The 60,948-nt window shown below is 37.5% G+C and overlaps 2 non-coding genes across 2 annotated transcripts; both read left to right on the forward strand.

Annotated features, from left to right (window-relative positions):
- The first annotated feature begins 50,486 nt into the window (after positions 1 to 50,486).
- On the forward strand, positions 50,487 to 50,623 carry LOC111757005 (small nucleolar RNA SNORA2/SNORA34 family). The gene has a single exon (XR_002791390.1). It is a non-coding gene; the product is annotated as a small nucleolar RNA SNORA2/SNORA34 family (small nucleolar RNA).
- An 8,582-nt stretch (positions 50,624 to 59,205) lies between these two features.
- LOC111757003 (small nucleolar RNA SNORA2/SNORA34 family) lies at positions 59,206 to 59,339 on the forward strand. The gene has a single exon (XR_002791389.1). It is a non-coding gene; the product is annotated as a small nucleolar RNA SNORA2/SNORA34 family (small nucleolar RNA).
- The last annotated feature ends 1,609 nt before the right edge of the window (positions 59,340 to 60,948 follow it).

Genomic DNA, 60,948 nt, shown 5'->3' on the forward strand with positions numbered 1-60,948 from the left:
CTACATTTTAATTAAATATGTATATCATATTAACCAGGCTTTCTCAGAAAGCAGAGCCTAAGGCAAAAGGTTATGTGGTACTTGCTGTTGTTATTAGGAAGTGCAACCCAGAGAGCAGGAGTGAAGGAAAAAGAGAGCAAATTAGGGAGGTAAAAACGAGTACAAGAGCCAGGCGTGGTGGCTCACACCTGTAATCCCAGCACTCGGGAGGCTGAGGCAGGAGGATCATTGCAAGTTCGAAACCAGCCTCAGCTACAAAGCGAGCGTAATACCAGCCTGACCCTAGAGAGACCCTGTCTCAAAAAGACAAAAAAAAAAAAAAAAATACAAGGATGAGCTGTGAAACTAAGCACTCATTACTTATTACCCAGTCTACAGGACACTGCCCTCAAGAAGCCGTGTCAGTTGAATCTCTTCATGGGGGAAATAAGCCAAATTTATCCACTGATTTCCACCATCTGTTAGTCAAAAGTTTGCCTCCTAGGGCATTAACTCCTCTGCACGTCCAGGTTTAGAGTGGCTTAGGGATGTATATACTCGTGCTAATCCGAAATTCTAGAGTAAAAACATTTATAATCCAAGCCAATGCTATTCTTCCATGAAAGCAGCTTCAAAGTCACTGGGAGAAGAATTAGAAATTCATCCTCACGTCCCTCCTCCTCCCACACCAGGTGGGGTACTTCCCTTTGTGTTCTAATAATGTCCTATGCGTACATCTGTGCCAGGTCCTTTCATTTAGGTATGATTATATGTTTATGGTTCAATGTTTCCCCACATACTGTGAAATCTTTAAGAAAGGGACAGGTCTCACAGGTTTTTGAATCCCCAGCACAATGTTATGTACCCCAGCATGTTTCAGGTATTCCGTGAGCATTACGCTAAGAAGTCAGAGATGTGAGACAGTGGAGTGTTATTATGGGGAATGTGAGCGTAACTGGATCAGAGAATCGGGTAAGAGAGACCAGGTACTCCTACAGGCTTAGCTGAGGTTACCAGTCATGAAGTTGTAATGGAAACTATTCATCTATTTGCATGAATTTTTCCACTAGCACCTAACTGGAGAGGAGGGAGAAACTTTGATCTAGTGTTGTAGATCTGAACGAGAGTGACCAAGAGATAGTGATTTAACAGGATATTCACTGATATTTTTTACTTTCTCAGAGTTTCAACTGTGACCTTTATCAATGTTATAAATTAATAATCTGTGTAGATTCAAAAGAATGCTGTTGTCAGACTTAAATCCAGGACTTAGCAAAAATTGGGTAAAAACCATTCCTGTAGCCCTTATTCTACTGCCTATCTCTAGGTTATAATAGGAAAAATGAGGCATTTTTTTCCAGAGAAAAATTCATTTATGAAAGTTGTCTTTTATAGGAAAAAAGTACGTTGGCATTTCCCTTTATTTTTCCAGAGGAAAAGGAGGTTAATAGTTACTACCCTCAAGCCATGTCTTAGTAACTTTTCTCATTGTTGAGACAAAACACCCAACACCCAAAGTTAGAGGTAGAAGAGTTTATTTGGTTACAGTTTGTAGAGGTTTCAGTCCATAACCTGCTGGCTCTGAGGCAGGGTGATGTAGCAGAGGGCCACTGTTCACGGCAGCAGAAGTTACCAAAAGCAACAAGAGAGGAAGCAAAAGGAAGCCTCTTTCTTGCCCTTATATTGTATGCAGGTTGCCTGCTCTAGGGTGGGTATAGCACACTTACATCCTTAATCCCAGCATTAGTCACCATAAATCAGTCAGAAACTCAAGATTCAGAGACCTCTGAAAAGCCCACCCTCCATGACCTCATGAGGCTTTGGGGCAGGGGGAACATCCAGCCACAAAACTTAACAAGCCGTATGAGAGTGCTCTCTTGGCCTACTAGCCTCACTAAGGCAGGGTGTGGCGGTTTTGAAGATGACCATCCCAGTGATGCAGACCTGTATAAAATCTCCTTCTCTTGAGTCTGGAGAGAGCTGTATCTATGATGGGTTATTACTTCCATGATTATCTTGCATTATATGAAAAGAGGTATTTTTTAAGAGGTAATTAAAATACCTGGCTAGCTAAGCTCAACTGAGTCCACCAAAAGGAAAATCATTACAAGCGGACCTTTTAAGCTTTAAAAGAGTGCTAATGATCTGAGAATCTTTCTTGACGCTCTGGAAGAAAACAAACAGCCATATTTGAACTGCCTATGGGGATCACGTGGCAAGGAACTGTCTATGGCCGCTAGAAGATGACAGTGGTTCCCATTCATGGTTAGCAAGAAAATGAGGACCTCAGTCATACAGCTGCAAGGAAATGAATTCTGCCAACAAGGAATGAGCTTGAAAGAGGACCCTAAATCCCAGATAAGCACCACAACCCCAGCTGGCACTCTAATTTCAACCTGGAGAGAACCTTAGCAAAGAATTCTGCTATCTCTTCCATCAGAGTTCCTGGCCCATGAAAAATGAAAGATGATAAATTTATGTTTTAAGCTGCTAAACTTATGGTAATTTGTTACACAGCAACAGGAAATGAAAACAGGATCTAAGTGAAGTGTGGGAAATATTCATGCTTGTCCTTTAGAGCTGCAGAATGGCATAGGCTGGTGCCTGATTCTTCCCTGGAGACGTCTAAAAGTTAACAGTTGTCTGAAAATGTTACCTGCAGTGGCATGATGAAGATACCAGCCACCAGGTTAGGTATATATTCTGGGCAGAAGTAACTGGGAATGAGGCTTATCTAAAATATTCTGCCTACCAAAGAAAGGCAAGCTCAGTGAACAGATATGGGGATGTTCATCAGGGTAAGGGTATAAGAGGTCAGCCAGAGAGGTCATTTCTTAGCAAGGGGTGTGCAGCAGGAGACCTATTGAGCAGTGGGGATGTCTCTGAGGAACCCACAGAAGCGCCTCACAGAGGAAGAGCCAGCAATTAAGACATTCTGGAAAGAAACACAGATGAACAGCAGATATCAGCTCTAGTCAAGTAAGAATTCTTGTCCATTCCCTGGGACATGAAATATCTGGTGACATTTCTGGTTGTTAGACCGGGAGCGAGGTGGGAGTGGAACCCCAATACTAACACCTAAAAGGTGGTTGTTAAACATATAGAATGCCAATAGTGCTAATGCTGAGAGCTCTCTAGTCCTTTATCCCCCTTGTCCGAATGACCCAAAGGCAACAAAAATGTATGAAGAAGCAGAAGACAAGAAAAGATCTCACAATCTTCTGTATTTCTGTCCTGCAGAATCTAGAGTAGCTCTATAATGAGAAAAAGGAGCAGCTTTGCACTGAATAAAAAATGTAAATATCGATGGAACTTTTAATCCCCAGGATGAGGCCCCTCTGTAGTTACCTACCATTGGACATCTGCGATGCCATCAGGAGACAGTGCTGAGTGGGTGGAAAGGGAGTGGAATGGAGAACTGATCAATCGATATCCCAAGTGGGTACCACTAGATTCAGCTAGCCTAACAACGTTACAGTAATAACCAGTTCAGAAAAAAGATGGTGTAGCTGAAAGGCATGAGACTCAAAGGACCAGTATGTTTTTACAAAGTAGATGCATAAGAGAAAATTAAGAAAAATTTCCATTGTCTGAGATCAGATTTCCTTGAAGCAGAGCCTGAAGCAGGGAGGGTCCTCTTAATTATGAATATTTTGTCATATTAACTGTTTGAAGGAATGAGTTTCACTATGACATTTCCACACGTCTGAAGCAGAAGTTCTTGTGCAAGAATATCAAGGAAGGAGAGTGAACAGTCAATTTCCCAGAACTGCTGTAGCACAGTACCATAACCAAGATAGCTTAAGCCAAGAGAACTTTTTCTTTCATCTTTTTTTTCCTTTTTGGTACCAGAAATTGAACTCACAACCTAACACTTGCTGGGCTAGCACTTATGCCACTGAGCTAAATCCCCAGCCCAAAAGAACTTTCTCATAGGTCAGAAAGCTAGAAGTCTGAAGTCCAAATGTCTGCAGAACTGGTTTCTTCTGAAAACACTGAGGGAAAAGCTGTTTCATGCCTCCTCGAGTCTAGTGATGGCTGGAATCCTCTGTGCTGTGTGACTCGTAGATACATCACTCCAGGCTACCTCCATCTCCACCCAGCACTTTCTCTGCACCCCTGTGTCACCTTACAGAGACATCAGTCACATCGGGATAGGGACCTACCGTACTCCAGTATGACCTTCTCTGAACTAATTACATCTGCAAGAACCCTATGTCCAAAGAAGATCACATCTTGAGTTAGTGCCAAATAGGATTGCAACATATCTTTTTTTTTTTTTTTTTTTTTTTTTGTCTTTTTCCTTTTTATCGGTACCGGGAATCGAACTCACGACTGCCTGCTTGCAAGGCAGGTGCTTATGCCGCTGAGCTAAATCCCCAGCCCCCAGCAACATATCTTTTCTGGGAGAAAAAATATTCAACGCATAACATCTCTTAGAATAATGAGGGTACAGCGCAGAACGAGGGAAAAGTTTGGTCCAGATGACTTAAGTCCAATTGCAGCCTCAGCTTCATCCCATGAAAACTTCCAAAGCCTGGATATCATCACAAAATCACCCCCTGTGAAGAAAAGCAACCAGAAGCCTTTTCTATCCCAAATCAGCCAGCCCCATTGGCTTTAGCCTGTCCCTGAAAAGAAGATACGTAATTCTAGGCATTTCTGGGTTGGATTTCCATTTGCAGATGGGCAATAGTTATCAAATTTTGTGCATCAGAAACACAGACAGCTGAACTCTGGTCCCAAGTATCTGATTTGGAATGTTGAGTGTGGGACCTGAGAATTTGTATTTATCGCAGTTTCCCAGGGAACAATGTTGCTCATCTGGGAACCACACTTTGAGAACCAGTGATGTAGGGTAATTCTCAGAAGGAGGTAATTATGAATAGTCAACAGTGAACCCAGGGGAAGAGACGAATGCACTGAAAGGTAAAAAGCATCTGGTCAGAGTAGCACCAGTGCAGTGACCGCACCACCATTTTTCTCTACAGATCCAGGGTACGTGGGAGGTGGGAAAATAAACACAGAAAGGCTGCCGGAGAACCAGCCTCCTTAGGAGAGAGCCAGGGTTTTGTTACAGCTCAGAAGGGGAGACGCACCTAAGAAAAGACGTTGCTGCAGAAAGAGAAGATACCAGTGTAGACGGCCAAGTTGCCAGAATAAAAAGGCAGGAAAAGGACCTTCTATTTTTTAAACAATCAGTGAGACAAGTGGGGTACACAGTAATGATTCAGGTGATTTCAAAGCAACAGACTCAATCTGAGAACTCTTCTGTGTGCCTTGCGACCAAATTGGCTGCCACTGCCAATTCACTCTCTTTTTCTTTCAATTTCTGTGAGCCACTGAGCGGCTGTCAGCCGTGCAGTAACACCACTCCGTAATGCCGAGGGTCTGAAGAAGCCCATCAAGTGTGCTGCAGTCTGGTTATTTAACTGGAAGAGACAAAGCTTTATGGCAGCTTTAAGCTGTGGCTGAAGTTTAACTATACGGCTGTTCTACTAAGAGAGTTACTGAAAATTGTATAAAATTACAGCAATTTTACTGAACCCAAGAAAATGTTCTGTGGTTAGAAAAAGAAGAGAAATGACTTCAAATGCATTATATGAAAGACAAATTAAAATAAGTAATTTAAAGAAATAGAGTAAAAAATAAGTAAAGGAAGCGCAGAATAGACTAGACTTAGTGTCCGCCAAGGTCACTGGAAGGAGAATTTGGAAATAAAGTATGTATTAATTTAACAGCATTAGACTGAATTATGAAAATAGATGCTTAGAAAATAGAATGTCTTCAGGTTAAAAGCAAAGAGAAGAAAATTTTTCTTAGAGCTTTTCAAGCTGTATAGAAAGTAGATAGAAAAGTCTATAAGAAACAAGAAGCAGTCTTCCTTTTAGGGAAGCATGTCAGTAAGGGTTTTAAAATAGACATCCACATTTTTATTAGGCACACCTCCCAAAAGAAACTTTATGGAACAAAAGTCTCAAAAAGTTGATATTTCAAGATGTCTATAATGTTGCATTGGAAGGATATTTTGCTTTTTCCTCTATATAAAATAAAAATGAATTCTCACTGCAGAAATTTTAGAAAATATAAAATAATTTCTACATAGTATACATAAGAGTAAACATAATACTCTTAAAGTTTGAAGAAGAAAATAAATTGTACCTGTGGTTGCACCATAGAAAAAAACCCATTGAAAATATAAATTTTTCTTCATTGTAATTGAGAGTACTTTGTCTTAATTCCATATGTCCGAATTTTTCCACTTAATATCGTATCAGAAATTTTCCAATATGTAAAGAGATCTTTTTGACTTTAACTCATTTTTGTTTAGCCACTAAACTACAAAGAATATTATTAAGAAATTTCAGGGGTCTCACATTGATATCAAAAGCCAAAGCTAAAAGAGATCACTATATTCTGATACCAGCCCAGAGGAGACAAATGTGAGAATACAGCAATCGTATCTTTCTATTGATCCATATCTTGCAATAATCTGTTTGTGGCTTAGAAACTCTTCTTATTCTGTAACACTACCAAATTCCATACTATAATATGTAAAATTCATAAATATTCCCTTCTCATTTTGGATCTGTGTGTGTGTATACATATACATATATATGTATATATGTATATATATACGTATATATATATGTATATATATATATGAAGCAGATGGGTAGACAGATTTAGACAGCAATAATTAATATAGATGCAATTTTGAATATTACATTTTTCCTAAAGTGAAAATGCATTAACTTTTTGGGGTTTTATTTTCAGGTTTTAAAATAATTTTATGTTCCCTGTTGAAGTAATAGTAATAGAATGAACTAAATCAATGGAAAAAATGAATGATAGAAAATAAAAACATCTGAAAACAAAAAATAACTTTCAGCAATCTCAACATCCAAAGATAAACAGCACTAACAATTTTTCACACAGTGTCTTAGTTACTTTTCTCTCACTGCTGAGACAAAATACCTGACATTTCCAAAGAAGGAAAGGTTTACAATGGACATGTTCCTAGAGCATCCAGAAATTGTAAAAAACTGTGAATTTCAGCTATTGTCAGAAAAGTGCCTTGAAATGCCTATTTTTAGTTTCAATCCTAAATATGCTATGTCAACCACAGTTGTAATTTAACTTAATAAAATACCATATTACTAAAGTCATAGAAGGTACAGGGCATTTTAGGGATCTTAAGTCTCTAAAAAGAACTAGTTACATGCAGTACAGCAACCTGTTATGATGTGGGAATGCCGGTGCCCCTGCCTGAAACGGGTGCAGGGCAGCAGCCAATCAGCAGCAAGGATAATTGAATAACCCTCTCAGATTGGCTATTTGCACAGCTCCTACTAAAAAAACAATTGTGGAAGATAGTTGTGGTTTCTGTGAAATTGTAAGGTTACTAACAATTGTTAGTTAGGTTTAGGGAAAAATCTGTGAATGATTGAAGCTATGAACCCTGAACTGCAACTCTGCAGAAGTATACAGTATTTAGTCTCACAGCTTATAGAGGTTTCAGTGCATAATTTATGCTCTAAGACAGGGTGGCATGGCAGAGACAGAGGAGAAATAGCTCATGGCAGGAAGAAGACAGCAAAAGCAGCAAGTGACAAGTGACAGCTCTCTTCCTGTCTCTTATATCCTATCCTGGGTTACCATCCTTAGGGAAAGTACCATTCACAGCGGGATAGATCTTCTGTTTACCTATATCTAGAACTATCTCAAACCAATCAGCGGACTAATTTAGTAATCACACACCTTGAACCCAGCATCACAAGTCCTAGATCTAGCCACTTCTGAAAAGACTCACCTATAACTGCATAAGGCTTTGGGAGGACATCTAGACACAAACCATACATGTGGTTATACAGTATCATGTTTTTAGTTAACTTACTAAGAAAATGTAGTGTAGTGGTTACAAGCAAAGATGTTGAGGTCATATGATATATTAATCATGTTTGCATTACTGCAACAAAATATCCGAAGTAGCTAACTTTATAAGGAGAAGGAGTTTATTTAACTCACAGTTCTGGAGATTCAAATTTCAAATGCTACAGAGCAATCCTTGTGGTGAGGGCCACCCTTTGGCTGTGTCGCCCCATGACAGCTGACGATGGTAATGGCAGGAATACGTGATGGAGCAAGTGGTCACATTGTAAGCCAGGAAGTAGAGCTGGGTGAGGTCAAGTTTGCTGCTCTTATAACAGCCCTCTTATGAGAACTCAAGGGCTTACACAAAAAGCACCTAGAAAGCACTTCCCTGTGAACAATGGACTTCCCACTAGACCCCACCCTTTAAAGTTTCCTATGGTACTTCCCCACACTGCTGCCTCAAGAGAGAACTAAGCCTTTAACCTAGGAACATTTTAGTGGACACAAACCAAATCCAAACTTTAGCAGGTGGATAACATTCAAGTCTCAGCTCTGCCACTCTGTGATCTTATTCAAGCTACTTAAACTCTCTGTACATAAGCCTATAGGGCATTCAGTGAGTTAACATAGCAATTACAAAAGCATTTGTTACATGGGGAACATATATAACATTAAATATTATTATTTAGCTTATACAAATTCAATCTCATTGATTTAGGAGATTAAAAAAGAATAAAGAGCCAGGGATTTATCACAGCAGCATGAGCACCTGCCCAGCAAGCGCTAGGTCATGAGTTTGATACCCAGTACCAAAAAAAAAAAAAAAAAAAAAAAAAAAAAGAATAAAATTGTCACATAAGCAATTCTGCCCATTACCCCAGATTATGACTTGTATCTAGATGTCCCCCCAAAGCCACATGTTGTCATAGGTAAAGTTTTGCAGAGGTAACTGAATCTACGGAGTGTGATGATGGGATCAAGGATGTAATGCTGGGATTGATTTATAGTAGGATGCTAGGACTAAGACCACTCACCCTGAGCATGAGTGCCACTTCCCCTAAGGGTAGGCAGCCAGGACAGGATAAAAGGAACAGAGATAGGCTTGTTGTCATCGCTTGTACCTTGTTGCTTGCTCCTTTGCTGCTTTGTACCTCTGCCTGCCAGGAGCTGTTTCTTCTCTACAGTAGCCATCTCGCATGCCGCCTTGCTGTGGAACCAGCCAATTATAGACCGGAAGCTCTACAGACTGTGAGTTAATAAAACTTTTGTTCTTTAACCTTAAGTTCTGGGTATTTTGTCCCAGCGATGAGAAAAGTAATTAAGACATCCCACTCAATAAGCATTTTCCATGAATGAATGGATATGGGATATGGGAGAATCTGCAGTTCCCCCAGGTGGTTCTCAAGAGATATATATATATATATATATATATATATATTGTTTAAAGCTAAATATTTTTCCTACAACATGATCTCTATATACAAGCCAACTACTTCATCTGGCATCTAAACTAAAGGAATAACACTGTATTCCAGTTCTAGAGGGAATATCTACTTGAGTGATTTTCAGGGTTTAATGTATTTACAAGTAATCTTTTTTGCTTTAAATTCTTATTTGAGGTATCACTCTACCGTATATCTACATTTGTTTCCTGTTGTTACTGTAATAAATTACTACAAACTTCTTGGTCTGAAGCAGAACATATATTCTTTCATAGTTCTAGAAAATTGAAGTCAGAAACCAGTTTTAGTGGGGCTGAAATCAAGGTATGAATGTGGCTAAAGAAGCATCTGTTCTTTAACTTTTCCACTTTCTTGTAGGTATTGGCCTTCCTTGGCTTGAGGCTGCAACACACTAATCTCTGCCTTTGTGTTCACATTGCCTTCTGTTTTTTCATCTGCGTCAAATAGCTTTCTGCCTCCTGTTGTAAGGGCACTTGTGATTGGATTTAAGACCAACACAGATAATCCAGGATAATCTCCTCAACTCAAGACCTTTAACATAATCATATCTGAAAAGTCTATTGGAATGTAAAGTAAGGTCTCAAATTTAGAATAAAAGCATTTGGGGCCATCAGTGCAACTTGATGAAGTATTTGTTAAGCATTCTGTGGGGATCTGGAGGGCAACATGTATGCACTTGTGTGTGTGTGTGTGTGTGTGTGTGAGAGAGAGAGAGAGAGAGAGAGAGAGAGAGAGAGAGAGACAGAAACAGAGATAGAGATAGAGATATAGAGAGACAGAGAGCCCGTGGGTAATGCTGAATTGTAGTCTCATTCAGGTACTATTTAGCCAACACCACTGTATTCCTAGGCATATAAAAATCTCCACAGACAAAATTGGTTGCTGCTCAACAGGCAGCTTTGAACACACCAGGTGGATCCTCGATTACAATATTTTCTAAGCTTTAGCTTAACAAAGCAAGTTCTAGCTCCCCATCCTCTCCATGTGTTGTTTTCAGTAAATACACATTTGGTCTTGTGTGAATAAAGAAGATTTCTCAAGTCCTGTTTCAGGATCCACGTATTCAATCCCACTTGTCTGTTTCTACAACCCCATGCCACCCTTGATAATTTTTTCAAATGCTTAACGAAATAATCAGTTTTTCTAATTAAGATGGAATTTCCTAAGTTTCTAATTAATATGGAATTTCCAAAGTTTCTAATTTTTTTAGTGAGATTAAATTCAGCTTGTGGAAACTAGAAACTACTTTCCATTAAAAGACAAGAATTGTATGTCTCCATGCTTATTGTCGAATTTTCTCAAAAAGAAACTGGATAGGTGGAAAATTGACTCTCATACATATAATAATTAGCCCATTTTTGTTTCATTCAATTGTTAAAAACAGATACTCAAATATTGGTGTTAAATAAGTAGTGATACTAACAGTGAACTTATCCAGAATACATGCATGGAAAAGAATGGAAGTGCTAAAACCTCAATAGATTGAACCACTTACAGAAAGCTTAAATTCTAAACCCATTTGCTTTCATTAGTATGAACAACAATGTGCAGGCATATAGATTTTCAGAACCTCAGAATGTATGGCTTAAAAGCCAGCTAAGTCAAGATCATGAGTGTGTGTAGTTACCGGATCGAGAGAAAGTAATGGTTGGATACATGTGGTCCGTGTCACTCCTAAGAAGCCTAATGCAGCAATCACAATAGCCGGAAATCAGGAAAGCTCTTTGAGAAGCAAAGAGGTATGGTGGAATGAAGCCAAGAATCAGAAGGCCTAGGCTCTGTGTCTCAGGCGCTTTCTCATCTCCAAGACGCAATACCTGAAACCTACATTTTAAAGGAGAAAAGGTTTATTTTAGCTCATAGTTTATAGGCTCTAGTCTGTACTCAGTTTATAGCTGGCTCCAGGGTAGAACGCCATGTTGGAAAGGGTCTGCTATGGAGGAAGGTGATTTAGAAAAAAAGGGAATATGAAGGGAGGAGCCAGGAAAGGAGACCCATCTCTCCTGACCAGATCAGACTCACCTCCTAATAGCAAATTAAGGATAAACCCCATAATCCATTCACCTTCCCAAAGCCCCACCTATGAACTCTTCAGTCTTTTGGAGAATATCCAGACATAAGCCATAACAGTCTAGTCTGAGTTTTTTACTAGAAAGCTTCTTTGTCTCTCAGTTACATGCAAGGGGTCTGTGGTGATTCTCCTCAACTTCATGATATAGAATGAGGGTGAGTATTTGAGAACTACAAAATGCAAGATAATTATGAACAACTAACCATATGTATGTCACATGTGTACATGCACACACACACACACACACACTCATCTTAAAACAGGAAACTCCTGATGAGCAATGCTTATGTATTTTTAATTACTATCTAAACTACTCTTGTGAAGACATAACTCAGAGAAATAAATTAGACAAAAATTGTTCTTGGTTGAACTTCTGTAAATTACTTTTTGCTTTGGAAGAATAGGCAGTTATCTATATTTTAGGTTTTGGTTATTGACTACTATGTAAAAAATAATATTTTTTTTTCTTTTTGGTCTTTTTCCTTTTTATTGGTACCAGGGATCGAACTCACAAAAAATAATATTTTAAAGCAACAACATTTTATTATTTTTTTATGGCTCTGTAGGTTGACTGGGTAGTTTTTGTTTATAATTTGTTTGTTCCTTTGTGAAGTGTCAGCCAGAGTATTGAGCCAGCTGGAAGAATCACAATGACATCACTCAACATCAATGTTGGCAGTTGATGGGAGCTGTTGGCTGGATATGGTCCCCCTATGGTTCTCTACACGTGGCAGTCTGGGCTTCTGTACAGCAAGGCAGTAAGGGTCTGTGAAAAAGCATTCCCAATACAAAGTCAGAGACTGAAGATTTCCTAATGCCCAGCCTCTGCACTCTCATGGTGTTGCATCCACCACGTGGTACTTGTCAAAACAAGTCACAGGGGCAACTCAAATTCAAATGGAGCAGGGAAAGCCCATGACTCTTGGCAGGAAGCATGTCAAGGGACTTAGGACCACCCACCACTCCAAACCCAATGAATCTGTGGTTAGCCTCAGGTTACAAAGATGCTGAGCAATAGTTAACTGTGAAGCTAGTTTCAAACTTGAAACTGCTTCCACTAGACTTCTATTACATAAGAAAATTCAGTCTTTCTTGCTAAAGATACTGCTAGGTGGGCGTTCTGTTACTTGCAACCAAATGTGTCTTAAGTACGAAAGCACTTCACTCTCATTACTGAAAATATCAGCAGCAAAGGCCAGACTGGAATGATTTAGCTAGCAGACCAGAGTGAAAGAACTTAAGTGACTTGCATGAACAAATATGAAGCGGTTTTCTTAAGATTCTCAGTAGCATGGCCCAAGTGCTTGTTTGGACATAATATAAATATGATTTTAATTAGAACACAAACTGGGGAGCAGGGTAGATACTGACAATCAGTCTCTCCAAATGACTAACTGATTATACCTAAGCAAATTTTTTATCTTAGTGCTGCTCAACATGCCAATCTGCAATGAGATAAGGAAAATGCACCAGAATGTAAATCAATATACAATGGAAGGTCTTGCCACAAAACTTTTGGGAAAATGGCAGAGTGGTGAGCATCAGAGAAAAAGCGTCTCCAAGATTTGATCCAGATGCTGGAATATAGCAACATGAGGAAGAAAAGAAAGAGAGAGGGTCCCTGGGACCCAGATAGAATATGAAGCAAGAATTGAAGTCAATGGAGAGAGTAAAAAGGGGCTTCAATAAGATAGCAGGCAGTGCTTTCTCCTTGAGCCTTGAGTCACTGTGTGGGAGGGGAAGGTCAAAACTGCAGACACATGGTGACAGCTGGAGACCTCAGACACCTGCTTAGAGAGACACCCCAGTGGAGCAGAGTAGTGGGCACAGCAGATTGCAGTGGCTGTTGAGTTATTCGGATTCAGATGTTCCCAAGAGAGAATGATTGGCTGATAGCCATCTTGGAGAGAGACCAGTTGAGCTCAAAACTCAGAACAGCTGCAGGCCAGCTCCATCTAGTGGCTCCCAGCATCAGGGTGAGGGTGCTGAGTTCAAGGTGGCAAGAAGTCAGGGAGCGTAGTTTAAGCTGACAGGGAGCTGAGTTTAAGTTAACAGGAGGCCCACCAAGTGCTACAGGCTCAATTAAGTTCCAGCTTCATAGCCAGAAACCAGCCAGAACAGTTGGGATAAATAAGTAAGCCAACCCCTTTTAAATCTACTCCTCTAAGGATAAAATTATTATATTGAGGATTTATTTACTGCATAAAATTTTTTGATTTATTTTAGATTTTTGTATATAACCACAAATTTAGTTCATATGGTTAAAGGTGGTAAATTAGTAGTTGTAACAGCTTGTCATTTTCTAGGCTGTGTTTAATGCTATTGTTATTGCTGGTTTATTATTCTAGCCAAGGTGACATAGTTGTTCTAATTCATTCTTCTTCCTGGTATACCAAGACTGAGATTGCCTAAAGGTTATAAACCAAAGAAGCAGGGGCTGAGACAACTTCTCATCCCCAATAAATAGAAGAGGTAAGATCTTGCAACAGACTCAAAATCCAAAAGCCAGCTACACCTACATGATATCTATGAGAAGTGGTCATTTACTAAGGGTTCTAGATACTACAATAAAGCTATTCACCATAAACAATTTGAGAACCACCCAACTGAATTCTCTGAAGAAGTCATAGTAGAAGTGACAAAACTGATGAATGAGGTCCTAGAAAAAATCAAATCAAAAATAATTTCCCAGAGATGGTATCTAAAATACATGTTTAACCCTTTCCCTGCTTTTCTTTTCTTTTCTCCTTAAATAAAATTTTAAAAAAAATAAATAAATAAAAATAAAATAAAATAAAATACATGTTTAGTGACTCTAGAGCAGATACAGATAAAAACATGGAGGTCTTCAGGAAATGATGGAAATCATGATCACCCAACATAGGAAAGAACTGGAATCCATGAAACAAAATCAAACAGATATCCAGGAGATTTAAAAATTCCATTGAAAGTATACATAGCAAAATGAGCTAATGGAGGACAGAATCTCAGATATGGAAGACTGAATTGCAGCTAGTAATCAGGAAAAGAAAGATTTCTTTAAAAGAGCAAGAGACTATAAGAAATCAATCCAGCAGCTACTAGATGATGCAAAGAAGAATAATATAAGATTGATCAGAGTCAATAAAAATAAAAAATCTATTTACAGAAGTAATAACAAAAACTTTCCAAGCAGAGGAAAAGAATTTAAAATACAGATAAATGAGGCAGGTAAGATGCTAGAAGTCCAATTAGCCAGGATCAAAAAAAAATCTACACCAATACCTATAGTAGTCAAGATTCCAGAAATCTGACATGAGAACAGAATATTAAAAGCTATTAGAGAAAAGAAACAGATCACCTATAAAGAAAAGCCCATCAGAACATCAGCAGATTTCTCTCTGGGCCTGATGAAAGTAGTCCTATGGGAAATTTATAGCAGTGAATTTCCATATCAGGAAAACAGAATGAGCTCAACTAAATAACCTAATGCTGAAACTCAAGCTCCTAGAAAGAGAAAAGCAAATCATGCGCAAAGCTTGTACAAGGGAAGAAATTAAAAACATCTGCACAGAAATTACTACCATAAAGACTAAGGAAACAAAACAAAGAATCAATGAATCAAGGAGTTGGTTCTTTGAAAGATCAAACAAAATTGACAAATCCTTAGCCAATCTTATAAAAGACTCTAGTCCATGCAATAAGGAATGAAAAGGGTGAATGAATCACAATGAATCCTGCAGAAATCCAGAAGATCATCAATACCTCCTTTGAGAACTTGTATTCTAGTAAGATGGAAAACACGGAAGAAAGGAAGAGATACCTTGATTCATATGGAATTACCAAGACAGAATAAAAAACATATAAAAAGTATAAATAAATCAATATCAGTCAGTAAAATTGAAGATGTAATTGAAAACCTACCAACAAAGAGAAGCCTAGGCCTTGATGGGTTCACTGCTGAATTCTACAAGAAATTTAGAGAAGACCTAATGCTGCTACTTCTCAAACTCTTTAATGAAATTGAAAGGAAAGCAATACTCCAAAATTTATTTCTAGAAGCAAGAATTATCCTGGTACCAAAACCAAAAAAGAATACAACCAAAAGAAAGGGAACGATAGCCAATCTCCCTAATGGATATAGATGCAAAAATCCTCAATAACATTCTGGCAAACAGAATGCATCAAATCATTAAGAATATTATACAACATGACCAAGTTTAAGTTTCATCCTAAGAACACAGAGATGATTCAACATATACAAATCAATAAATGTAACACATCATATAGCAGAGCCAAGGACAAGAACCACATGATCATCTCAATAGATGAAGAAAAAGTATTTGATAAGGTCCAACATCTATTCATGATTTTTTTAAAAAACCTACAAAAAATTAGAATAGATGTTCTTTATCTCAATTTGATAAAAGCCATCTATGACAACCAACATCCTACAGCGTACTAAATGGACAAAAATATCTGAAAGTATTCAGTCTAAAATCAGGAACAAGAATGACTCCTCACCACTCCTATTCAATATAATTCTGAAAACATAACCAAAAGCAATTAGACAAGAGAAGAAAAAGAAAGGAACAACGATAGGAAAAGAATAAGTTTAAATTATCATTGTTTGCAGATGACAGGATATACTACATAGAAGATCCCCAAAACGCCACCAAAGGCCTTCTAGTTTAGATTTAGTAACAAAATTCAGTAGCATAATTGGATACAAAGTCAGCATTCAAAACTCAATAACATTCCTATACACAAATAACAAACTCACCAAGAGAGAAATGAGAGAAGCAACACCTTTTACAACAGCATCTCCAAAAATGAAATACCTAGAAATAAATCTAATGAAGGAAGTTACAAATCTTTACATTGAAAACTATAATATTCTAAAAAGGGAGATCAAAGAGGATATCAGAAAATAGAAAAAACATCCTTTATTCTTGTGCAGCAAAAAGCAATTTGGTAGTGTTTGTGAACCTAGGGTGGAGAGAATGAAGCCAAACCAGCAAGCAAGCCCAGTCTAGGAACCACTGCCATGCGCAGGCTGCCGCAGGACTGGAGCAGAGGGACCCTGGCCTTTCCCCATGAGTGAGCACCACTAGTGGTGGGATGGAGACAGCAGAGCCACACCGGCAAGCAACCCCGGTCTGGGAACCAGCGTCATGTGCGGGCCGTGCCAGGCTGACACAGACAGATCCCAGCCCCTTCCAGTGCAGGCTGGCAAACAAGAAGTACTAACACACACCCCTACCCCCAGCCAGAAATGACAGGCTTATCCAGAGAAACACAGGCTGTGATGATAGCTATTGAGTTGAGGTGCAATTGGATGCCTGTGGTGCTTTGGTATTTCACTACCATTGCAAGTCTAGGGCCAGTGGTCTGATCATAGATTCAGATAGTGGTTCGCAGTGTAATATCCAGGGGTATCTCCTTCTGAAGGTTGCAGATTCCCTATGGTCTTGTTTTGGAAGTCTTATATCCTTTCCATTGTTTTGTTGGGTTGAGTTTTATTCTCTTTTTTTTGTTTGTTTGTTTGTTTGTTTGATTATGTCAAATCCAATGGCAGGAACAAGTATTTGAAAGATAGCAAGATATATTATGGTAGCAATTTTTGATTTATTATAGGCTTGTTTTGAAGTCCTTTATTGTATTCTTGTTTTATTTTTATTGTTCCTATTCTATTCTGTTCGATTTTACTATGTCCAAAGTTATCTGCTGCTAGTTTTGAAGACACCAAAATGCATTATGGTAAGTATTATTGATTTTGTAATGTTTTGAAGTCCTGTATCTTTTACACTAGTTTGTTTTGATTGGTTTTGTTCTGTTTTATCCTCTTTAAACTAAAAATAATTTTAAATATTTTAAAAAAGAAAAACCAATATAGTGAAACTGACTGTACCTCTAAAATTGTTACACAGATTTAATTCAGTCTCATCAAAATTTCAATAGTGTATCTCACAGAATTAGAGAAAACAATCCTAATGCATTTGGAATCACAAGAGACTTGGAATAGCAAAAGCAAATGTAGGCCAAAAAAAGGCAAGGCAAGAGGCATCACAATCCCTGACTTGAAATTATACTATAAAGCTACTGTGACAATAAAAAGCCTGGCATTGGCCAGAAAACATCTCAAGGATCAATGGAACATATTGAAAGATGCAGAAGCAACTCCAGACGTCTCAGCCACCTTATTTTTGACAAAGGAGCCAAACAACTTCAGTGGAAGGAAGATTACCTCTTTAATAAATGGTGCTAGAAAAACCAATTTTTAACATGCTGAAGATTAAAACTAGTCCCATATCTCTCACCATGCACTAAACTAAAATTAAAATGCATCAAAGATTTAAATACTAAAACAGAAACACTAAATCTACTGGAAGATAGACTAGGTAAACTTTTGAAGACACTGTTTTAGGCAAAGTCTTTCTGAGCAAAACCCAATCACACAGAAACTACCAAAAAAATTCAGCTTGGATGTCATCTTATTAAGAAAGCTCTTGCATTACAAAAGAAATCACTAACATGGTGAAAAAACAACCCATAGGATGGGAAAAATTTTTTGCCTCCTATACCTCAAATATAGGACTAATATCTGGAATATATTAGGAACTCAAAAAATTATATACCACAAATTTAAAGACCTAATCCAAAAATGGACATCTGAAATAGACACTCCTCAGATGAAATAAAAAATCAAATAAACATATGAAAAATCAAATAAACATACAAAAAATGTTTAACATCATTGATCATTTGAGAGATGCAAGTTAAAACAATGCTGAGATTCCCTCTCACTCCAGAAAGAATGGTTATTATCAAGAAATCAACCAATAACAAATGTGGGTCAGGAAAAAGTAGCCCTTCTCCACTGTTGGTGGGAGTGTAGACTGGTGTAAGCACTGTGGAAATCTATGTGGACATTCTTCAGAAAACTGTAACTAGAGGTTCTATTTGACCCAGCTATTCTTCTTTTTGATATCTTTCCAAAAGAATTAAAACCATCATCCCACAGTGATACATGTATACTCATGTTTATAACAGCACAGTTTGTAATAGCCAAATGCTTGGAACAGCCCAGATGCTCACCAACTAATGAATGGATAAAGAAGATGTGATTTTTTAATACAATACTGTACCACTCTACTATAAAGGATAGACTTGAGTCATTCTAGCTAAATGAATATACCTTGACACCATACCTTAAGAGGTATAAATCAGATGTGCATCTTCAAATATCTCATGGTTTCTCTGGTATGAGAAAGAAAAAGAGTAAATAAGTATGTATAATGTATAATGGGAAATGGGAAGAAAATGTTCAAATGGGAAGGTTAACAAAAGATGGGAGATGGGAAAGGAAAGAAGAGGCAAGCAAAAAAAAAGAAGAAAAATTGTTTACAAAACAATGCTTTTGTAAATAAAGAGGGGAGGAGGGTTTGAGGAATAGAAAAAAGGAAGCAAGATATATCATGTGCAGGTACAAACTCTCTGTGATGAATAATATGTATATCTAAAATGTACCAATAAAAGTTCTACAAAATAGAAAAGTCTTGCCTCAAAAGAGTAACCTGGTTACCGATATTGATTTATATTCTGGAGCAACTTCCTTATCTCCTCTGTACTAACAACAGTTTGTAAATCTGTAGTTGGTCCATGAGCCACACAGGGTAGTGGGTCACAGAGGCCGGGAGAGCCTATGGAAGACCATTTAGGAAAGCAACTCCATGATTGCAGTCTGAAACCTACCCCAGGGATTCACAGTGAAGGACTCAATGTGATGGCTACCAAGGTATTGTCCTTCAGAGTTTCCTGAATAATATTGAATCTGTGTTTTTATAGACATTATTGCCCACGTTTTAACGAGTCTATATATATTTTATCTAATTTGAATTTTGCTCCCAAGTGAGAAAATAGTAACTGTCTAGTACCAAAATTTTCTATCTCATGCCACTTGCAATTTGATTTTTCAACTGTATCCCCTATAACACAGTTCCTTTTTTTTTTCAAGACTTGAAATAATAGTAGCATGTATCTAGGGTATCTTTAGGAATTGCATTCTATTCAGTAGTAGAAAATCAAAGGAGGAAGAAGATAAGGCGGGGAGGAAGAGAAAAAAAGAAGACGAGATGTAGGGACAGAGAGGGATGAAAAACAAGAATTAGGATGTGTTATATGTCTGTACTAACTCCACAAGAGGAATATAATCATTATTACTGCAAACATGTCTCGATAAAAATAAAATCTCAGTTAGAAAAAGAAAAAGAGGGAGAAGAAGGAGAGAAGGGAAAGAAAAGGAAAATAATGAAGAAAAGGAAGATGACAGTGGTAAAACAAGCTCAGCATTTTATTTATCTCACATGAAAGTGTCCTGTAGTTAATGAGGTGGTTTCAGGTGAATTTAGTGGCGCCATGATGCCATCTGAGGCCAGGTCTTTTGTCTTTCCAGTTGGCCATCCTTGGTTCTTGGTTCATGGTCTCCAGTCGGCTACCTCACTGCAAGCATCCTATTCCTATCACAGCGGGAAAGAAGAGGAAGCAAAGAGCAGAAAACACATGGTAGCCAGTTCTCACCTTTTAAGAACATATTATTAGTGATTCATACTTTTATATCTCTCCAGCCAGAATGTTGAGTCCTGGACACCTCTGAAACAAGGAAACTGAAAATCAGTGTTTTCTGTTCGGACCTCATACTTATCTGCTTAAGATTATGTACTGTACCAAAGAATAAAAATGAAAAACAATAGAATGAGTGGTATAAGCAAAGAACTTTATTTCCTCTCAATTCCTCAGTCTAGGAACCCAAGATCAAAGTGTAAGCAGGGTTACTTTCTTCTGAGGCCTCTTTCCTTGGTTAGCAGATGACCATTTTCTCTCACTGTCTGTATATGCTCCTTCCTCTCTGTACATCTGTGTCCTGATTTCCTTTTCTGCAAAGGATGCCAGTCCTACTGGATTAGGACCCACCCCAGCCACCTCATTTCACTTGATTACCTCTCTACAGACCCTACCCCCAAATACAGTCACATTCTATGGTACTGAGGACCGGAAACTCAACATGTGAAGTTTAGAAGAACGCAACTGAGTCCTCAACTTCCCTCCAAGCATAATTAGGATTCTGGTGGTAAGAAGTACTAAATCAGTGAAGGGTAGCCACTGTAATGTCTGTCAATCTTACTATGCTGCTTAGAACAACAGGACTTCCTTCTAGTATTGTGAATTATGTTAAGAAATTAGGAATGTTCTGGAAAATGCCAGCAGTGTTCACTATGTTGAATAGTGATTGCATTAGCTTTGTATTACTGGAATAAAATTCTAAGACTGACAGCCTCACTGCTTTGGAACTGTGGTGAGGGCACCAGATGGCAATGGTGGGGAGTATGTATTTGAGTAACTGCTAATGTTTCAAGTCATTTAAATGGGAACTGGTGGGATCCCACAGTTCCTTTTGAGGGGACAGTCTGGTGATATAAAGATGGCCCCATGTCCTAATGGCCCACAGTACCTCCTGATAGTTTCACTCTGGGGAGCAGGCTTTAACACATTGATCTGTGGGAGACACTATCCAAAGTCAAACTATAGCAAAACTTACCATGGATAAGGTGGGCTCTTCTTTGAATATCATGTCTCCTCATATTTGCTGAGGCCTTTATATTCAGGGTATTATTAAGCAAGACCACTTCTTTCTCCTTAACTTTTTAGTGTCAAATATATTTTATTCTCTCCTAGTCATTAAATAAATTAAGGACAAATCCTTGATTTTGTTGATGACAACTTTCCTTTGATTTTTGTTAGAGTATGCATAGTATTAATTACATGAATATAATAAGAAACTACCTGTTATGTTATTACTTATGCTTATTTTTTAAAACCATTAGAAAATGATACATCTTATTTAAAATTTGAGAAATGTTTCATTAAGCAAAGTCTTTTTATTTTCCTTCCTTTTTAAATGTAAAAGATCTATTGAAATATTCCACATATTATATCGTTCACCCTTTTAAAATATAACTCAGTGTCTTGGGCATATTCAGAGTTGCATAAATAACTATAATTTTAAAGTATTGTCAGCACCCCAAAAGAAGCCCTTACCCATTAACAATTATTCTTCATTTCCTTCTTTCAGCCTTGGCAACCATTAATCTACCTTCTCTTTCTATGGGATGTACCCGTCTTGAACGTTTCACATAAATGAAACCATACATTATATATGTTTTTCACTTGCTATGTTTTCAAGGTTCATCCACATTGTCACAGGGAGCAGTATTCATTTCCTTTTTATTAATATTTATAAATATTCCACTGTATAATTTTTACTTTAATTCTAAGATTTTATTACTATCAAAGTAATTAATTCTCTAATTCCCAAGAGAGGCAAATAATCTTTTTCTTTCTTTCTTTCTTTCTTTCTTTCTTTCTTTCTTTCTTTCTTTCTTTTTTTTTTGAGACAGGGTCTTGCTGTGAGTACAGGCTGGTCTTGAACTCCTGTCCTAGCCTCCCAAGTGGTGGTATTACAGGTGTGAACCACTGTGGCAGGCAAAAGAATATCATCTTGAAATTGTAGTCCTACCTCTGTGGGATCCTTGTGAGTTTTAGCTGTGCTATCTACAGAAAACAATGTTTTTCCCTGCATGATTTAATGTCTCAGCTTCTATGAATTTCTGCTATGATTTGAATCTTAAATGTTTCCAAGATGGGGGCTGCAGATTTAGCTTAGCGGCATAAGCAGTATGAGGTCCTGAGTTTCATCCCCAGTATCACAAAAAAAAAAAAAAAAAAAAGTTTCCAAAATGTCGAGGTGTTAAAATCTTCATTCCCAGCCTGGAGCTCTATTGGGAGGTGGTAGAGTCCTTAAGAGGCGGAGCCTGGTGGGAGCAAGTAAAGTCATTGAGAACACGCCCTTGAAAGGGCTGCTGGGACTCCGGCCAGTTCATCTTTCTCCCTCTCTTGCTTCCCCACCACCATAAGGTGAAACAGACCCTTTCATAATGCACTGTCTCCGTGATGCACTGTGTTGACACAGGCACTAAACAGCAGGGCCAAGTGATCATAATCTGAAATCAGGAGCCAAAATAAACCTTTTCTACTGATAAATTGTTTATCTCAGATGTTTTGAATCTGACTAAGGTAGTCTCCCATAGGGTTTTTTCCTGCAATAAAAGAAAATGTGTACACAAGTTCAATTTTATCTAAATTAGATGCATTTTCCTATAAAATGCAGACATTTTTGTGTGTTCTTTTATTTTTCAATTGTTTTCAAGGAACTACGTTTCAGAAAGATCTAAATTCACATTTGGATTTATAAATAACAAGGCTTAGGGAGAAATGATAAGACCAGAATAGCTCTGAAAATATTCAGTTCTCCTAGAAATCACATGTCAAAGGATAAATACCAATATCACTTAGTCATACTTCTTAAATGAAGAAAGAATATAGTGCTTTGAGAGTCCCAATCCTTGGCTTTTAACGAAGGAGGAATTTATTCATGCAAACATATGCACAGCTAATGTGTGTCACTTGTAGTTTTGAACACATCTGGCTCAAAAATAGAAGACTCTAGTAGTCAGACCCACCTGCAAATTCCCCAGTCTACACAAAAGACAAGCCACACCCATTACAGTTAATAACAAATTCTTTCTGCATCTGGTTTAACTGAGTTTGAAAAAGAATGCCTGTTATCAGCATGTTGTGTATTCTCGTTCCAGAATATCTCTCTTTCATTCAATTCACAGGGGACTATGTGGGTGGGAGTTGAGAGTGTAGATGTCAGAATTGATTAATCTATCATTGTATATTTTATAATGAGAAAAAAGATGAAGAGCAGCTGGGTAAGAAGTAAATAAGTGCAGAACATCTGTGAATATATAAATGAAAATAAAGGACATGAAAGAATATATAACAAATGTTTAATAGGATTGGAATGCTTTAGTGAGGCACACATGAGCAGATAAATTCAGAGACCTGCTCTGTGAGTGAAGCTTCTGGGAATTCATAGACTGGAACATGTCAGAATATCTCCCTAAAAAGGTGTTGCATTTTGTACCCCTTTTCACCAACAAAGATGCACAACGCTTAGATGGACCTCTTGGGATTTAGAAACAACATATACCATGCTTCACTCCCAGTTCCCATACATTCACTAAGTGACATTTGAGGTAGCCTGAGTTGAATAGCATGAAGAAAAAGGGAAGCTCATTAGGTGGTCTCAGTTCATGAGCATCCCAACATGACACTGCATGGTCAATAAAGTTTGAAATGTCGGTGTCTAATCTGAAAATATACCTTCAAAGAATCAATGCCCAGTCTTTTAGGGTTTATAGGAAGCCACCTGCCTTGAACATAATGATTTTTCTTCTGAAACAATTGCTGTCTCACTACAGTGCCCTAGTCGAGACTTAATACTTACCCGTATTAATAGCTGCTGTAATAAATTACCATATATTAAGTAGCTATAGTAGGCTGAAGAATGACTGCCCCCAAACCACCAAGTCCCAATTATCAAGTTGTAAATATTTTCTTAAAAGGAAGAGAAGTTGTTACAGATATGATTAAGAATTTGAGATGGGTAAATTATCCTGAATTATTTGAATGGACCTTAAATACAATCATAGATGTCTTCATACAAGAGTGGTAGGTGGAGAAGAGAAAAAGGTGCACACAGAGAGAAGATAACATGAAAATAAGATTGCGATGTAGCTCCAAACTTAAGGAATGGCAGCAGCCAGCAGAAGCTGGAAAAGGGAAGGAGAGGTCTCTCCCCAGAGGGAGTGCTACCTCGCCTGTCTACCTTTGCTTTAGCTCAGTGACACTGATGTCAGTCTTCTGGCCTCCAGAATAGTGAGGAAACAAATTTCTGTTGCTTTAAGCTACCAGCCTCAGAAAACTAACAGAATGGCTTAAAACAATGTACATTCACTCCCTTACTATTCTGGAGCTCAGAAGTCTGAAATCAGTTTCATTGGTCAGAGGTCAAGGTGTTGTCTCCCTTAGTTCTGGGAACTGAGGAAAGTCGCCATTCTCACCTTTTTCAGCATCTAATGGCTGCAACTTTTGGTTTCTGGCCTCTTCATCACTTCAAAATGTACCACTCCAAGTGCTATTTCCACCATCACATCATTTTTTTCTCCTAATTCTGACCCATCTTATGCCCTTTTTCCCCTTAGTCCTGGGATTTGAACTCAAGACCTCATACACACTAAGCAGTTACTCAATCATTGAGCTATAACTATAGCCCTTTTTATTTCTTTTTTGAGATTTGGAGACAGAGCCTTTCTAAGTTGCCCAGGTTGGCCTCAAATTCAGGACCCTCCTGTCTCAGCTCCTGAGTAGCTGGGATTACCAGTGTGTACTACCACATTTACATGTGTGTCCTTCCTATCAGGAATGTTGTTACATTTGGGTTTCCTCAAACAACCTAAGGTAATTCCTCTTCTCAAGATCCTCAAGTCTCTAGGGCCATGTAAAACAAAACCATGACTTCTGAAGATGTGAGTCTGGTCCTATTTGGGGTCATTATTCAGTCTGCCATACTATCTAACTACTGGATGTCAAGCATTATAAACCTGACCCTCTCATCATGAGCTGAGATGTCACCTGATCTAACAAGCCCTAAAATTGTGTGTAGCTGTACACTATCCTCAAGGAAAATGATAATGCTCAAGCCAATTCAAAAGACACCAGTGTTTTTCATAACACACTGTCCATACTTCTAATGCACTCCCATATCCTCCTCATTTCACAAATGAACACCTATGAGAATTACTTGGGAAATGAAAAACCAATGAAAGGTTTTCAGATCATTCTGCATGATATTTAGGGACTTGCTATAAATGCACTCCCCTCATTATTACAGTGCCACTCACTTAGGTGGACTCCGAAAGACAGCAGGGCAGATAAATTCTCTCAATGAGCAATACAAATGTTAATCCTCTTTCTTTAGAAAGATGAGTGGCCAAAAGTATAGACAAATATCAATTTGTGATATTTTGTGGCCAAATGCTACCAGTTTGGTCAGATCGTTAAGGTCCTGCAAGAAGATGTAAGAGTAGAAAATTAGTAATGAGGGCATTTGAGAAAGATCTGTATGACAATGAGACAGACTGCATTTTCCAGAGATGACTACAACAACATACCCCATCTACAAATGTCACTTACAATGTGACATTGACAATCTTCCATGGAGAAGTTAGATCTGCATTCTTTTTCTTGAATTTCAGCAAATCTATGACTATGGCAGAAATAATATCAGGTGACTTCTAAGTTACGTTGTAAAAGGCAATCAGTTTTATTCTGATCCTGTTAGGATTCTCACCTTTAGAATCTAGTGATGATGCTATGACAAAGCCAAGCAGTCACATGGAAGAGTCACACAGACTCAGTTCTACCTAATGAGGACATTTGGAACGATAAGGTGAATTGTATTTTCCAAAGCTGGCTACACCAAAATACCCTCATCTTACATTTATTCTTACCTGAAAGAGGCAAAATGTATGTGCATCAATGTCTAGATACGTGAGTGAGCAAATCTTCAAACTAAATCCAACCCCTAGCTTTTAGTCACCCTAAATGAAACCAAGTTTAGCAGAGATCTACCCTTAGAGATCTGCCTAAAGCAAATTCATAAGCAAAATAATTGTTGTCGTTAAGCCATTTAGTTTGGGACAAATGTTGCACAGCAAAAAATGCATACAAACTCTTGAAAGTGGCTCAAAACGTAAAATTGTTTCTATTGTAAATGCTAACAGAGGGCAGCTGCTGCAGACAAGGCTCTCAGACATCTGGCAGCTAAGTAAAGCTGTTCTGTGGATGGCAATCAGACTCTTTCCCAGACCACCCTGCCCTTCTCAAAGGGCATGTGAACAGGTTGCCATAATGGGAGGGATCAACTTTACTTTCTCCAAGGCTGATCTGGCTCAAACCTCCCCGCTAAAACAGCAGTAAGCCTATGATATAGTGCTATAAAGTACCTGGCAGTCATTTGACCACAATAAAAAATCCTCCACCATAAAGAGGCAGAGTCTGTACCATAGAACAGAGATGTATTCTGGGTATGGATTATCTATCCTGTCGGTCATATTTCTTCCAGCATTACTATCCATAGCCTCACTAGATGCTTTGTTCACTCAACCACTAACCAAAGAGTTAAATGAACAGAAAAATAAATATGTGATGAATTGATGCCTGTGGCAGTTACTGACATTACCATGTATCCCATCACCCAGAAGCAGTCAGCCTTATAAAACTGTAGAATGGCTTATTGAAAACTCTGTTCCGGCGTCACCTGGGGAATAACATTATGTTAGGTCTGAATGCTTTCCTACAGGATGACACAGGCTGTGATCAAAACAAAACAAAACAAAAACAAAAAACAAGTGGACCAAGTTTATCCTCTCAGCTGTAACAACAACGAAGAGGATACATATATTTGTAAAAACAGTTTTGAAGATGCTAGACATCAGACAATGGGGCACAGTGATCCAGAGAATAGGAAAGGAATGAGATCAGTACTCTGACTGCCCCAGCCTACCAGCATGAGGCTGTGTCCACCCTGCAGTGGAGGGAAAGGAAACCCAAGGGCAGGGTGGTGAACTCCCTGAGTGAAGAACACGGAACCGAGAGTCTGAGGAGACAAAAGTGACAGAAGTCACACGAAGTGCATGCAAGAGGAGAGAGCTGCATGTGGAAAGAATGCCAGAGTCCTGCAGAGACTCTTCTTCACGTCCTCAGCAGAATGATGATCGCCCTGTGTGCATGAGGAAAATCTCACAGACCAAGGGAAGAACCATGTGAAGAATCAGAGAGAAAAATGACCTCTCAGGGCACCACCAACCAGAGTGGAAAACCATACAATCTGCGGCATTAACTGTGAATACTTGGATGGCTCCTTCCTTGTCAGAAATAATTAGCTCTACACTAACCTCATTTTAACAAATCTTAACAACAGCATCTCAAATAATCAAATTTCATCCAAGAAACTGAATCTATATGTGTTGAGAAAACATAAGAATATTTACAAAGCGCAAAAATAGGCAGCATCCAAGAAGGTATGTCTGCCTGTACGGTATAGGCTCAAACATTACAAAAACAATTTCTCAGGTTCCATCATAAGTAGGCATGAGAGAGGCAATTTTTTACTTGTTTTGGTTTTGTTTTTGCCAATCAATATACTTTCATGTGGCTCAAAGGCAGAATTAAGGCAGAAGCATTTTCCCAATGTTTTGTGTATATATATAGATATAAATATACAAAATATATATATATATTTTTTAAATATATATATATATATTTTACTTTATTCCAGCCACATTCCTGTATATGGGTAGGAGCCTCATGGTGTTTTTGTAGTGATAATAGTGACTGAGACACCCTGATTCATTTTGCAGAATTCACTGAAATCAGAAGTTCTGGGAAGACTCCTAAATTTTCACTTCCGTACTAGAAGCAAAGGTACTACAACCCTTGCTGTTGATTACAGTCGTATCATTCTGTGAGTATGACCAAAGTACCATTTTCCCAGTCTTTCTAACTCTTTATATAATACCTCTTTTACTTGTAAACAGATGGATTTGTTTCTGTTTCTTGAAAAGCAATGCTATTATAGCAATTTATAGTAGGTATTGGTGCATAACGAACTGCCCACTCAAAACTTAGCAGTTTAAAACAACAAACATGTTGAGTGTGGTGGTGCACACCTGTTAATCCCAGCATTCTGGAAGGCTGAGGCAAGAGGATGTCAAGTTCAAGACTAGTCTGGCAACCTAGCAATTTGGAGAGAACCTGTGTCAAAATGAAAAATAAAAATAAAGCAAGGCTTAGTGTAAAGGACTTGTCTTTAATCCCCAGTATAACAAATATCATCTTCAAGTTTATATGAACTAGGAACTTGAGAGATTAGCTTGGTGATTCAACTCTGTCTCTTGTGTGGTTGCAGTCAATCTACAGAAAGTTTAATTTGGACCAGAGGATCCATTTCCAAGATAGCTCACTGACAATGCTGTTGACAGAATGCCTCAGTTCCTCACCAGCTACCGGCAGTGGGCTCAGTACTGCATGGATCTCTCCACAGAGTTGCCTGACTGTCCTAACAATAGAGCTTCTAGCTTCCTCTCAGAGTAAGCAATTCAAAGAAGAGCACAAAGGAGAAACTATCATGACCCTTATGACCTTATCTCTAACTTGGGTGCCATCACTTACATTTTATTCTCTTCATCAGAAGCAACTGGCTAAGTCCAGCCCACACCCAAGGAGAAAGGAATCAGGCTTCACTCATTGAAGGGAGGAGTGTCAAAGAACTCGTGGACATATTTTATACCATACACAATTCTCTACTGATGTGAAAGTATATTATTTTTCAGTTTCTATGCAGTTTGCATGTAACATCTAAATATCTCTCTGTCATTACCAGCAATTCCAAATCCTCAAATCAGGTTATCTCTTCTCTCTTGGAAACTGATCACATTTCTTTAATCTTTCTTCTATTATCTTGATTGTTCTTCCTCAAAGGAAAGTTTCATGAATGTTAATTTCCCTCTCTTCCCTCCAATTAAAACAGACATGGAATTTGTCCTCGTATTCACCATGAATGCCTCAATGTTTAACACTGAATAATTATCAATAACCATGATTTATCTTTTCTATGAGTAAAAAATGAAATTTTACAATTGTTTTATGAAAGGAAGCCCAAGAGTAATTACAATATAGGCAGGTCCCTCTCAAAGTGTGAGGGTAAAGGAATAGAAGAACTTGAGTTCATTGAAGTTTATTAGGTCACAAGAGTAATTTTAATTCATTACACATTTTATGAAGAAGTAATGATATAACTGAATGTGGTGCTGCACACACATAATCCCAGCTGTTCGGGAGGCTGAGGCCAGAAGATCTTGAATTTGAGGGCAACCTGGGCAACTTAGCAAGACACTGTCTCATAATAATAATAATTTTTAAAGAAGGGAGATTGGATACGTAGCCCAGAGATACAGCCCTTGCCTAGTGTATGCAAGGACCTGGGCCCAATATTCAGTACCATAAAAAACCTCAATGACATTATTTTTAGAGTTTGCACCAAAAAGGTGAACATCTTTATATAGTAACATTTAGCAAGATATTTCATGATCATCCTGACAATGTAGAAGGAGTTCTTTATAAAATTAATTATATTACAAATGGAAAGATTGCATTAACCATATTTATTTTAATATCTCAAAACATAACTTTAAACTGTTAATGTGCTATGTATTTTGCATAAACCTTTCCATGAATCTTTTTACATATCAGTGACAGTGATATAGCACTTAGCACAGTGTCTAGCTGCTAGCATAGTTATTGGTGCCCACTAAAATTCCCCCATCAACTAACAGATTATAATACAGTTAGTAATATTTGATTATCTGAAGAGAAGTGAAATCAGCCTTCTAGAATTATTTTAAAATTAATTTAAAATCTTCCAACTCATTTTTCTTGACCCACCTCTTTGTTTCCCTTAGATGTATGAGACTATAACAGTTTTCAATCCTATGAACGATGTACCTCATTGGAAAGGTGTACACTCCCTAAAAAAGCAGCATGCAACATGGTGCTAGACAAAATCAAGAACAGAGACACCACCACTCCACATTCAGGACAGTAATGAGAAACAGAAGCCCCTGCTGTATGTTACTGTGCAAAAAAGGAAATCAAAAATTCATATGCACTATATCAAAGTAGATGAAGTCAAGCATGAAAAATAATAACATGAACAACCAAAAAATGCTATCATGGTACACTTCTAAAAGAAAAAGTGAAAGAATAAAAGTGGAGAAAGACAGTGAGAGAGAGAGACAGAGAGCACTGAAGAATCAGAAAAAAATAGTTCAAACAAGAAGAAAATCTAATTCAAGAACAGAACGGAATTCCTCCAACTTTCATCACTGTATAACACATTAACAAGAACGTAAAGCAAGACAGCAAACAAAATATCAAAATAAAATAAAGAGATTTAGGGCTCTAGCTTCAATCCCCCGTATCAGAAAACAAACTAATCTAAAAAAAAAAAGATATTGCACCCCTCAAAATAAATTGTAGGAAGTGTAACTTTTAACAATTGTCCTTTAGGCTATAAATATAGACACTAACCCACAGTTTACTTATTGCCACAAATAATTTTTACCTGTAACTTTGTCACCAATAGAAACTAAATATTCTCATATGATGTTACAATTAAAGTAAATATGTCAAATATCACTAATGTTCATTACTACTTCAAAACTATGGTAATTCTTAGGCTGATCATTAGATTTTATAACTAAATGCATTAATGAAGAAACACTTTTATTTCTATATCATAAAATTTTATAGATATTTTGATAATTTATTTTTAACATGCATATATTTTGTCTTCTTTGTGATTCTACGTCTTTCACTTTAAGCTTTTAAACATGTTATTCTGGGGCTGGGAATTTAGCTCAGCGGCATAAGTGCCTGCCTTCCAAGCAGGCAGTCGTGAGTTCGATCCCTGGTACCAATAAAAAAGAAAAAGACAAAAAAAAAATGTTATTCTGAGAATATTCTGTAGATCTCACCAGACTGCCAAGCGGGTCAGTGGCACAAACTATTGTTAAGAAGCTCTGCCCTTCTGTACCAGTAAAACTTATAGCTTCTCTAATATTCTTAACACATGGAAGTGATGTACCCATGTGAAGAATCTAAAGTTGAAGCCCTGTAGCAAAAATAATCTCATCACTCCTAGCTCCTAACTTTCTAAAATCTTCATTAAGCAGTGATGCTTTAAGAGAGACAAGACCCTCATAGAAAGTCTGTCTTTGTTTTTTAGATGAAAAGTCAGATTAGAATTCACACTTTCCTCAAACTTGTTTGATAACTACTTTTGATATCCGAACTGTAAAAGCTTTCCTTTTACTCAAAAAGCAATATACACATCAAGTGACTATTTGTACTTTGATCTTCATTAATGTTTCCTCTATGCATTACTTTCATATTATGTAGCTCATCCATTAAAGTTCTTAACAAATGTCAAATTTTTAGAAGCTATACACTAGCAAAGATTTCTCAAACATGACAACTTTTTTAAAAAATATTTTTCCAAAATGCTGACTCTCTAAATGAGTTATCTTTTCCCAACAGCTGCAAAGAAATTCAGTTCAGGTTTTTTCAAGTTCACAATCACCTGGAAAGTTTCACTTGCCTAACATGAAGAGCCCAGGAATCACTGGAGTAGACTTGCTGATTGTTCTGCCTGAAATTTCTTTACTGCAGCTCTCAGGTTGGACATCACCTGTTTATTCTTCAGGTCCTTTTTGATTATTTGTCTTCAGTGTTGTGTCCTCCACCTCTTCCCCAGAAGAACTAGCTGCTTTGTTGTCTGTGTTTCCGTAGCACTTAAGGGACAGCCTTTGTAACCCTATCTACCAGCTGACTCTCTTTGCATGGCTGTGTCCTCAACTAGATTATGAATTCCTCACGATGAGGGCCAGATGTGTCAGCTTCATGCAGACATGGGGACGATGGGGGTACAGAATCAGAACAAGAAACCAGAAAGGACAAAGTTTGATGAGGTAAGAGGAAGCTAGTGTTGAGGATTACTCCTCAAGCTAGACTTCATTGAAGTGACGTTTTCTTTTAATATTTTCACTTTTAATATGGGAGAAGAAAAAATAGAATTCTAAACCAAAAAGAACCTGAATAACAGTAGCGAAATAAGCTTCTTGAAGGAAATCAGGATAATTTATGGCTGACCACCACCCATGTAACTGGCCCACTCAATAAAAGTGAAAGCTAATTCCTATATTTCATCTTCCAATCATTGTCTTCTACTTTTTGTGCTTTGTTTTCCCCCACACTCTACTCTCACCACTTATCCCACACCCATTTCAGTTTATCATCCTAGGACATTTTGACTTTTTCTGCTGAGGGTCTCTGGGAGGGCATCTAGGTCCACTTTCAGGCTTTAAAATGCAGCTCTGAAAATCAAATTTTGGAACTTAGTGATTTGGAGAAAAACTAAAGATGTTATATTGCTCTTTTCCTCTAAAATAGGAGAGGCATACAATAAGGACTCATATACATTAAGAAGCTCCTCCAGGAAGACTCCACGAGTTTCCTAGTCCCATATGTGGTCTGTATGTTACCCTCACCTGAGCAGACACGGCGGTTCCTGGGCCTCACAAGGAGGCCCCCGGAACGGAGAATATGCTGTGGCTTCCTGCAAGTTTCCCACAACCAGACTGGAAACCAGGATTTGAATTAATGTAGCTTATTTGAGAGGTGAAAATGACCCAGGAAACAAGGAAGTGACACAAAGCATCAAAGGGAAGCCACCAGTAGAAGTACCATTAGGTGAGCGTCCTCAGCCAAGCTGGCTCTCAGTCCTCCCAGGTAGAAATTCTTGGAAACAGTGCAAAACATGTCTCAGAATTACCCCAGAGCTGAGGTATTTATGTATAAAATGTATGAATTATACACATTTATACAAGTCAAAAGTTGTGAAGTTTTAGAATGAGAAGGCAGAAAATTAGTTCCTCTTTGAACTTTTAGCTACTACAATTGGTCCATATGGCCTTCCACATGGAGGTTTTGAGTTGTAGTTGGAGGGTAGAAGAAAGATCTTTCAGGAAGAGATGCAGATGCTGGCAACTAAAAATCCAGGAACTGAAAAGTCCTAGGCAGGCCTTCCCAGCCTAATCTACACATTATATACTTGCTACCTGGTCTACCTTGATGGTCTGGCCTAAGTCCTCTACTTTCTAATTTTGAGGACACATCTGGCCTTCATCGTGAGGAACTCATAGTCTAGTGGATGAGAAATGGGAACTGTAATGAGAGTGAACATGGCAGGTGGGGTTTTTTTTTTTTGTTTGCTTGTTTTTTCTTTTTCCTTTTTATCAGTACCGGGGATCGAACTCACAACTGTCTGCTTATAAGGCAGGCGCTTTTGCCGCTGAGCTAAATCCCCAGCCTCACTTTCCACAGGCTGAACCAATACCATTTTTGCATGGAAGAAAATGTAGCTAGTGTGTACTGGTGCTTTCCTTGAGTTATTACATAGATGATTCTAGAGAAACAATAGGTTTGACCTTATACGCTATTTCCTCATCCCAAAATAGGTCAGAGGAGGGAGGGTAGCCAGAATCTACCTAAAATTCACATAAATAACAAATCCCAGAGCTTAGGGGACTTCCTGAACTAGAATGTGCCTCAAATGTTTTCAGGTTTCATTCATGTTGTAGTATGTCAGAATTTTCTCTCTAAAGACTGAATGAAATTCCATTATATGTATATTGTTCATCCATTTTCTGTTGATGGACATGTGGGTCACTTCCACCCCATGTTATTATGGATAATGCCACTATGAACATGGTTGTATAAATATCTTCAAATCCCTTACACCTTTTAAGTATAAAATCAAGAAGTAGAATTGCTAGATATTGTGGAATTCCTATTTTTAATTATTTGAGGAACTGCCATAGTGTTCTCCTCAGCAGCTAAATCACTTTACATTCCTACAACAGTGCATATATTTTCTAATTTATTCATAAACTTGCCAATTTTCAGGGAACTTCTTGTTTTTATATTTTATAGTAGTTATCCTAAAGGGGAGATGCTACCAGTTATATTAGGGTGAAAGGGAAATTAACCCTTAAAATTGACTGAAGCACTGAAGTAGCAATTTCTAGACTAGGCTTCCATGATAATTTTCAGAGCACTGTAAACTTGTCTGTCGGTGTAGCAATTTTACAGTAAGCACAGAAGAGAATCAAAAAGCTGTTGTTAGAGCGTCATGTGCTGACATCTGCCAGACTGGAGAAGCCAGACCTAGCCTCTCCCCAGGAGCCAGTGCCATTTGCAAAGTAGGATAAAAAGAACAATGGACACATCGTCCAGCAAACCCAGTCTGGGAACTAGTGCCATGCAGACATAAACTGGACTGGAACAGCCAGACCCCAGCCCCTTCCAGCATAGGGGCTAGCAAACAACAAATACCATCCCTCGCAGCTCTCCACCCTCCATTATCAACCAGTTTAGCTGAGGAAACTTACAGGCTGTGATGACAGCTCTGGAGGTGAAATGCAGTCGGATGCCTGTGGTGCTTTGACATTTCACTAACACTGCAGATCTAGGGCCCGTATCTGACCATGGGTTCAGGGGATATCAGTTCGCAGTGTGACATCCAGGGGGGATCGGCCTCTGAGGTTGCAGCCATTGTTGATTCCCTATGGTTTTGTTTTGGAAGTCCTATATTGTTTCTGTTTTGTTGGGTTGGGTTTTATTCTCTTTTCTTTTGTTTGATTATGTCAAATCTGAAGGCAGGAGCAGCTATTTCAAAGACAGCAGGATATATTATGGTAGAAATTTTGGATTTACTATAGGCTTCTTTTGAAGTCCTTTATTGCATTCATTGCTCTGTTTTTATTGTTTCTATTCTGTTCTGTTCTGTTTGATTTTTACTATGTGCGAAGCTATCTGCAGCTAGTTTGAAGACATCAAAAGGCATTATGACAACTATTGTTGATTTTGTAATGTTTTGAGGCCCGTCTCTCTTACACTTGTTTGTTTTGATTGATTTTGTTCTGTTTTATCTTCTTTAAATAAAAAAATTTCATTAAAAAAATAAAAAAGAAAGGGAAGCTTTTTAGTGTGTGGGAATTCATATAAAATAAACTTCAATTTAGACCCAGAAAATAAAAGCTGTTGTTATTCTCCGCAGCAGGTGGAGTCACTAATCGGTGTCACCTGTTAGTAAAGATCACATCTATAAATACCTGTTGTTGGAACTGTTAAGTTCAGTAATAAACCGCCACTACTGTGTTATAAGTTAACTGTGGCCGCAACAATGATGCTTAAAAACCAATCACCAAGGGGCTGGGGATTTAGCTCAGTGGCATAAGCACCTGCCTTGTAAACACACAGTCGTGAGTTTGAACCCTGGTACCAAAAAACAAAACAAACAAAGCAAACAAACAAAAAAAAACCCCGAGGCTGGGGATTTAGCTCAGCGGCATAAGCGCCTTCCTTGCAAGCTCACAGTCATGAGTTCGATTCCTGAGTTCAGTCCCTGGTACTGGTATGAGTTCGATTCCTGAGTTCAATCCCTGCTACTGATTAAAAAAAAAAAAAAAAAAAAAAAAAAGAAGAAGAAGAAGAAAAAGAAAAAAAGCCAGTCACCAAACTTCATTCATCTATGACAGGTATTTATTTATTTATTTAGCTTGTGAGTTTGTTGCTGACTGATATAGGCTGGGCTGTCAGTGACACCATGACAGGGGCAGATATAATTAATCTCTCATCCACTTCCTGGGACCGGTAAGCACATTGGGACATATTAATCCGTTGGTGATCTTAGAAGGTAATAGAAACACATGAGGCTTCTTCAGGTTTATGCTCAGAACCAACACACCAACAATTCCTTCTGTACTTCTGTCTACTTCCTCTTATTTAATGGTGCAACAAAGGACAGGAGTACAGACAGGCAATAACACTGATATTAACAAGCTCACTTGTTCCAGTGAGAAGACACTGGAACATGTGACTGTCACTGTTTGCCCTACAATTGCCTCCACATACTCAAAGAACTAGAAAGTGGATCTTGGAACACTGTTACAAACTCCATAATTATTTTTGCTAGAATAAAAATAGCCAAAAACAGGTGGTGGTGTAGCTGAGTGGTAGAGCACTTGCCCAGCATGGACAAGGCCTTGGATTCAATCTGAAGGATAAAGGGTGTGGGGGAGGAGGGGGAGAGAAAAAAAGAGAAAGGGAGGGGAGGGGAGGAGAGCAGAGGGGAGAGAAGAGAGCAGAGGAGAGAAGGCATAAGTTTCATTCAGTGTCTTTCCTCCAAAACCCACACCAATGAATCTCATTAGCAGCCCTTAATAAATACCACGAACCCTAGCTGCAAATGAGTGTGAAAAATGAGTTTTCTGACTTTTCAACATCTTTGGTGCAAGACATCACATTAAGAGAGCCAAGTGCTAATTGGCCACATCCAACACAACTCGCTAAACACTCATAACATTGTGGTGTCCTGAATCACCTTGGTATAGGCTTCACTGCATTTCATGATCCCAGTGGTGTCTTCGACTATAGCAGCTCCCCATTCCAAGATCCTCAATATTGAGGGTTCTAGCTCATTGTACCAGAACCTGTTAGAGCAAGATCCAAAAAGTCATCCATAAGATTGCTGCTATGTGAGACACGTGTTATGAGGGATCATTTATAGATGTGATCTTTACTAACCATGAATCTGAGAAGCTAAACCTCTAAAATTTTAGTTTTCGTTTGAGTTTTAAATGTTACAGTATAAAAGTAGCTCTGCAAAAAGAATTCTCACAGTAGATAATTTTTGCATTTTATTCTTATGTAAGGTTTAAGATAAAATAAAAGACATCACTTATTAATTTAATGTTTTGTTGCCAGCTCCCTAAAACATTGTTGAGTCATAAAAATAACTTGGAAGTTTTTGTACAAATGTTACTGTTATTCACATTTACTGCCAAAGACCTTGATGAGTGTCAACAGCAGAATTTCCTACCTTTGATGACTTATTACAGTTTGGCATGCTAACTTTAGGCATTGATAAATCACAGAACCTAGATATCTTGAGGTTATAATATTAGCAACTAGATATGTGGCCCAAAGCTCCAGACTCCTTTGTTATTTTGGTATTTGAGGGGCTTTTAAAAAGGAGCCAGAGAGAAGCAAGGGCTGATTGGCAAAGAAGAGCAGAAAACCAGAAAGCACAACGGATATTGAGGAACCCTGAATGCACCACACTCCTGACTGAGGAGAACAAAGCAATAAATTAAGGAGAGAGAATTCAACAAGTCAAGAAAAGCTTTGCCTTGATGAGAGACACAGCCCCACAGTCCAGAGAGGAACTAGAATGCATATACTGGCCTGTTATGAATGAAACAAAGCTGCGGATGGCCAAAAATTCAGGTTCAAGTTGATAAAGCTACACTCAAAAGACGTAAGTTGGGTGTGAGCCAAAGGAGAATTAGGAAAATTGGGGAATTAAAATGTGCGGGATTAGAGGATAGATATGGGTACCAACAGGGCCAAAAATAATTGGAATATGAACCAAACTGAGTGCACAAGGAAACAGAGCAGGCAAGGAGCGGAGAGGAGAACAGACTCTACCTCATTGGTTTGACCTCCACCAAGTTAAAGAGACTTGGCCTGGGGATACAACACAGATTTGACAAGAACCCAGGAGATATGGGTGCTGCAGGTCAAAGCAGGCCAGAGACTCCAGAAACCAACACAGAGAAATTAAGACAGTTGACCAGGAGGTCTTCAGCATCCAGCAGCTGCTACAAAGGCTCACATACTTGTAGTTGAAAGAAGAGCCAGCTCTAAAAATACAGACTGTTCAGAGGATCCACTATAATGAAAATAACCAGCCAGAGTGACAGAATTTAAAGGACAGATTCTGACAACAACCAAAGCAGAACAATTATTATTAGTATTGTGCCTGTTATGCTGACAGGATCCAAGATTCAACTGTAAAATACATAAAACATTTGTGCTTTTAGAAAACATTTCTGGTATTGGTTTTCACAATATATTATGCAAAAATTCAATAGAAAGCTAAATTACTAGTAAATTAGTTTATCAAAATCAGGTTTCAAGAAAGTTCTTTCTGGACATGGCCTTTTACAGAAGTACTGCATGATTCTCTAAAAGCTAGACTCAGGTCCAGGAACGTGGATTGAGTCTTGTTTCTAGTAAGGACTATTAATTATTTTTGACAACATATAAAAGATAATATTCTATACCTCCACTTGAATATTCAACAATTTTACAACAGCAGCCAAATTTGTACAACATGTAAATGTTTAAGTATCATTAATACCATCTAATATTTGTAGAAGTGAGGAACTCTTGGGCTTTTTCACATGGGTTGTATATCTAAGGTCAGTGCCTGCTTACATTTTATAGCAGGCGATGTTTTAAAATGCATAAGTTGTATGTTTTAAAAATGTATTTAGACAAATGCTGCCCTTTGACAAAAATGGATTTGCATAATCGCTAAGATCCACTGTAGTTCATATGCATTGTATCCGGAAAGTTTTCTTTCCATAAAAGAAACAACTTCAGGACAAATTCTGGATATTGTGAAGCTGACTGCTAGCTTTTAAAACTTTGAAACTAGGACCTTCCTCTGCCAGCAGCTTCCCATTTCCATCCAAGTCCTTTCTCTGCTATATTTCACACTGAAATAGCAAAATGGAATCCAGCCTGTTGGAGAATGTAAATGATTCACCAGCCCAGGAATGGTGTTATCTCAGTAACAAATTCTTCCTGAAGCAAAGAATAAAGGGCTGCAAAGTTTGTAATAGCAGGACAAAGCAGAACACAAAAAGCTGGCTTGTGTTTGCTAATTATGCTCTATTAGGTGCTTTGAGTTTCAGGTTCATCTTCAGAAACTAACAAAGTTAGTTTACAGAGAGAGCACTTACTGTATTTTCTTCCTGATCTCATTTTGCAAAAATCTGGTCTCATGACCTTTAGGAAAATAGAGGAAACATGTCCCTTGTAAATCTCATTTTTTTCATGTTGTGTTCACTGCTGCTCTGCTTTAAATATTATAATAACGTTATTTTGAAGCAGACTTGTGGACACATTAACCTTATTAGCAAACTATAGGCAATAAAGTCTATAAAATTCTATTTTTAAATCAAAAGCAATTTTTCCTAAATTTTCGGTGACTCTTGATAAACTGTAGGTTAGTTAAAACAAGGAGGAAAATCACAGATACACTGTTTCATCTTTCTTATCCATGCCCTTTTGCTCATATTGTTCATCTGAAGCACAATTCCATGTAATTCTCTTTGCTAATTGCAAACAAAATATTTTCAAGGGCAGCTCAATGTCAGAAGAGGTGAATCTGTACTTATGTGCATGCGTATACATGGACACATGTAAAATCAAAAACACTGATGCCCAAACTAGCTAGCCCTAGTTAAGGATCATTTATGAAATGCATATATATTAACTTTTTAATTTCCAGGACAAAATATATAACATAGACAACTTAAAAGAGGAAGGGTTTATTTTGGCTTCTGATTTCAAAGGTTTCAACTCATGGTTGGCTGATTCCAGAGCAAAAATATCATAGTGGAAGACCATGATGGAGAAAAGAGGTTCAGTGTAATGGCGTCCAAGATGCAGACATAGCAAGGAAGAGCCAAATAGAGGAAGGAGATGGGAACAGGAATACACCCCCTCTAGTGACCTGCTTCCTCCACTCAGACCCTACCTCCTTCAGCTAAGAGCTGGTCAATGGATTAATCCACTGATGCGTGTAGTGCCCCCACAATCCAGCCACACGGGGATCATTTCTGAACCAAATCTTAGTGCATATATAGATTCTCATGAAATATAAGAGTAAGCTAGCAAACCTGTGCAAAATTGGGAATGAAGAATGGAGAGTTACCTGAAGTTTGACTACCTTCTGTATTTCTCACGAGCCATGTCACCTGATCCTTGGTCTTCTTTCTCTTAACTAGATTCTCTTACTTATCAGCACATGTTCGTCAGCCATGAATTTGTAACCTGACTTCTCAGCTCCAGTGAATACTTTATGAGGAAGTAACCCTTTATATTTCTTAAAGTTTCTGAAAGAAGGACTATGTTGAGTCAACAGTGTACAGCAAAGAAAAACACTGAAATGACACCCAAGATTTGGAGGCAGATTTATTTATATCAACAGTCACTGATGGGAAATCTTTCCCAGAATATCAAGCCCTGATCTCTGGTGGTCTAGGGCTTATAGGTAATAAGCACCCAGGAAGTACAGAGGCAGAATGGCTTGTCAATTGGGTATTGGTTTATAAAATGTGCATCGCAGTGACCAGCTATGCATCATAGTGACCAGCTGTTTCTAAGAGACCAGAAGCAACCAGAACTGAAACAGGAATTAATACATGGGCAATTAAGAAATTGGCTGGGGGGGTGATTTTCTCTTACAGAACCTCTTTAGGTCCTCTAAAATAAGCAACCAGTTCAGAGAATACAGATCACAAACATGGTTATGTAGGCCTTGTAGGACAGCCAAAGTACTCACATACAGTCTAAAGTGTGCGGGTCTGGATGATTATTACTTGTATCGTATACTATGGCTTCGCAATTTTTTAAATACAATTTTTGACACAAGGTCTCTCTATATAGATAAGTTTATGTAGTCTAGAATGGCCTCAAACTCACAAAAATCCTCCTGCCTCTGCCTCTCAAGTGCCGTGATTATAGGCATGTACCATCATACCTGGCTTATATTTTAAATTTTAAATTGATCCAAGTTGAAATTCAGCCAGAAAACAGAAAATTTATTTATTTGTTTGTTTGTTTGTTTGTTTATATAATAGAAGGAATTTAATACAGGGAATTGGTAGCATAAATGACGGAGAGCTGAAAGTGAAAAAGAAAAAGGAGACAGCCTGGTGATGAGTGCCTGCAGGAAGCTATTGGCAGCCCTGGATTTAAAAGAACAAAAAGAGGAAGCGATGTCACTGGAACTTAGGGCTGGACGTAGCCAGCAGAAACTAGACAGTGAGACTTCAGGTCATAAAAGAGACATAACTCCGACTGAAGATGTTGCCAAGGCAGAGAAAGGGAGAACAACTTTGGACTTTCCAAGTTCTAGTCTCCGTCTGTACCTGCCATTAGCCTGGCGCAGGAACCCAGAATTTTAGTCTGTTCACACTGCGATTACAAATTACCATCAACTTCATAGATTAAAGAACAGACACATGTTTTTCACAGTTTTTGAGGCTGGGAAGTCCAAGATTAAGGTACTAGCATGGTGGATTTCTGATGAAGGCCCTCTTCCTAGCTTGTAGGTGGCCGACTGCTTGATGTATTTGGAGAAAGACACATCTTTTTCTCTTATAAAGCTTTGAACCTATAATATCAGAGCCCTACCTTTATGAATTCATTTAATCTTAATTATCTTGCAAAGACACTATTTTCAGGTAGAGTAACATTTGGAGGTATAACTAATAAACATAATACATCAGTTTGACTGGATTAAGAAAGGCCCACCAGGTTGGTAAAGCACACTTTAGGGCTGTGTCTGGGTAAGCCGTGGAGGTGTGACCCTGGGTACTATATATAGATGTCCATATCCCATTTCTCTCTGGCCCTGTTTTCCTGCTCTGCTTCCTAGTCACCATGAGCTGAGCAGCTTTACTGTGCCGTGTCACTTTGCAATGATGTTTCTGCTTCAGACCCAGGTGATTGTCAACTGATCCCCTAGAAACTATGAGCCAAATTAAACTGGAGGTTTCAGATATTGTTTCTCAGCAACCAGAAAGCTAATTAGGAAGTTAGGGTTCAACATATGAGCTGTGTAGAGAGGACGAAATTCAGGCACTAGTATCAGGAAGTACAACTTCTCATCAGTTCACTGTGAAACAGCCAAAGAAATGGACCGGAGGGCAAACAGGACAAGGACTGGTATGCTTTCCACTTTGGCAAGGAAGTTATTATTATTATTATTACTTTACAATTGGAAATTGGAGGCAAGTTAAATAAATTTGTTCAAGGTCACAAAGCTAGTAAATGGCACATCAGAGTCTAACACAGGTCACCAACAATGACTTCCTGTGAGCCACACCATATATTTCAACTTCCCTAAGCTAAACTTTCTCTCTATATACAATTTTTATTCTTATATAGAACAAATCCAGTGAAGACAATGAAGTGAAATTGGTACAGAACTTCAGAGCAGGATACTGGGATAACAGTAATAGGTACCATAGCGTATCTTGTTATCTTCACCATTCAATCAGGTGTAGCAAACTCAAACCAAGATCAGAACACTATAAAACCAATCAAAACAGAATATTGAATAGAGCAAAAAAATTAATCAGAACAGAGCAAAACAGTGAAAACAATATTGACCTTCAAAGACAAGACAGAAGGAAATCCCCCATATTTGCTATATTGCATACTGTCATCCTCCCAAGAGGTGCTCAGACCTCTGGCCCCAGGTTAGCATAATCAACTTTTATTCTTTATCTTGAAATTCATCAATGATTATTATCTTACTTCATTTCTACCCATGTGAGAAATATCCTGACCTTCTATACTTTTCTAAATCACCTTATATTCTACATCTCTCCAAATGTTTCTTAAGATTAAGTATCTTGTAGCATTTCAAATGGTACCCATGCTATTCCTAGGTATCCGGTAAGTTCTAAATAACTACTTTGATTGGTTAATTTCTTCCACATAGTTAATGTTATTGAGGATGATGTTATCATTTCTTATTAATTAAAAACCCTTGGGGGCTGAGGATTTAGCTCAGTGGCATAAGCGCCTGCCTTATAAGCAGGCAGCCTGGTACCGATAAAAAGGAAAAAGACAAAAAAAAAACCTTCACCTATTTTCCAAAATCCCATCATTCTCTAATCACCAAATTTTTTGTAGCTTTAGAGAATCATCCATATAAATGTTGTTTATCATTTTAGATGTAATAGGTTGGCCTATTTGTATGAATCAGGATGTTTAAATACTTTCAAGTCTCCCTGAGTTAACTGTCAAGGTTATATTTTATTTTCTCCATTGTTCATTTTTACTGGGAAATTGCTCTCCTCTTTTGTTATGAAGCTGTCCTGCAAATATCTGGCTTGGTCACTATTGATTGGCAGTGATTCCATGCAGATAACATATATCAAAATGTCAAAAATTCTCTTACAAAAGCTTCTGGAGGTAAAATTACAACAATTTACAATCACTACCATCTATGCTATGAAATATAGCACATATTTTGCAATCAGTCAGAATACTGCCAGAACAATGAGACCTAAAACAAACCAAGTTTCACAGTAGTTGTATTAAAATCTCAAAATCATCCTGGCTTTTATTTCACCTATCTTAGCTGCCATTCTGGACACTGTTATAACTTCTCTTTAAGCATCCCACTCTCTGGTCATAGGGCCACAAATATTGTTCTGATTACTTCATCAGTCACTACTACAAAAACTCTACAACCTCTAGGCATCTTTCAAATAGGACTTTCTCCACTCAATAGCTCACATCTCGCTCCCAGCTTTATGTCCTTGCTTATCCAAAAGGTTCTTTTTCTGCATCTCTGTTAAAATTACTGAACATTCTTGGAGGAAATAACATAACTAGGCTTCTGTGATTTTGTCTTTTTCTGGGGGAGGTAGATGTTTCATCTCTTGCTTTTGTTTTGAAGGAGATGAGTACTGATGTTTCCTCTAAGTTTTAGGGAATGCTGATGGTTCCTGACTGATCCTTACTGTATTTATTTTTTTAAATTATATTCACATACGATTTAAAATATCAAATGACAATGAAGGGTATAGAGTAAAAAATGTTTCCCTCCAATCTTTACTACTCAGTTCCTGGTTCCTTCTCCAGGAGCAATAATCCCCAGGGCTTTAATTCGTTCATATCTGCTCCATGGAAGCAAACCTTAGTCAAGATACACCAAATTATCCTGAATGGTAAATTGAACCCAAAATCCTAGAGCTGAATAAAATAAAGTTTTGCTTCTGCATCAAATGACATATTTAAGCTGCATTACACTGTGAAGCTGCAGTCCCCGCATGGGACTTCCAGGAAAGAGAGCTGGTAAGTTGATTGCACAAGAGCTTTCCTCACCTGCTGGACAGCTGGTCAGAACCAATCACATGCTCCACTTACCTTCTGTGCACTTACAAGAGATAGGAGAACAGGTATCAGTGAGCATTTGTGCATGTATTTTACACAGTTAGGAGCATACTAGACATCTTCTTCACTTTGCTTTCTTCACTTTATGACTTATGTTGCACATGATAGTTCCATGTATATGGCCATTTATAGTTTGTTTGACTAGACATTGGACATTTAGGTTGTTTTAATCTTTTGTTACTATTAACAATATCTACAATAAATATCTTTGTAAGAATAATATTGACATGTATAAAGACCTTTCTGTGTGCAAGGCACTATTCAAAGTATAATGCATATTTTTCTCTTATTTTATATTATCATCAATATGTGAGAGGTAGCATAATTTATAGATTCCTTATTTACAGTGACAGAGCCTATTCTCAAACCCAGGTGATTGGCCCCAGGGCCTATAAAATTAACATAGCTATTTGCACCTATAAATGCAAATTTCTGTCATGTAAATTCCTGTAGGTAAAATGTATGGATCTTAAAGGGTTTTCATATTATAAATTCCGTCAGATATTTCTGGAAGTGCTAGGTACCTTTTGTGGGTCCATTTAAATGTAGTCTGCTCTTAGGCAGCCCATTTCAGGTAATCATCTACAAGCTTCATGAAAATGTAACCTGAACATACGTTTTCTTGGTTTTCTCAGCATTCATACATGAGAAACTCAAAAGCATAGCAAGGTTAATGTCCCTGGAGCCACTCTTGGCCAATGGAAGACAATTGATAAATGCATTCCTCTTCCTTCCTTAAATGAAAATTACGAAATATTTCCTAAGGCTCCTCAGAAACTGTTATACAATTAAGTATCAGTCTCTCACAGCAGCCACCGACTGAATCTGCACAAGTTTCTTTCTTCCCTTCTCACTCTTCTAGGGGCTGGAGATTTAGCTCAGCAGCATAAGCACCTGCCTGACAAGCATGAGGTCATGAGTTTGATCCCAGATACCAAAAAAAAACCTTTTCACTCTTCTGTCCTTAATTCTTCTTTCCTGATATCACTTCCCCAGTACAATATCTGCAACAAAGCTGTCGTGGTTCTGCTTTCAGAGAAATCTAAATGTTATGAATGCATCTTGCACCAACAAGATTCCCCCTTTAGCCCACAGAATTTGTTACTTCAGCTACTGGCATCATTGCTGGGTAACAGTTCACCACACAATGGCTTAAAGAGCACTGCAGTAGACGAAAGAAGCTAATTCACTTGTTTGACACCCCCAGCCCACAGCCTGACCCAACATTCAGTAGATCAGAGAGCAAAAAGTTCTGGCCTCTGTGTGAGACATCTCTGAAGAGATAACTAAAGTCCTAAAATCTTTCATGGTATCCACCAAGCCCTTTATCACAGCTACATCAACAGTCAGCTTCTTCCTCTGCTTCACTCCCATGCAGGTGTTGTTCTTAAGAACACTCCCCAACAAACCTCCTACATGTAAATATCTAGGATTTGTATGTTTCCCATGAAACATGATCTTAGACATTAAACTAAGACAGCTGTACCAGTAGTGTCCCTGTCTCAGAAAGAAAAAAAAGGAAGGAAGAAAGAAAAAAAGAGAGAAGGAAAGGAAAGGAAAGGAAAGGAAAGGAAAGGAAAGGAAAGGAAAGGAAAGGAAAGGAAAGGAAAGGAAAAGAAAGGAAAAGAAACCTCAAACAATATGTTCAAAATAAATCTGAGTTCAGTGTCCCTCACCAAACTGTTTCTCTTCCCTTCCTTCCTAACATCAGTGACTGGTACCATAATTCACTCAAGAAGCCCAGCCAAATACTCAAGAGTCATCCTGATAGTATTCATCCACACTGCATCACCCTCCCACCTCAGCCTCTTTCCACACTGCCCAGATATATTTAAAAATATATCTTTGACTTTTCTCTATCCCTACTTCCATCATCTGATTCATGCGTTCACTGTCCATGACCTGAATTATTAAAAGACCCTTCTAACAGGATTCCCACTTATCTAAAATTATTTCCCAAGACGATGTCCTTAAAACATAGATAAGATTATGTTCTTCCCCCTGATTCAAACTCTCAAAGTCTCCCGTGGCCATTAGGGTGAAGTGTCAACTTGACTGGCTGTAGAATCCACATGGGGGAAATTGGTGGAATCTAATCTGCTTGTATCTGAGTGGGTCTTGGAAGTGTGATCTTGGGTCCTGTATCTGGTCTGCAGTCCCTTTCTCTGCAGCACTGTTCCCATGTTGTGCTTCCTGGACACCATCAAAGGAGCAGCTTTGTTGTACTATGCCCTTCTTCTGTGATTTCCTGCCTTGGGACCAGCCAACCATAGACTGAACCTCCTTGAAACACTGACAAAGTTAAATCTGTCCTCCTTTAAATTGTGAGTGTAGGGTATTGTGTCCAGCAAAGATGAAAAATATAGAAAATTGGTATTGGAGAAATGGGGTTGCTGCTGTGGTTTAGAAGACTTTTGACACTGTTTCCAGGAACGGTTTGAAAAGGTTTGCAGATACAGACAAGAGAAACTATATGATACAGTTAGTGAGCTTGAGTGATTTTGGTCGGACAGAATAATGGTCAGGCAGACAGAAAAATGATAAAAAAATTCAATCAATAAAGGCCAGGCTTAGGATATTTTAGTAGGGAACAAGGACTCCATTGATAATTGAGGTCATATGTGTTATACTCTGGCAGAAATTTTGTTAACAATTTTCCTATGTCCTGAGACATTGCAGAGCTAGAGATTAGAGATAGTGAAATAATTTATCTGCCAGAGTAAATCCAAAGGCAGTCTATGGCACGGGTACTGCTGACTGTTTCTAGACAGATTTACAGTGAGAACTAGGGGCAAAAAGTAAGGCAGAGGAATTTGTGTGTGTGTGTGTGTGTGTGTTTGTCTTTTTCCTTTTTATCGGTACTGGGGATCGAACTCACGACTGCCTGCTTGCAAGGCAGGCACTTAAGGGCAGAGGAATTTGAAAAACTTAAATTTTGAACAGTGTGTACAATTTGGGACAAAGGAGGTGTGATTGGGCAGGGGATTTAGCTCAGCAGTGCAAACACCTGTCTGGCAATGAGTTCATGAGGTCATGAGTTCAATCCTCAGTACAAAAAAAATATATATATATATATATATGTATGATTGCTAGAGATTAGTGCCTTTAGAAACAAACCAAGTACTTTGTAAGGGGATAAGAGAAAAGGTAACTTGAGGGCACTCATAAATAAGCAAGACTCCACCCATCACAGGTCCAAGCGTGCAAAAGCATAAAATTTTATTTGAGAGACTGTGGAAATTGTTTCCCAGAATTCACTTTACTTCACTCAGTCATCCACACACTCAAAGGCCCATGAAGACATAGTCCAGCATGGCTACTCCTCCCACACATAGCAGACTTTTGTACTGTCCACATTATACTGGTTTTACTGCATGAAGAATCCAAGAGTCGCGGGGTCAAGGAAGCTTCCACTTGGCTTCCAAGGAGGCCAGGAAAAGAGTCCCTGGAAATGATTGTGGGAATTAAGCCAAAGTTGCAGTGGTGACCCTAGGAAGTCAGAGATGCCAGGAACATGAAATAGCTTCCCAAGATGGCTGTCAGCCACAAGAGGAGCCACACTGAGAGAAGCCACATGGGCTGCAACCAGCAAGAAAGGGGTCTCTGGAGCCCCTTGAGTCACATTTTACCACTGTCTACCTAGGATATACAGGAATTAATATTTGACTTGAAGCTGACTAATGTCTGCTTTGGTCCAATTCTTTTCTATCTCCCAGTTCTTCCATTTTGTAATAGGAATGCTTATGCTATGCTATTCAACTTTGAGATTATATAGACTGATTTTCTTTTTTTAACAGAGGTTCAAAGCTAAGGAACTGCTGTGAGTCTCAGAAGAGATTTGAACTTGGACTTTTGAAAATGCTGAAACTAAGCATGAGGTCAAGAGTTCAATGCCCAGTACCAAGTAAGAAAGAAAGAAAGAAAAGAAAATGCTGGAACTGTGGAAATTTAGTAGAAGAGATTATTTTGTTCATATGTAAGATACAGTGGAACCTCAGTTAGTGAACTTAATTCTCTCCTCAGTTCTGTTCACAAGCCAAATTGGACAAAAATGAAAGCAAATTTCCCTATAAAGTCAGCACTGAACCAGCCATTGAATTTGATTTGGTTCTTATCCAATTTGGTTTGTGACAAGAATCATGGAAAGAAATAAGTTTGTGAACTGAGGTACCACTATTTCACCTAATGCACTACATTAGGTGAAATTGTGAACTTGCTATTGTCTATATTTGGGGTTAAATATGTTTTATCAAGATGTGTTTCTGTGTGAACTTGATAAGGGGTGGCATGTGGCAGTTAGAGTGAAGTGTCAATTTGATTAGCTTTGAGGATACACTCAGGGGATTGGTGGAGTGCATTTCTGCATGTATCTGTTGACATGGTTGCGTCCCCTGCTCTGTTTCCTGGCTGCCATGAAGTGAGCAGCTTTGTTGTTCCATGACCTTCTACCACAATATTTCTGCCCTGGAACCACCTAAACATTGGCTAACACCTCTTAGAACATGGGCCAAGTGAAACCCCTAATTCAAATTGTAGGTGTCAGTTATTGTGACCAACAAAAGGAAAGCTGACTAATACATCTATTTGTTCAAAAATAAAATTTGAACTCTGAGAAGTTTCCACTAGAATCTGTATGATCTGTGGCTCCACACTTCTTTACCAAATGCATAAACTTTGTACCAGGCTTTGCCTTGTTTGCTAGCTCCATTCTGTTTTTCAACCCCTCAAGTCTGTCTAGCCTCTGAGTCTTTGTACTTGCTGACCCTCTTGCTACAACACTTAAATGACTGCTCATTCTCCAATGTCACTTCCCCTGGAAGTCTTCATTGTTACCTTATATAGAATAGGTCCCACCAGTTATTTTCTTTCATATTTCCTTCATGGAAATATAACAATGTATGATTTCTGTTGTTTTTTGACTTACTACTTTTCTTGCCCCATAAAATATACTCCAGAAGTGTCTGTATTGCTAGCCACTAGACTCTCAGTCTCATACAATACTCAGCTTGAGGACAGATAGCTGAGTAGAATCATATAGTAGAAGCTCAAAACATTTGAATAATAAGATGAGCTCAGAAATAACCTTCTCAAAAGTCACAAGGTTAAGTAGAAAAACCAGAACATAAATCCACATTTTTCAAAACCTTCTAGTCTTTCTTCTGTGATGCTGATGTCTCTTTACAACACACTACAATATTACCACTTAATTGTCTCTTTTTTAAAAATTAACTAATAAAGAAACAATGGAAGTAAATGTTAATACTTCTATAGGGCTTTTAACATGAGGATGAAAATGGCACTTTGAAAGTAAGTAAAAATCCATCTGTATGTTTAATTAAATTCACTGAAACATTTTTCTCTGGAATTTTAATTTCTGATACATGCTTTTCTGTAAAGTGATGTAGAAAACACATAAATTTTGAATTTACCAGCTTTCACACTAGAATTGAGAAATTATCATCAAGCTATTTTACTGTTGCAAAAACATCCATGCCAAAAGACACCAAGGAGGAAAATCAGTTAGAAAATTGATGGTTGAGGATAGCACTTGCCTGAAAATTTCTTCACAAGCCTAGAAGCTCTGAAAGGAAAAAAAAAAAAAAACAGCAAAAATCTGTCCAGATTGTTGTCCAACAACCAGGGTAGGTAACAGTCTAAGATAATTCAGAGTATATCTTGCTCGTGGCTTATATTTACTTCTATTTTGATAAGAAAAATAGTGATTTTACACTATTACAGGACAAATAGAATATGACTTGTGCTTCCCAATTTATTGTCATGCGTGTTTATCATGTTGTTAAAAACTATATTTCTTCTCTTCAACTGAATATATATTATGTGATCCTGATATACTGTGGCGAGAATCTTTTTTTTTTTTTTTTTTTGGTCTTTTTCCTTTTTATCGGTACCAGGGATTGAACTCACGACTGCCTGCTTCCAAGGCAGGCACTTATGCCGCTGAGCTAAATCCCAAGCCCTGAGAATCTTGTAAAGTGGGAGCAGACTACAGGACAAACTGAAGGCCAGGACCTCAGCAATGTTTCTGTTTCATGGATCATTGGTCAAATTCCTAGCATGCTCTGTACACGTGAGTAAGGGGTCACGGAACCTTCTTGTTAGCTCTCCCAGTGATTCTTACGTATACTAAAATTAATATACCCATCAACTTAATTTGTTCATGTCCTTTGCTCTCGTGTCTAAGAATATTTTCCCAGGGCTTGTAATTCTTACTAACCACCTAGAGGAAAACTCAACTTAGAGAATAGCTCAGCAAAGATCTGTCAAATACTTGTACTCTGATGCTTCTAATATATATTTTTTGCAATAGCTTAGAGATGAAAAAACTCAAATGTCCAATAGCTGGCCAGATAGTCATATATATATATATATATATGAAATTTTTTTAAAAATACAGACATTCTATGTCCCTGAATCAAGGCCGGCAGCTTCCTGATACTATTGGTCTGAAGCAGGAGCCTAAAGAGATGTCTTTGTATGGTCTGTTGATCATTTCAGAACTTGGGCAGTGAAATGGTCAATTCATCGGAAAGAAACAGCTTAAAGCAACCCCTCCCACCCCTAACTCTCTCCAGTGAGTGGCTGTGAGTGTGGCAGGCAGCAGCGGCCCAGGACAGGAGCCACCAGCATTTACTGGGACCTGTGCCGCTGGAACTTGGAGCACTAGAAAACCAAGCAACTCCTCTACCTCCCTGGTGAGCAGCTGTGAGCATGGTAGGTTCTGGTGGCCCAAGACAGGAGCCATCATCATTTACTGGGACCTGTGCCACACCAGGAGCACCAGGAAATGAAGTATCCCCTCCTTTCCCCCTGTGAGCGGCTGTGCATGTGGCAGGCTATGGGGGCCCAGGACAGGAGCCACTGGCATTTACTGGGACCCATGCCATGCCAGGACCTAGAGCACCAAGAAATCAAGCAACTACCCCCGCCCCAGTGAGCAGCTGTGGGCGTGGCAGGCTGCGGTGGCCCAGGATGGGAGCTACCAGCGTTTACTGGGACCCACACCATGCTGGGACCTGGAGCACCAAGAAACCAAGCAACCCTTCCCTTCCTTGCCTGTTTTGTCTTGTTGAACTTCAATATACATGAAAGTATGGACAGCTATTTTAAAGAAAACAAGAGACTCTACGACAGCCATTAGTGACTTCCTTATTGTCTGGTTTTGAAGACCTAAAATGCCTTCCTCATTCTGTTCAGATCAGTTTTATACTATGTTGTTTTATATGAATGCTCTGTATGGGAAGACATGAACAACTATTTGGAAGAAAACAAGAGCAATATGATAGACAAAGAAGATCTCAGGTCCTCTAGCTTTGAAATGTATATCTCTTACATTACTTTCTTATGTCCTATTTTGTTCCATTTTGTTGTGTTTAATTTTACCCCCTCTAAAATAAAAATAAAAATTAAAAAAAAATATACAGACATTCTGATACACACTGCAACCAAGATGAACCTAGAAAACATGATGCTAAATGGAATAAGACACAAAAGAACAAATATTTTTATGATTCTACTTATATGAGGTATATATAGTAGGTAAATTTATATATATGGTAGATATTTATAGTAAGTAAGTTTATAGCAGAAAGTATAGTAGAGGTTTCCATGGACGGGGGACAAAGGTAGAAAGCCACTGCTTTAATGGGTACAGAGTTTCTGTTTTGGATTGTAAAAATGTTCTGGGAATGGATAGTGATGATTATTGCATAACATTACGAACTACTGAATGCCACTGAGTTGTGCACTTTAAAATCGCTAAGGTGATAAATTCCATATTATATGTATTTTATCATGATAAAATTGTACAGTTTTTAAAAGTAATGCATCTAGAGTATATTCTACTATACTAATGTTTTATCTGTTATCAAGAATATAATTAGAGAATATTTTACTAAGGTTTCTCATTTCCAGTCAACTTTTGAGTGGCATAATCTTCTACAATATCAGTTAGAATATGAATAAAAAGACTTCATTTACCTTGTTTTATGTCTTTATGTGAACACATGCCATACTATTAGAATAATTGTAAAAATTAAATCAGAAAGTGATAGCAATATTATTCACAGAGCCAATATGTATTTTACCACTTACTAATCCAACATTGAGTTATACATGCCAGATAAATGCATATTTTATCAGTTTTGCATCACTTAGGGGATAGGCAATCTACCAAGAAATTTCCATGAGTGGCTAATGTTCTTCTGTATTCATATGCAATGCAGTAAGTTTTTAGTCTAAATATATCTTTGTAATTCCCAGAAATTCTTTCAGAAATTGATAAAAATGATAAATTACCTGTTGCAAAATCTGTTACATTTTATAATTCCATAAGAAATATCATAGATAAAACTGTCATGTAATCTGTAATACTAGAAATACACTCATAAATTGGTGCAAAAGATTATAATTAGATAAACTAGAAGAACAAACAATGTAAAGTATGTCTTTGTTTTATTACTTAACTGAAATATTCACAGTGACCCAATCACTGCTCTTGCAATGCGTAAAAGTTACTGATTCTGTATTAATTTAGAACTAATACCATATGATCTTCAATACTGATTATTATTTTCCTTGGGATCACATAAACCATTTTAATATGCTGAATATTTCACTAATATATATTTCACTAAAATATATTTATTGCTTACAGAATTATAATTCAAATAAATCACTTTTAAAATCATGCTGCTTTGTCTTTGCATTTGAAGCAATTTTACTTTAAAATTATTGTCACCCTTTGCTTTTATATGATTACACTGCCTTTTCCTTTGAGTTTTTTACATAAAATACACACAATGTAAAATCAAAGTAGTACAAATGAATTCTCTAAATACTAGTTTAAAAGCAAAACATATTGACTGATATTCACAAGATCCTGAATGATTAAAAGTACCAGCCCTAGATACTTCTTCTTTTGTATGTGAGATTATGCTAAGAAAGAGTTAGTTGTTTAACCCAAATCTGTTGATACTAGTTGTGAAAGGATTTTGCCCTAAAACAAGTTACAGCCTCCAAAGAGTGGTGGCGCGAAAACGGTCCCAATTGGCTGCTCGCGCGTCATCAATGCCCACTCTAAGGGCCACCCCTCATCAGAGGTTATATATATCCCATACCCCACCTTCAGGTAGAGAAAGCCAGGCCACCAGTGGTCATGGACTTCTTTCTACCTCCTTGGAATAAAGGCTATTTTTACTTTATATTCTTTCTTATCGCGCTGAAAACTCTTTCAGGATGGAGATTGGTCTTCTGTACTAGGTTTTTAATCATGTAATTTAATTAAATATTACATAAAATAAGTGTAGAAATTCAGGCTTTTATTCTAGGAGAAACTAATTCAAAATACTTCAAATCTGAATTGCTTAATAATATGAAGTTACAAATAGGTGAAGTGAATTGTTAATAACAACAACAAAAAACTTTAGTTACTAAACCCAGAAAGACTCTGCATTCAGACTGTTGTGGCATGTTTTGTTTGCTATTGCTGAAATGAAAAATAAAAAACTGAAGTTACTTTTTAGTTAAATTTTAAATTTTTATTTTTATTAGTAATGGTTTGCAATACATAATGATATATTCATTGTAAGGAATGGGCATAACACGTCACTTTTTTTTACCTTCCCCTCTACCTGCTTTTTTGAAAATTATTTTGCCAGTATCAGATTTATTATTTATATTTAAGTCTTTATCTAAATATCATAGACATAGATTAACAGCTAGATTAACAGGCCAAAAAACATACAAAATGCATAAGACAATTATGTGAAATCAAGGTACACTTTTAGATACATTGGCCTTGTTGGATTACAATAACTTTTTTCTCCCCTTTTTTCCTTACTGTCTGTCTTTTATTTTGTATTTTATTTATATATTGGGTTTCTTATATAAAAGAAACCACACAATATTTAAACTTCTGTGTCTGATTTACTTCACTTAACATTATAGTTTCAAGGTGTATCCATTTCCTACAAATGATTGGAGTATATCCTTTATATTCCATTCTGTATAGATACCTTGTTTCTTTATCCATTCATCTTTTGATGGATGTGTATCTGTTATGAATTGTGCTGCTATGTACATGAGCATGTATTTATAACTGTAATATGATGTCTTTAAATATTTTAGAAAGATACTTAGAAGGAGAATAGCTGGGTCAAATGGAATTTCTATGTTTAATTTTTTGACCAATCTCCATACTGATTTCCATAGCGCTTGTAACAGTTTACACCTCCACCAACAATGAAGTGTTCTTTTTCCCCACATCTCTTTAGCATTAATTTCTTGATGATGCTCATTCTTTCCAGAGTGAAATGGAACCTCAGTATTGTTTTAATTTGTATTTCTCTAATGCACAGTGCTGTTGAAGAGTTTCTTCATTTATTTATTGACTGTTTGCAATTCTTTATCTGAGAAGTATCTCATTTCAGAGGCCCAGCTTTTCAGTGAGCCTTTAAATTTGAGGGATTCTTTTTTTTTCTTTATATATATATTCTAGATATTAGCCTTTTGTTTGAGTAATAGCTGGCAATTTCTTTTCCATTTTATAGATTGTCTCTTCACTCCGTTGGTGGTTTTCCTTTGTTGTGCAGAAACTTTCTAATTTGTGATCCCATTTGTTGATTCTTATTTCTTGTGCAATTGGGTTCTGTTTAGGAAGTCTTTTCCTATGCCTGTATCTTTAAGAATTTTATCTATTTTGTCTTCTAATAGATCTCTTCTGTTTTAATGTTTAGACCTTTGATCCATTTCAGTTTTAATTTTGTGCATGGTGAGACATGTGGACCACATTCAATCTTTGGCATGTGCATAGCCAGTTTCCCCAGCACTATTTGTTAGAGAGGCTCCCTTTTCTCCAGCAACAGTATTTGGCTCCTTCGTCAAAAATAAGGTAGTTGAGTGGACCTTGAGTTGTTTCTGCATCCTGTATTGCACTCCATTGATCCTCACGTCTGGTTTCCCACCCCCCAAATACGTTGTTTTCGTCACTGTAGCTTTGTTTCTGTTTGCTATATATTATTGAGGATTTTTGTAACTATGTTAATTAAAGAAATTGGCCTGTAGTTCTCTTTTTTGGCTCAGTCCTTTCCAGGTTTTGGAATCTGGGGAATGCCTGCTTCTAGGAATGGCTTTGAGAGTACCACTTCCCTGTAGATTTCATTAAAGAGTTTGAGGAGCATTGATATCAGATTTTCTCTAAAAATCTTGTAGAACTCAGCAATGAATCCATAAAGTGCTGGCCTTTCTTAGTTGGTAGTTTGTTATTCTTCAGTTTCATTGATTGATATCGGATTATTTAGAATTTTTACAATTTGGTTCAGCTGTGTCAGTTGATATATATCTATTAATCTATCAATTTCTTCTGAATTTTCCATTTTATCAGAGCACAGTTTCTATAAGTAGCGATCATCTGAATTTCAGCAGAATCTGTTGAAATTTTGCCTTTATCATTTCTAATTGCATGGATTTGGGCCTTTTCTTTCCTTATTTTGAAAGATTGGCTAAGAGTCTGTCTATTTTGTTTATTCTTTCAAAGAACTAACTCTTTGGGTTTTTTAGAGGTTTTGTTTTGTTTCTTGTCTCAATTTTATTAATTTCTGCTCTGATCTTATAATTTCCTTCCTTGTACTAGCTTTGAATTTGGATTGTTTTTGTTTTTCCAGGCCCTTGATATTCTCTCCTAGGATTACTTTCATTGTCTTTCATAGGTTCTGGTATGTCACACTGGCATTATCATTTGACTCTAGGAGTTGTCTAATTTTTTTCTTTAATTTCCTCTGTGACCTATTGATTATTCAAGAGACTATTATTTAATTTCCATATGTTTTCATAGCTTAGAAATGGAAATTGTGAAATGACATTATGATTTGTGAAAAATAAAGTGTAAAACTCTAATTAGGGGCCAAAACTCAAAGGAAAGAATTTGGCTCTACTGAACATTTGGTGAATCAATGCATAAAATAAAAACGTTAGTTTTAAAATGTTACATAATTTTTGTATTATTGTCTCCTTTTATTCAATGAGGATTGAACACAGGACCTTCACACTAAGCTACATCCCAGACCATGTTGTGTCTTTTTATTTTGAGATAGTCTCTCCAATCATTAAATTGCCTGATCTGGGTTTGAATTTATTATCTTCCTGATTCAGCATTCCAAGTAGCATAGATTACACACATGTGTAACCCAGAATCGTCCACTTTTTTGATTAACTATTCATCACCAATACGTGTCAGCAGAGTGCTCAATCTGAAAGGCCCTGTCTTAATGTTGTGTTACTAATATGCTGAAAGTTTTTAATAATTTGTGATGTATGTTATTAGTGTGCAAAACAAATATAAACTTGTTTAAGTGCAGAATAACATTGCCTAATAAGCTTAATATATTATATTTTAAAAGCTTAATATATTATATTTAAAACAATACTGGCTTAAGTTGATTCAATTTGTAAAATAAATTACCATCTTTCTTCCCTTTTAACATTTTTAATTTCCATTTAAGAAATGGAATGAGTTGATTTGTTCCTGGTTGGCAGTTGTATTTTTATTGTTTTAATAAAAATAGACTATAAATGTAATACTTTGGTTTTCTGGCTTTCCAGAATTATAAAGCATAAATACTAGCAAAAGAATCTTTTAAAAGATTCCTCCACAGTTTTATTGAGTTACAATTGTCAGATAATGGGCAATACTTATTTAAAACGTATAATTTTATATATTTTTTCTTTTCCTATTCTCTTCCTCTTTTCTTGTTCTCTTTCTTCTCGGTACTGGGGATGGAACAAAAGCCTTACACTGAATTATATACTCAACCATTTTACTTTTTTTTTTATTTTTGAGACAGGGTCTCTGTAAGTTGTTCAGGTTGGGCTCAAACTTGAGACTGTCCTCCTTCAGCTTCCCAAAGGGTTGGTATTGCAGTTGTGCACCACTCTGAGCTTTCATATCAAGAGACCACCAAGTTTCCCAAGTGATTGTATACTTTACATCCCCACGATTATATCAGAATGCCTATTGATCTAACTCTCTTCCTGCTACCTACATACTTGCATCAGTATGGTCAGCCTTTTTAATTTTAAGTATTTTAGTGGGTGTATGTTAGTATTTCATTGCAGCTTTAAATTTCATTTTCTAATTATGAGTGATTTTGAGCATCTTCATATGTTTGCTATCAATACTTATTAGGTGAAATTGCTCCAAATCTTTTTCTAGTAGATTGTTGGTATTACTAAACTGTAAAAGTTCTCCACACCTACTAGCTAAACGCCATTTTAGGGTATAAATTTGACAGATACTTTCCTCCAGTTTGTAACTTACATTTTCAACTTTATAACAGCACCTTTTAAATAGAAAATCTTTTGCATTTTAATCAAACCTAACTTGTTGAGTTTTATATTTGTTATTTCTGCATTCATTTAAAGAAATCTTTCTACATCATTTGTTGAAAAGATTATTCTTTCCCTACTGAATTGCCTAGCATCTTTGTCAAAATCAATCATCCGACCAGTTTCCAAAATCTCTATTCTATTCCATTTGTCTTCTTTGAAATTTTTCAAGTGGCTCACTGTTAACTATAATACTACTAATAAAAAGAACAAATTCTCCCTTGCTGCAAATTAAATCATCCCTCCCCCCAAATGCATATATTGAAGTTAAATCTCAGTGGTACTTCAGCATGTAATCTTGTATGGAGATGGAGTTGTTACAGTAGTAATTAAGCCATTAAGTTGGGCCCTAATGCAATATGACTAGTATCCTTATAGAATGGGAAATTTGGAAATGTCCACGTGGCATACACAGAGAAAATGCCAAACGCACAAGAGGATGGCCATCTACAAGCCAAGGAGAAAAGTTTGGAATGCATCCTCTGCACATAGCCCTCTGAAGAACCTAACCCTAGCATTTACTGACAACTTGATTTTAGACTTCTATCCTCTAACTTAGTAAGATAATAAATTACTGCTCTCTAAACCAGTTCCTTGAGATGCTTTGTTATGACAGCCCAGTAAACAAATACGTCTATAAAAACTTTGGAAATATAATAGTATGATGATGCTGTAATAATATGAGTAAAATTAATCACCAAATAGAATTTAGTGTTCTTACAAGTTGCCTACTACACTGTTTAATCTGCAGTACCAAAGACCAATAATTGTAAATACTCGTATAATGTTAATAATTTTTTTTGCAGTGCTACATCCCCAGTTCTCTCATTAAATTTTATTTTGAAATCGATTCTCACTAAGTTTTCCAGGCTAGCTTCAAACTTGTGATCCTCCACCCTCAGCTTCCTGAGTATCTGGGATTACAAGGTCTAGCTAAAATGTTATTATTAGTTGTTGTTTTTTTTTTTTTTTCATTTACGTGATTCTTTCTCTCTGGAATGACTTACTCCACTTACTAAAATCTCATTGTCCTTCCAGTAAAGCAGATTTAGAGCACCAGTCTATAATACATACTAGAACATCACTGTGACAATAAAATATTTCTGGTAGAATACTATTATCAGATGAAATATTTTGATAAGTAGCTTAGAATAAGCAGCATGCCCTTAACAGAATAGGAACTCACTGAACTCAAAGGAGGGTAGATCCAAGTAACTGCTGAGATTTTACATTATTGGATAAGACATGAAAATTTGAGCTTAGGTTTTTCTGGACAATCGAGGGAGGCTGAACATGATCACAACAGGCATCTTTTATCCCCTAAATATTTAAATATAGTTGGTTTGGGAAGACATTGCTTTACTACATTACCTGGAATGTTCTCTTGTCTCAGACACACCTAATATTTATTTCCTTAGTGATTTTTGACCCATTTATTCTCTGTACCTTTCACTGAAAGTTAATCATGGACTAGACTGCAATGGTGTTAATCCTTCTGTTGATGTATCCTTTCTTTCCAACCAGAATGTGAGTTTCTTGAGGGAAGAAACCTATTCTTAGTCTTCTTTGTAACTGTGTTTTATGATGCTTTGTAGTGATAATGATGCTATGTGTAAAAAACAGAGTTAATTAAATAGTCACAGCATAGTATGCAGTATTAGACATTTATAGTATGAATTAAATAAGATTCTCATCTTAAATTCCAGAATATGTGGGCTCACTCTTGGAAAATGTTAAATACTGGCCCTGAATCAAGGCTGGCAGCTTCCTGACGCTGTTGGTTTCAAGGAGCCTAAAGAGATGTGTTTCTATGATCTGTTGGCCATTTCAGAACTTGGGCAGTGAAATGGTCATTTCATTAGAAAGAAACAGCTTGAGGCAACCTCTCCCCCTCCCATGAGTGACTGTGAGCATGGCAGGCTGCGGTGGTCCAGGACAGGAGCCACTGGCGTTTACTGGGATCTGAGCCATGCTGGGACCTGGAGCGCCAGGAAACCAAGCAACCCCTCCCCCCTTGCCTGTACTGTTTTGTTGAACTTCAATATACATAAAAGTATGGATAGCTATTTTGAAGAGAACGAGAGACTCTGTGCCAGCCATTAGTGACTTCCCTATTGTTTGGTTTTGAAGACCTAAATCGCCTTCTTAATTCTGTTTGGATCAGTTTTATACTATGTTGTTTTGTATGAATTCTCTGTATGTGAAGACATGGACAACTATTTGGAGGAAAACAAGACACAATATGATAGTGAAGATCTCAGGTCATTTAGCTTTGAAATTTATATCTCTTACCTTGCTTTCTTATGTCTTATTTTGTTCTGTTTTGTTGTGTTTAATTTTACCCTCTTTAAAATAAAAATTAAAAGAAATTTTAAAAAAAGAAACTGTAGTAAATAAAAAGCATACAAGTAGATTTTAAATTCCAGGAGGGTAAAAATCAAATTGTATCTTCTTTATTGTATCACTCTCAACATCAAGAACAAGGCTGTATGCATTTTATTTATAGCTAAAGTGCTTTAATCAATCAATTATGGTCATATAGTATACTTTGCTCCAAAGTATTGTGAATGTTCAGTTAGTGGTACTCAAATTTTGGATATCATTGATTAGTATAATTTCAGAAATACTTTTAGGCCCCATACAAGACTTTCAACTTCCTAATTGGCAAGAAAGAATATTTTAAAATATTACAACCAGCTAGAGGGTGCACACCTGTAATCCCAGCACTCAGGAGGCTGGGACATTAGTATCACCTTAAATCTGAGGCCAGCATGGGCCTCATAGTGAGTTCAAGGGGCCTGAACTGCATGGCAAGACTCTGACTCAACCAAAACAAATATATATGACTATTACTATCTTTGTAATAAATATATCTTAATATCAAAGTAATATAAAGGACACAAATCCCAGAAGAAAAGATAATTCTTTAATCCATATAATTTCATTTAGCAAAAAAATTCACAATAGAAGTTGATGATGTGTCCTTAAATGGCAATAACACCCACCTTCAACTTTAAACAAAGGTTAAAGAAACACAAACATTATCTCCATGAAACAAAACAGAATGGAAGCAAGCAGAGTCCAAAGCTTTAGCTCTATTGGACCCTAACATTGGAAATGAGCAATCACTGCCAGCACGGTACAAGAGATCTCATTCAAATGGATAAGAACTGCAACGTCCTATTTGTAGAAATAAATAGTGACTAGACTCAGTTTATGAAATACAGGATTTTAGGATTCTGGCCAGAAGCTGGAAGAGCCAGAATCACAAACTTAGGGACCAGATCAGGGTGCTTGCCTACTCAAGGAAGAGTTTTTGTTATTCCCCAGGAAAGAGAGCCCTGATTTATTATTATAAAATTGAGTCCTTAACTGGCAAACCTAGGATAAGAGAGAGCTAGCATCAACCCCATAACTGTTAGAGAAGGATTAACTCAGAAAAAAATGTGGAAATAAGATTCCTAGTGGAGATGCACCTGTAAT

Source organism: Cavia porcellus, unplaced genomic scaffold, assembly GCF_034190915.1.
Source record: "Cavia porcellus strain 051 isolate PalLab524CR breed Dunkin Hartley unplaced genomic scaffold, mCavPor4.1 scaffold_11, whole genome shotgun sequence".
In the NCBI taxonomy this organism is placed as follows: Eukaryota; Metazoa; Chordata; class Mammalia; order Rodentia; family Caviidae; genus Cavia; species Cavia porcellus.